We start from the raw sequence: 72,089 nt of genomic DNA on the forward strand, positions 1-72,089 counted from the left end.
AATAATTGTATCCACTATTGTAAAACATTAGCTTTCTGCTGTCTAGGAATGAGAAATTTTAAAGAACTTAATTTATTTAAAAAAATATATTGGTGAATATTCATTATGCAGAATAGTGGGTTTCATTGTGGCATATTTGAACATGCACATAACATAATTTGATTAACTTCACTCTCCAGTTCCTCCCTTTGCCCGCCCCTCCTCCAGCCTCCAGCCCCTTCCTCTACCCTAATTAATGATCTCCCTTCTATTTTTATGAGATCATTTTTTTCCTTTTTTTAGTTTCCACATTTGAGAGAAAACATACTGCATTTGTCTTGAATCTGGCTTAACATAATGCTCTCCACTTCCATCCATTTTCCTACAAATGGCATAATTGCATTCTTTATGGTGAATAAAATTCCATTATGTGTATTATATAGCAAGTTTTCTTAATACATTCATCTGTGATGGGCACCTAGATTGAAGAACCTCATTATTAAATCTACAGAACAGTTCTAATAACACTTAACTCCCAAGCTCGTCTCTTTAAATCCCTCTTCTTAAAAAAGCAGATCTAGTGTATTTTTGTTAATTCTGGAACATAGATTTCTGACCACTCAGTATCACATCCATTCCTTTCTGTGGCTTCTGACAAAAGCATACTTTTAAATGGTGCCTCCCTTGCCCACCCTAATTACATTCATTGGCAGCATATAAGTATTAACTTTGCTTTCTTGGACATAAAATACAGCAATGTGTGCATTTTCCCCTCTGGAACTTGTTTTTCTCTCATAGCAGATGAAATAGTTATAACAGAAATTTTAAAGTAAAAATAAGTTCTCCAGTTTTTTTTTTCACAGTGTGGAATGAATGTCCCTAAACTTCAAAGACAAACTCAGGGAGCCAACCTTGGCATCCCAACAGTCCTAAGACTGTAGTACGCTCCATCCACAATTCCAGTATGAAATTACTGCAGCAAATTCTCAAGATTCCTTTGGGAATAAAGGAAACCTTTTGGTTCACTGAATATGTCAGTTTTACCTACTGCAAGCTCACTTCTGTAATAGAGCAACAGAGTGTTAGCTCCATGATGGACAAGAATTGTCTTTTTAGATTCATTACTACCAGGATCTAGAGCCAGTGTCTGGAACCTAACATGCTTTCAAGTTGGGTTAAGTCTTAGATCCACCACTTACAAGCTGTGGTTTCAGGTAGTTCTCTTAACCTCTCTAATCCTCATGTATAAACTAGAATAATAATAGTACCTACTCATAGGGTTATCACAAATACTACCCTAAATACTAGAATTAAAATATCAGCACTGTCCCTACTAAGACCCAATATATTTTAAATTAGTTACTTGAGTTATTGCCTCTGCCTGGAATCTTTTCTTCCTACCCTCTTCTTTATCTGGCTAGTTTTCATCCATCTTTCAGGTCTCAACTTGATATGACTTCTTCTGGGAAGACGTCTCTGAACCCCAAATATGAGTTAGATACCCTTTAATATTTCATAACATCTTGAACTTCTGTCTAGATAGACTTGTAGAGACTTTTAGGCCTCAGGGGCTCTGATTTTGGAAGGCACCAACTGTATCATTATAAAACTACAATACACCTACATAAAACCATATGAGTTGAATTCCAGTTGACTAGTTCAAATAATGGTACTTTCTGTAGCATTCAACTAATATTTACTAATCTTAAGTTTTCAGTATTTTGTTCATATTTTGGGGTTAAAATTTTTTCTCAATCTTTAAATATCATTCTAGACCTTATGAAGCTCATGGTCATTGGCACTATACTCATGTGATCCCTAAGAATAAAATAAATTGCCCAGGGCTGGGGATGTGGCTCAAGCGGTAGCGTGCTCGCCTGGCATGCGTGCAGCCCAGGTTCAATCCTCAGCACCACATACAAACAAAGATGTTGTGTCCACCGAAAACTAAAAAATAAATATTAAAAAATTATCTCTCTCTCTCAAAAAAAAATTTTTTTAAAAAATTAAAAAAAATAAATTGCCCAGCCCTCATCCACTCTACTGACTGATGTGTTTACAGAAGACCTTTGCCCCTAGTCAATCCTCACCTTGATTAATATGCCTAACCATTGCCCCAGCGATTCCTGGTGAGGTTTTTTTAGTTCTTCCAGAGTTGGAAACATGGAGAGGACTTACTTGGGGCCCTTTAATGTTGGGGGATAATGTTAGAGATCCCAATGGTCCAACTTGATAATGCTGCATCAACACCTTTGTTTCAATACATCAATGTCTGCCACATTCATCCCATAACAATCCCAAGACTAGGACAACTTCCTTGACGCTCTCCTCTGTAATTCCCCGCTTTCTTGTTAATCACTTTAGTGATCTTGCTAACAGTAAATATATTGAGAAGTTAAGACATCAAATCCAATAATTTTTCCCAAACTGATGTTTAATTTTAGTAAGATGATGAGATGCCCAGGTAAGAGGGGCCCTCATAATCACAGCTATTACTCTAACCTGTGTTCAGAGCTAGGGCCTTTGGGAAGATGATAGAATCACAGACTCTAACTGCATCAGTAGATTAATCCTTTGATGGATTGATTCATAATTTAATGGCATTTGGGGGAGATAGTGGAAACTAAAGGAGATGGAGTCTAGTTGTAAAAAGTAAGTCACTAAGGTGGTGCCCTAGAAGGGTAGATCTTTTCCCCAGCCCCCAGCCAACCATGAACTGAAATCTATGAAACTGTGAGCCAAAATAAATCTTTCCTCCTTTAAGTTGTTTTCCTCAGGTGTTTTGTCACAGCAATGAAAAGCTGCCTAATACACTCAAAACTCCTTGTGTCTGCATCATGTACAGCCATCTATGATTATTCAATAGTGAGTTCTGGGTCTTATATTAATCCAAACATGATCTTCTACTCTGGAGTATTCAAAATTTGTCCTAAACTAGTTACTCTCAAATCCATTTTAGTAAAAGTTCTTGAGGAAGCTGATGACACTTATCCTCAAAATGGGATGATTCCTTCACATTATACCCTGACTTAAGGCAGTTTTTTTAGATTTCCTTCACCCATGTGCTCTGCTTTCTTGGTGACCAGAGGCCTTAAGGGCATTTTCTGTTGTCTCAGCCTCTGTGGTTCACTCACCTTTGTGGGTAGCTTTGTGGCTAGCAACTAAAGCCCAGACCGACCAAAATCTGAATTTGGTCCACCCTCAACACTCAACCTAACACTTACTTTCATTTTCATTTTAGCTACTAACGATAACTATAACCAAGGGGTAGTCTGTGTAGCAAGTTTATTGTTTTGCATTTTCTTCCATATACTTGAGTATCACCGTTGTCTCCATCTTCAAATCCCATTTGGTAACTTTGACCTTCAGTAACTAAGCACAATGCAGCTGTGGTTCCATACCCTGGGTGACCAGGCAGCCACACAGGGATCACAGGTTCTTCATCTACCTCCTTTTCATTCTTTCTCTTTCCAAACCACATATTGCCATGAACCATGGCTGTTCAAGAAAAATCTCTTATTTTCTGACACCAAGTGAACAAGAGCTTTCTCCTCCTGACACCAAGTATGTGGTGTCTTTTCCAGTGATTCACTTCATTACTCCTATCTCCTGATATAAGCATTTGACTTCACAGGTTAGGAACTCAGTCCCACAAGACTGCCTCTACTTCAGATGCCAGCCAAAGTAGAGTGCCTAGGCTACCCATGTTTCCACTGAACTGACTAAAAATTCAAGAGCTAACACCTCCCTCTTTACTTAGATTCAACAATTTGCTAGGATGACACACAGAACTCCAAAGCACTTTACTTGAGGTCACTTTTTTTTTTTTTTAATATAAAAGATACAACTCAGAAGCAGCCAGATGGAAGAGATGTAGAGGTCAAGTAGGAGTAAAGCACATACAGCTTCCCTGTGTTCGTACACATCACCCTCCCAGCATATCCTAGCACTTAAACATGGTCACCAACCCCACCTTTTAGGGGTTTTTATGGAGGTTTTATTACACAGATGTAATCATGGCCATTGGTGGTTAACTCCATCTTCAGCCTCTCTCTCCTCCCTGCAGGTTGGAAAGTGAAGTCTAAAGTTCCAAGTTTCTCATCAAGGCTTGATCTTTCTGATGATCAACTTTCATCCTGAAACTATTTATGGGCTAAGAGTCCCCTTATTAGAACAAAGCATGTTCCTGTCACCTTATCACTCAGGAAACTTTACAGGTTTTAGGAGCTCTGTGCCAGGAACTGGGGACAAGGATGAAATAAATATCTTTCTTATTATACCACAGTGACTTGATAAATTATCATATCTGTTGGGAAAGCTTTGGGCTTCAAGTAAGAGCATTCTTAACTAACCACGACTTTAAAAGAAAGGATTTATTTATTTATTTATTTTAAGCAACAAGCTTGAGCTAAAAATTTGTCTGGTGTTAGTTCAGAAGTTCAGCAAAGGCAGAGCTCTGGGGCAGAGCTATCTCTTGGGGTCTTCCTCAGAGAAGAGGGAGTTGCAACAGTTCAAACATCAAAAAGAACTCCAAAGCACTTTACTTGAGGTCATTGTTTTTTTGTTTGTTTGTTTTAATATAAAAGATACAACTCAGAAGCAGCCAGATGTAAGAGATATAGAGGTCAAGTTTCAAACATCAAGTCATCACCCAGCAGCTCTCAAGGGCAGAAAACAGGCTGCAGATGGAAGCAGAGTTTCTATATTATTCCTCTTGTCAGGAAGAAAAGTATTCCACCCACAGTATTCATTCTTTCATTCATTTATTCACTCAATGAATATTTATTTTATCACTAATAGATGCTACTCACTTTTCTAGGTATATGAGATATATCAGTTGAATAAAATAGACAAAGATTCTTGCCCTCATAAAAGTACACATTCTAGCAAGGAAGCAGAGACAATAAATAAATAAAGATAATAAATAATTATAAGGTGTTGGAAGTTGACAGGTGCTATGGAAAAAAAAATAGAGCAGAGAAACAGACGGAGAATATAGCCATAGAAACAGAATCTAAATTTAAATAGGGTCACTGGGGTCTCATGAGAAGGTAACATGTCAGCAGTCTTAGAGGAGGTGGGGAGCTGTCTTGGGGGAAAGTATTCCAGACAGACAGAATGGTCAGTGCTAAGGGAGATACCTCTGAGCTATTCAAGCCCGTCTGGAAGCAGTGAAGCTGGAGCAGAATGAACCAGGTAGATAGTGGTAGGAGACAGATATTGGAGGTGTCTGATCATTTGAGGTTTTATATCTCATTTCCCAAAAGGAGACCACATGCTCACCATCCTTAAAAGCAAGGAAGTCTCATGGTAGCTGCACATAACCAAGATCTATTAGCTAAGAAGGGGTTGGAGGTACAAGTACAGGGGTGAGGGCAGATTACAAGCCAGCGATGAAGAGTCTTGTCTCCATAATTACATGAGTAGATGGAACTCTTTCAACATCACAAAGGTAGGGAACTTTGGAAAGGTGATAATAATTGAAATTCTTTATTTATTTTAGTAACATTAGTATCTGAGTAAATTTGTCTCTTACCTCAAACTCCAACCTCTTAATATGATTGTGAAGATCTAAGACTTGCTAATATAACAAAGGGTACTTCTGTAAGTTGTCTTATAACCTAGAGCAGTGGAGTCCAGTGGTTAGTGCTAGTGTTAGCCTGCCTGGGTGCCTATCCTGGCTTAACAACTTTGCACCTCAGTTTCCTCATCCAGTGAGTGGGAATGATGGTAACATTTCTTAATTGTTGAGTTTGTGGTAATACATCAAAGTACTGAAAATAGTAGTGGAATTATAGAATGTATTTATGTATTAATACAAGGAAGTATGTCATCTAAAGATTTGCTACTTTGCCCTGGCTGCTGTAATAAGAATTTTTATCTATAAGCATAAAAAAAGCATCAGTTCCCTGAACTCTGACTTGTGGGGAATTGGTAGACTCTGCCTTCCAACAGTACTCTGTAGACAAATTACTCTGCAGTTCTCATAACTCTAGGGACATGCTCACCAGATTTTTTTTTTAAATGATGGGAATTGATTTTTATCTTTAATTTTTGCTTACAAATAATTCATCTGTTATGAGAAAAATAACAAGCTCCAAAGGGAAAATGCAGACACCAGTTTGTTCCCACTCTGCCCTGAGTCAAAGGATGAGAATTATCTACCACCAATAAACTTAATAGGAAACAATCTGCATGTTGTAGTTTCAAGTTAGACTCTTGGTTGTACATATTAATGGGATTCAGTTGATATTTCCCTATGCACATGCAGCCTGAAATAATCAAATCCAACCTCCCTTTTCCTGCCCTCCCACCACATACACACCCTTCCTGGTCTCTAATAATAATCTCTGATCCACTTTCAGGTTGACTTTTTTGAACTTCCACATGTACTTGTCTTTCTGTGTCTGGCTTATTTCACTTAATATAATGAAATAAATTCTTTCCATTTTGCTGCAAATGATAGGATTTCATTCTTCTTTATGGTTGAATAATACTCCATTGAGTACATATACCACATTTTCTTTATCCATTTATTTGTGGATGGCTACCTAGATTTATTCCATATCTTACCCATTGTGAATAGTACCACAATAAACATGTATGCAGGTATCTCTTTGGTATGCTGATTTCATTTCCTTTGTATATACATCCAGAATGGTATTCTTGCTAGATCACATGGTAGATCTGTTTTTAGTTTTTTTTTTTAGGAATTGCCATACTCTTCTTCATAATAGCTGTACTAGTTTACATTCCCACCAATATTCTTTTTTTTTTTTTTTTTTTGTCGTTATTGTTCTGATGGTAGCCACTAGCTGGGATGAAATAGCATTCCCTTGTTGTTTTGATTTGCCTTTTCCTGATTTAAAAAACATTCACTATTAGCATCAAGTTAGACTTAATGGAGTTCTAGCTCTGCCCAGTGGGGTGTTCTTCTAAAATTCAGAGTTCAATACATTCTCATTACCCTGTCACACTTGCTAAGGCTCTTTCTGATGCAAATGACTGAAGCCCAACTACAACTAAAGCAAAACAAGAAGGAGGAGGAGAAAGAGAAAGAGGAGAAGGAGGAGGGGCTGGAGTTGGGGAGGTGGCTCCTCCCTATTAGAGTAAATGAGTTAGAGTCCCCACTTCTTAACCTTAAGAAAAGCAAATTCTACCTGTGATTTAGAGTCCAGAGAAATTGCCACCTCTCCGTGAAGGCTTTGCTAATAACTTCAGTCCCTGGTGATTGCTACTATATCAAAACATTGAAGCACTTATTTTCTATGTGATTTTTTTTTAACAAAATGGCATGCATGACTCTATTGTTAACTTTAAATGTATAAAAATATGGACGTTCACATTTTACATCTCTAAATCAATTCTTCTTTACCATCACATTTCTTTTTTTCTTATTATGAAAGTTGCACATCAGGCCGTACATGACAGATTGAATACTTGTAATTGTGGTTTTATTCCCAGCCTTCCTACCTCTGCCCAAATGACGGTAAACAGATTTTGTTTAAGGGGTAAAGTACACAAGGACAAAGAGGAGGTAAAAGTAACAAAATACTGGAAGCCAGAAACAGTGGTAACTGATTTAGCAAAGCCACAGAAATTCAATAAGCTTTGTAAAGAGCTCAGAAGCAGGAGGCCTGTGCCACAGAGCTCTATAAAGACTCAGAATGAGAGGTCCCAAACACCTAGCAGAAGGCTGGATTGAATCTCCAATACAAAAGCAGTTTGCCCTGAGACAAAACTTCGAAAGAGAAAGCAACTGCCCCTCCTCAACCCAGGAAAAAAAAAAAAAAAAACAAGTTCTTCCCTGAAGTTTTAAAGCAGACAGACCCAGACATCAAGGTCACCAGGCCCTGCTGAGGTCAAGGACATACTACCAAGATCAAAGAAGTCAGGCCCAACTGGAGCTGGGGAGTGAGTGGTCAGTACATTCTAATCCATGCAAGTTCAACAACAGCAATAATTATGACATTATGACTCCCATTTATTGGGCATTCATTATGTACCAGCCACTGCGCTAAGCATTTTATATGCATTATCTCACATCTAATCCTCAAATAAATTTGATGAGCTAATGCTATTTTCTTGCCACTTTAAAAGGTTAGAAAATCAAGTCTTACACAGTTAAGTATCAGGCTGAAGAACACACAAATGAGAAGCGGAAAAGTTCAGCTTTGGACGTGAATCACTACACTCTATGACCCCGTTTATCAATTAATTTGTTTGTTTATTTATTTATTTATTTATTTATTTATTTGAAAGAGAGAAGAGAGAGAGAGAATTTTTTAATAATTATTTTTCAGTTTTCGGTGGATACAACATCTTTATTTTATTTTTATATGGTGCTGAGAATCGAACCCAGCGCCCCATGTATGCCAGGTGAGTGCGTTACCACTTGAGCCACATCCCCAGCCCAATTTATTCATTTATTCATTCAATTTACTGTATGGCAGATAGCACTGCATTAAGGTTTATAAAGATGAATAAGGGGTTTCATTTGTTTTGGTTTTGCAGTTCGGAGGATCAAACTCAGGGCCTCACACATGCTGGCCTTGCTTTACCACTGAGCTACATCTCCAGTCCTGCTAACTTGGTTTTTGTTTTGATGTTTGTGGTGCTGGGAATCAAAGCCAGGACCTCATGAACTGAACTGAGCATGAACTTGACTACTGAGTTACATCTCAGCCCCAAGATGAATAAAATATATGATCTCTATCCCAAAAGAGCTCTTGGCATAAAGGGGCAACAAAATAACAGACAATGAAACAATGTCATTGACACATTGAACAAATAGGTCTTTGAACTAAGATTGAACTAAGATTAGAGGTGGAGACTCTATTCTTTCCCTCTGCTAGTGGTCTAATCCCATTCTATGAACTGTCTCTTCCCTACATGGGAAGTGGATGAAATCTTGAGCAGATCCCATAAACTCTTTTGAATACCCTCAGTGAGAAACCCCTATCTCCGTTAGTCACAACAACAGTCTGATTTTAATTCCATTTAATAATTCAAATGTCATTCAAATTTAACACCTCTCAGCTCCCAATTTGTGGCTGCCTTGGGCTGAAGAGAAGGCAGGGAGGAAGAAAGAACATGGGTGGTTTTTCCTCTTTTTCTGCCTGGAACTTCTCCTGGCCTTCTGTCCCCTCCCAACACTAGCTCATGCAGGGCTGGAGCCCTTTGAAAGAAGTAGACAGTAGGAAGTTTCTAACTCAAGTACCCTGTGAACACAGGTGTCCTTGGGCCTTGGGGATGTTAGAGCTGGCTCTTCCTGGACTCTGGCAGTGCCTCTCTCTAGTTTCTGATTCCTCCCCTTGCCCCTAGCCATCCATACTCACCCCTCCTCTATTGGAATCAGGCTTCCCCTTCCCTCTCTCCACTCTCTGGCTTCTTCTAGAGCAGGTTTAAATATGGCTCCAAGCTGTTTTGCTCTACTGTCTCAGGTCTGGTATGAGGAACCCTCATGCACTCTTGCCAGTCCTTACAAATAAAAGTGCAGCTTATTCCCAGTGACGACCCACCATCCTCTGTCCTGCCAGGACGCAGGTGGTCACAGCTCCAGTCTTTGGCCCTCAATATTCTCAGGCACAGAACCAATAACTTTCCCTTTTCCCCTCAAACACTATGGGATTTCTGATTTTCTCTCCAATGGCCCTTTTAAAGATTTCTTGCTTGACTTGAAGAGAAAGGGAAGTCCCTTCCTCCATCCCCTCATTGTGGATAAGGGAAGAGAAACATCCACCATGCTCTGTCTATGCTCTTCAAAGAAATCATGCTTCCCTCTCTGACTCTTCAACTCTTTTATGTCTCAGAAGTACATAATGCCCTCACAAAACTGGCCTTCAGGGTTCTCCTTGGTAATTCCAACTCCTCTGGTCTAGCATCCCCACATTGGAATATGGTAGTAGTTGGCACCTAGTAGTTGGCACGAACAATGGGGTCTTAACAGCAACTAAAGCACAAAAAGAAATAGTTTCTTTTTAACAAATAACACCGAGGCATTTTGAGAAGTGGTATCATAGAGATCCCTTACTTACGCATGGACATGGCTCCTTTTGCTGGAGGAATTAGGAAAGATCTCTTAGAAGAGGTGACATTTGAACTGCTTTCCAGGCATAAGTTATATTCTATACAAAATCATGAAGACATATACACAGCATGATCCACGAAGGGCGCAATGTAAGGAGAACATATGTTGCATGCTAGGTAATGGTAGGAGATGAACCTCAAAAGCCAGAACATAGAGGCTTCACATAAAGAGTCTGGTCTTGGGTAAGGGGTGTAGCTTAGTGGCAGAGCATCTGCAAGGCCCTAGGTTCTAACCCCAGCACCATAAAAATATAAGAAAAAGAGTCTGACCTTTAGTAAGCTCAGCAGGGAACCACAAAAGGGGTCTAGGAAAGGAGAAGTATTTCAAGTTCAAATAACCTGGGAGGCCTGGTGAAGGCTAAGCTGGAGGGAAGCATGCCGGACAGTGGAGCCAGTGGAGCTGGCAGGAAAGAATCACAGTGCAAACACAGAGGCTGGCAGCTCTCAGACCTCCTTCTGATTATTTGCATGTATTTTGACTTCCAGAGCATTATGCTTACAGAGATAACTCTGGTTTTGCTTAATTTTCTACTGAGGTCCTATCCTATTTTTAGAGATGTATTGTGTGATATATATATAAAACTTTCCCATTACTCAAAGTAATGGTTTCAAAGTCAGGACTATGTAATCCATTAGAAAAAGGAAACTTTCAGGGTCTTGTTTCTGATTGCATTTGCACTTATCAAAAAGACAGTTGGAAATTATTTTCTAAGTCAAAAAAAGTGGATAAGTTTGCCACATAGCAACTTTCCAGATGAAGTTTCATGTAACCGTTAATATCTGAATTGCACTCACTAATTCTTTGTTTGCATGTTTTGTTCTTTAATAGATTATTTGGAAATAATCCTATCCCTGATGCTAGTTGTTTCTCCCAGAAAACTACCATGCACATGGACATGTGTTATTTTCATAGAAGAATGTAACTTACTGTCTCCCAAAACACCCTTAAAAACTCCGAGAAAGAATTTTATCTAAACCATATAAATCTGTGCTAGGCTACTCGATGTGGTTCCTCTTTAGAAGGTTACCCAATATGATCCACACTTTAAGGCCAAGGGGTTCATTTCCTACTTATTGTCTCACTCTTGTATTTTCTTAATTGGATTCCCTATTGCCTATAATGTTGGCCTTTTCCCAACATTGTGATAATCTTATTTATGTTTTCAATAAGATTATAAAATTTTTCTTAATTAAACATGAAGCAAATGCCAATACTCAAATCTCACTAGAAAACACAGACTTATAATACAACCATTTCTAAATGTTCTTGACATAACTATAGATCAGTATTAATTACAGACCATTAGTCACATGACCAAAGTATACCAGAGGAGGTCACTAAGCCTGCTACTGTCCTACAGGAAGTTTCCACAACACCCACACCTCACAGGGGTTTCTTGAGGGCCAGGCTATCATGTTTATCTCAGCATCTCCTGAACCCCTCATCTGGCATGGTACACAGAAGGCCTTAATAAATGTTGACTGAATCATCTTATTGAGGGACTGGGAAGATAACTCAGTGATACAGCACTGGACTAGCATGTGTGAGGCCCTGGGTTCAATCCCTAGTACCAAAAAAAGAAAAAAATAAATAAAAGGCATTTTGAATCATTTTTATTGAATTTTCTGCAAAAACCTTATCATAGATGTATTGGTGGAGCTCTGGTGTTGGAGTTTTGCTCACAATTAGTAATTATTTTATTGTTCCTACAATAAAAATTAAATCAAGAAAAACTCATTCACAGGAGAAAGTGGAGCCTGAGTGATTTAAGGTCATTCTGTGTCTTTTTCTATCCTGGATTGGTCTTCTACTGGGCAGCAATGCCTTCAGCTTTAAATAATGAAAGAGAAAGGGAGACACACTTAGAAGCACGGGGTCAGCTTTTCAGAGGAGGAAAGAAACACCAACATTGTTGTAAACAACAGGAAACGTTTCTTGAGCCTACTAATTTGGGTGCAACTGTGGGATCAATGGAATTACTTAGAAAGCTTCTGCTTAGGAATCAGCACAGACCATAAAGGACAAAAGGAGCATCACTTCAAATTTGCCTGGACTGATTATTTTAAGAGATTCAAATTATCTAAATAATCCTCCAAGAGTTCATTTATACTTTAAAAGCAGAACACATTATTGTTCATTAAAGTCTTAAAAACACTCCTGTAGGGGCTGGGGTTGTAGCGCAGCGATAGAGCACTCACCAAACATGTGTGAGGCACTGGGTTTGATCCTCAGCACCACATTAAAAACAAAATAAAGATATTGTGCCCACCTATAACTAAAAAGTAAATATTAAAAAAGAAAGAAAACAATCCTATACATATAATTTTTTTCTAAAACTAACATCAAATACATGTACACACATACACATGTACACATATATCTATATTCATGCATGTATGTATGTGTGTGATATTAGTTTTAGGAAAAAATTTATGATAGCGTAGGATATGATTTCCATTTTTACATGTATAATCAATGTGGGTTTATGACTATTTTACATAGGACTTGATTTTACTATTCTTTATTGTTTTAGAGGGTTATGATTGTAACTTTGCCTCTTTGACATATTATTGATCATGACTATATTTTATTTGATACTGAGTCCTTGGTCAGCCCTTAATTTTAATGGCAAATTGTCACCAGAAGAGAAAATGTTCCATTTTATGAAAGACATGATTTCTAAGGACACAGTGTGGCCAAAAGAAGGGACTGACTATAAAATCCAGGAACACATACTTCTGGCTACAGTCACAGTGATAACAGGAAATGTCTTAAGAAAAAGACGACTGGCTAACAGATTGTAAAATGGATAATCGGCAAAGGCTTTCTGGAGAAAATAGGCCTCAATCTGCTCCTTGAAGGAGAAGAAATAGAATAAAGAGGAAAAGACACTGGAGGTGGGTGCAGTCACGGTCGGTTGTTTGGCATCTGCTGAACAGAAGGTGTTTACTGCCTGGGCCAAGTTATTCTCCTCTCCTTAACTCTCATTACTCACATCAGGTAACACCGCACTCTTTCCATACAGAGTGAATGCCTTCATTTTCCTTTATAATTTAACAAATAATTATATTACCATGACCCAGGAACCCTCCTAGGATGGCACATAAAGACAATGGTAACTTAGTCACTGTTCTCCAAAGGCTCACAATCTAGCGGGGAGACAGGTAAGTAGATAGTGCAACAGGGTAAATCCCATAATAAAGACTGTACTGGGGCACCAAGAAGCAGATACTAAATCTACATGTGGGCACAAGAAAGCTCCCATAAAAAATGTATGAAAGGAAGCCCCACGGGTCTTGCTAGCTAGGGCCACCAAGGCAGCAGCCTCCCTCAAGAAGGAGTAGCCTCAGCCCATCCAGTTACCCGCCACCTGGAAGAGGGGAGAGTGGAGTATCCCTCCTAGAGCTGCACCAGAAAGACTCAAAACCACTGTGTTACTTCCACCAAGGCCTCCACTCCCTCCTTAATACAATGGCCCAGTTGGATATCCTAGTGGTTCCCTTGGATTTCAAACCTCTCTCAGTTTCTTTCCTCTGAAACTGAGCCAAAAAAAAAAAAAAAAAAAAAGCTCCTTCTAAAACTTAAAGGATGTGCCTTGAATATATGTGATGCTTAGAGAATTCACATTCACGCCCCTCACATCAGAAATGATGAGGCTAGGGTCTCTTCTCAGCACCACATTAGTGTCTCAGCCTCTCCAACTGCTTCCCCCACCCCGCAGTGGTTCAGCCTACAGAAGCTTTATCTCCCTGCTATTGCCTGGTGAATCCATCTTATGCAAAGATCAAGACATCAAATTTTAATGAGAATTTGCTATCTTCATTGTATATTTGTTCTGTGACTTTATTTCTCTTTGGGATCTAGATACCTACTTCTATCTGGCCATACTTGGGATAGGGTGGTGGGAAGGGTGTATGTGTAGGGATCAAAAGGATAGTAAAAAGAGACTATGCTTTTTTAAAATCTTAACCTCGTATGACTTTGGTGGATGTGCAGTCCAGAATTGCACTAGAGGAAAACTCTTAACAACATGGTTGAAACTGAAAATTGGAAAATTATATTCACACTACATTTGGGATATATTATGAGTTAAATAAGCTGTTATGGAGTGACCTAAAAAACAAAACACTAATTCCAATCCAAGGAAAAGGAGTCCCAAAGGTCAAACTTTATATATATAATACAAATGATTTTACTAATATGCATTCTGACATAATTTCTGATCCTATGAGTATGTAAATGCACATACTAATGATTGGCATATTTGTGGTGTCAATAGTTTCTGGAAACTTCTTTCTATCACTTGCATTTATTACCAGGTATATATGATCCCCTTGCTGTCTACTCATTTAACCAAATTTTCCTAATCTGGATTAATTCAACCTAATTTTCTATTCTGATCATGACTGCCCAATCTCCTGAAGATTTTTTTAATAACAAGGAAGAAGTCCTTTTGTGTGCTTTTTCACAATGACCCTCTTCTCTTTAGTGGCCACACACACACACACACACACACACACACACATTCCTTGTGGCCCTCTTTGGAAGCAGACCTCTAGCATATAAACCCAATATTTACAGTAGCTGCTGCCACACAACCACCAAAACAGCTTTCTAAAGTGACTACTCTCCTTCACCATTTCCATTTATCTCCCCAAGCTCTAAATGGTATGCTGAGTACTCCAAGGTTCAATTCTCTGATCTTTTTTTAAAAATAAATTTATCTATCTAGCTAGATGATCTCAATTTGTTTAAGACTCCAAATGTATAATTCGAGCTTCAGCCTCCCCCCAAACACTTCACACTCATATCTAGCTGCCTATTTGACAACCTTACTTGGATATGTTCAAAGGCACAGTATACCAAAATAGAACCACCACAAATAGAAATGTACACACACACACACACACACACACACCACACAATACCTTCCCATAGTATTTCTCATCTCAATAAAAGGCAACTCCATTCATCCAATTCTTTTAATTTCTCCAACTGAAAACCTGAGTCATCGCTGACTTTTCTCTTTCTCTCATGCACAATCTATATCCAGGATCCAACCACATCTTACCCTTATGTCCCTGATAGACGCCACCGTCACTTCTCACCTGGATTGTTACAGTGGCTGTATAACTGGCCTTCTGCCTCCAACATTCCTTTTCTAGTCTTTCCTTTCCTACTCTTTGTCTTCCACAGAGTGAGTTTTTGAAATGTGAATTCCAAAAGGCCAGGTTTTTGCTCATAATACTCCAATGGCTTTCTCTTTCACACAATAAAACCCAAAATCTTAATCAAAATTTTCATGACCATATGTGATCTGCTTAACTTTGACCTTGATGCTCTGACCTTACTATCTCCCACCTCATCTTCCCCAAGCCCCTTCACTCTTACTCTGCTGCTACAGTCACACTTGCAGACCCTAACATTACGAGTAGCCTTCCCACAACCTTGGTTCTTGATACTCTTTCTGTCTAAAATATTCTTCCCTAAGATAGTCTTGGCTTCCTTCAAGTTTCTGCTCAAATGTCATCCTAACAGAAATGTCCTATATAAAATACATGTCCTCTGTCCAGTCTTCCTTATGCCCCCCTTCCTGGGCTTGATTTTTCTGCATAGTACTCACCACCTGACATAGCATACATTTTTATATGTATCTATTGTGCCTCTACACCACTCAGTACACTCCATGAAAACAAGGACTTGGTTGTTTTATTCTCCCTTCTCCACAGCAATTGGAATAGAATTTGGCACAAGTATTTTAAAATACTTGTTGCATACATAAATGAATGGATTGAAGAGACCTCAAGAGATTGTGTTTTCATAAAGGCTGGCCACATGTTTGCTGGCTATAGCTGGAGGATGTCCTCCTAGGACGGCCTGACTTCAGCCAAAAAGCTACTGATACCCAGGCATCCTGACAAGTTCTGGCAATACCCCTGGAAACATTATCCTGCCTGGTACCCAAACCTAGAACATCTGCACCTGGACTATTGCCCACAGCCTCACCTGTTATATCTTGAGACATGTCCAAATAAAAACAAGTACAAGGATCCAGGGAATGGAGAGGACTGCCAGAATATGGAACAGAACATTTCAGTCTGGAGGGACAGAGGATAGGGGGAAATGATCAGAGTCTAGAAAACCAAAGTGCTACAATCAAGTCCAAGGTAAACCTGTTCACTAAATTCAAGATACAAAAAGAAAAAAGTGGGGAGGGGGAGAACATTCATTTTTTTAACTTGAAAGAGAGTGTGGAGGATGGAAAATGCATGGTCCATAAGGTAGGCACACTGAAGATTAAGCCTGTGATCTAGCTGCAGGACTTTAAAGCTGCTGAACTACTATGATCTAGTACCTGTACAAAAGATCATGGCACCTGTGTCACAAGGACAGCACACATATGAGGTATACAACAAATGCTTATTCCCTTCTTGTGGTGAGGAAAATATTGGGATGAATATAAGGAAGTCAAGCTGAGGGAAGTTTTGTTATAGGATAGAAAAAATCAGGTAAATTAATAGAAGTAGAAAACATCTTTCTTATATTCTAATATTCATTCTACATTTGACAGTCTTCAAACTATTTTTATTAACTTAATTTCCTTTGACCTTCACAAGCTTTCTCATGAGATGATAAATGGAAGTGTAATGAAACCATTTTACAGAGGAGGAGACTGAGAATGGAGGTTTTTTGTTTTAGTTTAAATATTGTTTTAGTTGCAGATGAACCTTTATTTTATGTATTTATATGCGATGCTGATGATCGAACCCAGGGCCTCATACATGCTAGGCAAGCACTACACCACTGAGCCACAACCCCAGTCCCTGGACTTTCTTATTTAAGCCTCTCAATACAAGATCGGTGATCTTCCCACTACTCCACAAGTCCTCTTTATAGAACTTAACCTCACTTCTCAGAAGAGCTTAGTCACAATGATTAATAAAAACAAAGATGTCTGAGGAATTAACATAGAAGTGGAGTTAAAAACCACCAAGCTCTTTATTATACACCTCATAGGCTTGTTATGAAAATATTGAGCTGGATAAGATCTGGCTCTGATTCTCTGGAGCAAGTTTCTCAGTTCAGTATTTGCTGTCCTTAACTGGGCATGAATGCAGTCTATCAGTGAAGCTTGCCCATGAAGACTTTCCTTCTGCCTCTGGGTTTGGAGGGCAATGTGGCCGTGCATTCCCAAGGGTGGAGGGCACACTTGGGAAGCCTGGGCCTTCAGTCACAATAATCCCAGTTACCAGAAACAGCTAAACCAAATTTATAACATATGTTTCCACAGCCTCAAATACCCACCATTTGTCCCATGACCTTCTGTCTTTAAACAAATGCCAAACAAGGAGATTCAATTATTCAGTCAGTCTAATAAAGAGTCCGTTTATGCTGAAATTCAGCGCTGAGTTTATGTAATTTCATACTCTGAGTCATGCTGAAGGATTTACACAAGCTTATAGACTCCTACCTTTCTTCATAGTTAAATTGTTATCTACGTAGAATTGTTACTTAAAGGATAAAAACCCTGAGGAAGAAAAAAAAAAAACAATCACATTATCAAAGGAGAAAAAATCAATCACATCCATTTTTGGAATGAAAAACAACAGAGAAATAGCACTCATTCATCTATTCCATAAATATTTGTTGTGCTCTTTTGAAGTGGCTAGCACCATACAAGGTACTCGGAATATATAATGCAATAGTCCTTGCTCTCGGAAGTCTCGAGTTTTGTGTGCAGATAGACACTGAACAGTCTGAGTCACTTAAAACACAATGTGATAAATATTATGATGGGAAGAATTACAAGGAGCAGTGGGAATCCCAGATGCTTAATTCCTAAATGTTGCTAGGAGACATCATCCCAGCAATGAGGGTAAAGAGCGGGTCCTAATTTACCTGGGACTTTCTTGGTTTCACCACTGATAGTTCCATGTCCTGGAAAATCCCTAGTCCCAAGCAAACTAAATTGGTTGGTCATCCTACTTGTAATGCTAAACCCCCTCACAAAAGTTATATTGCTTTCTTTTCAAAAGACCAAGTTCATCCCAAGAGGCACATTGGAACAGAATGACTTCATGAGGATGAGGATTCAATAGTTGATGAAATAATCAATCCTACATGTCTCTGCCAGACACAAAGGAGGAGTCAGTCTGATATGTTAGAACTTTTCATAGTATCCCTGGCCCTTGACTAGCCTTGGGCCGACCAGCTAAACTATATGAGCCATTTGTCTGTTCATCCGTGAAATTAAACTAAATGTTGTGTTAGTCAGCATAAGCTAAGTTATGCTGCTAAATCTTGTGGCAGAATAAGAGTAAAACTTTTTTTTTTTTTTTTTTGCATTATAGATCAGCTGGGATTGTGCTTCTCATCTCACTCTGAGAGCCTAGCAGATGGAGCAGCCATCAGCTCAAACATTGTCTGTCTCCCAAAGCAGAGGGAAAGAGAAACATTCTTGCTTCTGGTAATGTTTTCTCACCATCTACCAGCAATTTCTAAACCAATGCCAGATAATTTTAGGCTTTGTTGTTGTTGTTATTGTTGTTGTTGCAGCAGCATAACCTGGTGTACGCTGACTGATGGGGATACTACTTTGGTGCAGATATGAAACAGAGGAAATAAGAGAGGTGGTACTAAAAACATGCCCCAGAATATTTACCTGTCTCCTAAGATAACTCAGTAAACCACTTTGTTTAAAAACCAAAGTTAGTAATGAGGTTATTAAGGTTAAGGTCAGAATGCTGCTAACAAGTCAGCATTCCTGCTTCAACTTTTATACAAACAAGTCTTTAATAGAGAAACATTTATGCTATAACCAAAAATTGCAACCTTGGTGAGGACTCAGATACTTTTCTGACACATAATGATTAGCTCAGCACAGGGCCAGAAAGTGAGGTTGGCACAGCAATACCCCTCCTAGATACTGAAAAAACAATCTCATTGTTTTAAAAACGACCTTTTAAACTCACTGGATCATTTGGAACATACTTCCCATGAGTTTCATAACATTTTAACCCTATCCTTTCTACCATTTCATCATAAGCTTCCTGTTGGAGCTAAAGATAGTCATAAACAAATTCTGTGGTTGTATCTCAAAAAGGAAACATATGTAAAGTCCAATTATAATATTTTTTTTCTGAGAATGGAAGAGCTCTACTTCCTAGAGTGTAATGTTCATTTGCAAAGTGCCCTTTGACAGACAAAAATGGCACCTTTGAACAAATGGCCTCTCTTTTTTAAGAAATCACTCCAAAGAACTAGGTGAATACATTTAACATCTGATTACAAAGTAAGTAACAAGAAGTGTTTCCCACTAGGGATCATTCAGTGAGCAGGAGTTTCAACCTGACTGAATTTTTTCATGACTAAAGTCATCCATTAAGTTCCGATGAGCATAACATATTTCCCGTGTAATTGGGACATCAAAAAATTCTGACCTTTTAGTTAAGTGAAATGAAATGTTTCTCTTAGTCTGATGAATAAATGGGTCCTTTTAAAAAAAAAAATCCATACAAATTTAATTCTGTTTATGTGATTCTCATTATGATCTTGTTTGGAAATGAGTTGTCCTACAACATGAGTCTTACAGTGAACGAGTCCCTCTTCTGATCCACGCAGCAATTACTTAGCAGTACTCTTCTACATTAAAACACATTCTTAAGAGTTCCATTTGGTTAGTTCCACTCCTTATGACACTGCGAATGAAATTTCAGCATAATCTCCTGAAGTTCTGTGGACAGGAAATTGTCCAACGACAAAACTCCAGGGAGGCAGCGAGAGACCAGCTTTCGCCTGAAGTTGAAGGTGTGGGATGGAGGGAGCATGGAGGAAAGAGCTCCTGGGGATAGAGGAAGAGTCTTCCAGGCAGCACTCAGCTCAGGAAATAATTACCTTTTCCTGGTGAAACCCTTAGAGGTTTATTAAGTCGCTCCTTTGTTCATAGGCACAGGGCTTTCACAGACTTGAAAAGGCAGGAATTCTAGAAGAGACTTTCTACAGACAGTAATCTCTTAATGCAGCCCAAGTATAAGGCACTACTGAGCCACACAGCCTGCACTCATGAGCCTGTGAGGTCCTAAACAGAAACAGGAGAGGAATTTACTGTTCCTAGCACCAGATCCTCAGACCCTTGATGTTTTGTAACGGGATGTAGGGGAATTTGAGATTAAAAAAAAAAAATCCCATTACTTAGCCATCAGTTTCTTCTGTGTTTATCAAAGGCCCATGTATAGCAGGTACTCTGCTAGGCCTTGGAATTAATTAACAATTGAAACAAATAGAGACCCTGTCTAAACAGAGCTCATATCTGAAATTATAAAACCTTTAGGATTTAAATTACAAAACAATAAAACCTCTAGGATTTAACACAGGAGAATATTTTCATGATCTGGAGGAAGAAAAGATTTTTGTTTTTTATTTTTTGGATGGGATTAGTAATTTTGTCACTATTGGGTATTGGATATGAGGTCCCTTAACAAAAGGGACCACAGCACTAATACTACAGTAATACACAGCATTTATATTTTTTTAGGTTTAAGAACAGACAAATTGGGCTACCAGATGGAGAAGTGGATTATTAATTTATTAATTAGGGTTTCTATGTTAAGTTTTAAAACTTTAAGACTAAGTTATTATGAAATGAGTTACAACATGCCCTCTCCAAATTCACATGTTGAAGCCCTAGTGCCCATAATATCAGAATATGACTCAGGATTTCTCAAAATGAACACAAAACCATCATCTGTAAAAGGAAAACCTTGATGACTTTAACTTCTTTTTTTTTTTTTTTTTTTTTTTGGTACCAGGGATTGAACTTGGGGGCACTCAACCACTGAGCCACACCCCAGCCCTATTTTGTATTTTATTTAGAGACAGGGTCTCATTGAGTTACTTAGCACCTCACTTTTGCTGAGGTTGGCTTTGAACTAATGATTCTCCTGTCTCAGCCTCTGAAGCTGCTGGGATTACAGGTGTGCAACACTGTGCCCGGTTTAAGTTTGTTCAAATTTAGTATTTCTGTACATCAAAAGATACCACAAAGACAATAAAAAGGCAAACGATCAACTGGGGCGAGGTATCTGTAACACATATATCAGGCAAAGAATTTACATCCTAAAAACAGAGAAGATTCCTACAAATTAAAGGAAAAGACAAATAACCCTATTTTTTAAAAACAGGCAAAAGACTTGAACAGACACTTGACAAGAAAGGACAGCCAGTGGCCGAAAAGCAATTGAAACAGCATCATATGTCAACAGGGAAATGAAAAGTAAAACCACAATGAAATAACAGTACACGTCCAGCACAACTGCTAAAAGTATTAAGACTAACAGTGCCAGGGCTGGTGTTGTGGCTTAGTGGCTCAGTGGAGGAGCACTTGCTTCACATGTATGAGGCACTGAGTTCAATTCTCAGCACCACATAAAAATAAATGAATAAAACAAAGGTCCATCAAAAACTAAAAAAAAAATTTAAAAAAGACTAACAGTGTCAAGTGTTATAAAAAAAAAAAAAAAAAAAAACATGGGGCAAACCAAATTCTCCTATCCTCTTTCTCATAGGAATGTCCAACCACTTGGGGGATCTCTTTGACATTATCTACTAAACTTTAACCTCCTGTCTGCAGTTCTACTCTCAGATACATCCTCAACAGAAATCCACACACACATACATCAAAGACATGTACAAGTCTGCAGCAATGTTATTTGTGCTGCCCCAAACTGATAATAACTCAAACCTACAACAGTAAAAGAAACCATAAATACAGCAATGAAACAGAAATACAGCCACATATCACACCTGATTGAATCTCACAAACATGACATTTAGGAAAAGAAGCCAGAAACAAACAATACACACTATGCTCCTATATAATTTATATGAAGTCCAAAAACGGGCAAAGGTAATCTACAGTGTTAAAAACCAATTAACTTTGAAGGGAGAGTTATTAGGAAAGGGCATAAGCAGGAGCTACTCATAATGTTCTATTTCTTTATTGGGATTGAAGTACACTTATTGAAGGCTTATATATGTGTAACCAAATGATAATTGATAAAGAAAGAAGAACTATCACATGTACCTCAAAACACCAGGTAAAACCAAAACCAAAACAATTCTGTTGGGACACACCCACAACTCAGAACACACTCGATTCTAAAATCATGAACCAAAAAAATAATAATAATAAAACATATACAGAGTTACAAAAAAATTGTGCTGTGAATCGATAATTATGAATGTAATGCACTCCACTATTGTCATGTATGAAAGACAGAAAGAAAGAAAGAAAGAAAGAAAGAAAGAAAGAAAGAAAGAAAGAAAGAAAGAAAAAACTAAAGATGAACTCTCCATAAAACTGCAGTCACACACAAACAAGTGCTCAACTGAAATTGTATTAAATTAACTTAAAGATAATTGGCATCTTGGCTATAATACATAACATTAAATATGTAGTACGTATCTGGCACTGGGTTAAGTGTTCCAAACATTATTTTATTTAATACTCATTCTTGATACATAGGTTAACTATAATAGTATTTTCCATAGTTCACAAACAAGGAAGCTAAATCTTAAAGGGGACATGCAACTTTTCTGACATGACACAGAAAAAAATGGTAGAGATGGCATTCAAACACAAGCAGTCAAACCTTAGGCTCATAATCACCACCTTAAACTTTTTTATAGAGATGTATATTAGGGCTGGGGGTATAGCTTGGTGGTAGATCACTTGCCTAGCATGTGTGAGATCTTGGGTTCAGTAACCACTACCACACAGGAAAAAAAAACAAAACAAAACAAAAAAACAACTTAAACATGAAGTATATTTTCATTGATTTAGGTGTTCTTTTCCTCACTTTCAATAACATGTTAGAAATTTTGAATATGAACCTAAATAACTATAAGTTTGTTTTGGGTACTTTACTATTTCGATGCTACTATGAGTAAGATTCTTTTTCTATTCCATTTTCTGATTGGTTACTGTTGGTGATTTAGGAGGCCTACTGATTTTTTTTTTTTTTAATCTCGTGGCTGACTGCTAGGCTGTCTTATTAGTTTTTCAGTTGATTCCCTTGGATATTCCAGGTAGATAGATGAGGTATATAAATAATGACAGCCTCCTCTCTTTCTTTCCCCTGACTATCTCATTTGCCAATATTTGTGCATTTTATGGCATGGGGGGAAATTCATAATGTGGTGCTGGGGGAGGGCAAGTCTTTAATACCTTCCCGGCAGAGAGAACGTTCCGTTGTGAACACAAGGTTATGAAAGAGCCTGACAGTTTCCAGAAATTGGGAGGCATCTGACATGGCTATAAAGTAGAACACAAATCAGGAGAGCAAAAGATGGTAACTTGAAAGGGAAGACAGGGGATGCTGAAGGATGTCAAGTCATTAAAAGACTTCAAGCAGGGATGTGGTATGATAAGATTTACATTTAAGATAAAACCCTGTGTCAGCAGCATGGAGGGAGGACTGATCCAGGAAGATAATTTTGAAGAAAGGGAGAAAGGTTAGGGGGCTTCAGCAATAAGGCAAGCAAATGAGCCACCCATGGAGTAACAGAGCAAGGGTGTGAATCTGGGAGGAAGGAATCCCTACTCAGTTCAGCCTCCTTTCAGTTGTAGTTTTGAACCGGTTATTTGATCTCCCCAAAGTTCAATTCTTCTAATTTGTAAAATTAGAATAATAAGACCAACCTGGTATGACTGCAAAGGTTAAGTAAGATAATGTGCATGCAGGGCACTTGAAAATGGTAGTTATTATTGAGCTTGACATTGGCATGAGGATGAAGTTGAAGTCATAGATTCTAGGAATGCACATCCATCAAAGTGCCAAGGCAAAGTTATCACTTCCTCCTCTGAGTTATGATGAAAGATAAATCTTAGTGTTATAGCCTTTCAACCACACCCCAAATTCCCCTTCTCCTATGCTCTCTGATTTTTCCTCTTCCTGCTGACACTTCACCATCATGCCCATCTCTGAGACTGCTCTGAGTGTTCAGTGTGCAAAATGGCACAGTTAAACTACATGACTCAACTATTATTATGACAACCCAACAAGAAAAAACAAGGAACCCAATATTCATTGATTGATTGATTGAAGCCCTGGGGATTGAATCCAGGGCCTACCACTTGCTAGGAACTACTCTACCACTGAGCTATATTCCCAGCCCAGCAACCTGATTTTTTTAAATAGCCCAAGGGCTTGGACAGATATTCCTCCAAAGAAGGTGCACAAATGGCCAACAAACATGTGAAAAGATGCTCATCGGTAGAGAAAAATAAATCAAAACCACAACAGGGTACCACTGCACACTTGCTAGATTGGCTATAACCAAAAACATGGAAAATAATAAGTATTGGCAAGAATGTGAAGAAATCGGAACTCTACTACATGGTTAGGAATGTGAAGTAGTTTTGCTCCTATGGAAAATAGTTTGGAGCTCTTTGAAATGTTAAACAAAGAATTAATCATATGATTCAGCAATTCTACTCCTGGGTATACACCCAAAAGAATTAAAAACAGGTGTTCAAAAAGTATATGTATCCTATATTCACAGCAGGACTATTCATTATAGCTAAAAAAGGTGGAAACAGTCCAAACGTCTATCAGTGCATGAATAGATCAACAAAATGCAGTATGTACATATAAAGGAATATTTCAGCCAAAAAAAGAGATGAAGTACTTATACATGCTACCACATGGAGGAACCTCAAAAGAATTATGCGAAGGACAGAAGCCAGAAACAAAGTTATGGATTGTATGATTCCATTTATATCAAATATTCAGCATAAGTAAACCCATAGAGACAGAATATGGATTTGTAGTTACAAAAGGCAGGGGAAGGGAGAATGGAAAACAACTACTTAATAGGTATGGAGTTTCCTTTTGTAGTGAAGAAAATTGTATGGAACTAACAGAGACGATGGTTGTACAACATTATGAACATATGCATGTCACTGAAATGGTTACTTTAAAATGGTTAAATTTACAAATTCATCTAAATTCATCTAAATCAATTAAATTTTAATTAGTAGAAAACCTCTTAACAGAAAGTAGATATGATTGGCTGCTAAAGTTCATAGACATCTGCTTCAAGTAGCCAGTGAAGAAAAGACAATTTGCATTAAACCACTGTGGTACCCACTATGATCAGAGCTTGTAATGCCCAGGCACCAATAGCCCAATTATGAGTAGTGCAGTCTCTTTCTGATGGCACTCTGTAACGAGTGCCATTTAACTAACTGCATTGGAGTCCTTATTTTTCTTTCCATTATCTTGTCTTCCCAGGATCCCTCTGAACACTCCCAGTCCCAGACTGGCTCCAAAAGCCTTTTGGAGGCAATTTTTCTCCTCTGAGTTGCTGAATTTTGATGTCTCTTTAAAAGTCTCACATACTGTTACATGAAAATGTTCTTTTTATGTCTAGACTGTAAACTCCATGAAGTCAGGAATCATGCTTCTTTGGTTCCCTACTCGTAGTACAACAAGCAAATTGAGGAGTTTAGCTCTCAGCAGACCTGGTTTCTTTTTCTGCTATTTTGAGTGCTTCTGGGTATAAAAGCACTTGAACAAAAAGTGTCAGATAGATATTATCTTTTCATTTTAACTTTATAATTATCCTGTGTGCATAGGAACAAAAATTGACTAGAAACTAGCTAATGCCTCTCTTAAGTTGACATTCTCCTTCCCAGACAAAATACCACCTTGGCTCGTGTATCCAGCAATGGAACAGAATCCTCCTCATTCTCTTCCACCTGCAGCTCTTTCACCGGGCTGCTTCATCACTGCCTGAAGTAAAAACCTACAATATTAAATCACCATAGCTTGAAAACTGAAAAAACATTTTCATTTGTTTCTTTCAGCTCAGAATCCAAATTGCTTAATTAGTTGCTTTAAGAAAAGATGAAGTATTAAACACTCTCACTTCAGTTTTTTTTTTTTCTTTTATTCAGAGTGACTCACTTTTATCCAATTACCGACTTCTCAGGAAATGTTGCCAGTACTGGAAGCTGAGCTGGGCCATTTTAATCCTCTCCATAAGCAAAGCCTTAATCTAGCCTTGAGTCTCAAAGAAAGATGTTACAGGTAATAATTACAGACAAGTGGTGTCCCAAAAGAAAAAGATGTTTTGACACTGTTGAGAATCACCATGCGTAGGTGTCCTGCTCTGTCAAAGTTGATACATAGGAAGAATACTAATTTGCTAGTCAGAGAGTTTGGGGTTTAAATCCTAGTTCTGATACTTACTATGTGAACTTAAGCAAGTTTTTAAACATCTCTGAACATCAGCTTATTAATCTTATTTAAAAAATTTTTTTAGTTATTGATAGACCTTTATTTTATTTATTTATATGTGGTGCTGAGAACCGAACCCAGCGCCTCACACATGCCAGGCAAGTGCACTACTGCTGAGCCCCAGCCCCAGCCCCTGGCTTATTAATCTTAAAAAACAGAAATAACAGTTACCTCAACAGATTGTGGTGTGCATTAAATATATTAATATATTTAAAGATTACTTGGCACATATATGGTCTTTGTCATTCTAAGCAGGGCTCTTCTTTATAAGGGGAAATTTCATTTACTTCTTATTTACACACACACACACACACAAGCATCTCCTCACCTGATTTTCTGGCTTACCTAATAATAAAATATCTAACGAGAAAAATAAGACAAACTATATAATGTATAATAACCCTACAAAGAGTTTTCAAAAAATCTTTGATCTATGTGATTTGTTAGTAAAACAAATCTGCATTAATTTTACCCATATTTACCAAATGTTACCAATTTTTGCTGCTTTTTTTGTCACATCTTTACCTTCCTTCCACAAATACACCATATGTTTCAATAATATACATGAGTCCCTACCTGGAAACTAAGCCAGATGTAATGAAAAGCATCAGAGAATATGTTTTTCAAACATTGTTGGGGGCTGGGACTGTAGCTCAGTGGCAGAGCACTTGCCTAGCATGAGTGAGGCACTGGGTTTGATCCTCAGCACCACATAAAAATAAACAAATAAAATAAAGGCATTTTGTCCATCTACAACTACAAAAAAAAATTGTTGGATTCCTAGGAAGGCCCAGAAATTATTTTTAATGACAAAATTAATTTTAATATATTGGAGAACTATTTAGAGAAGGCCTACTTATTATATTTGAGACACTAGGAAGTTTGAAAGACAAACAGACCATGGTCTGCACTCTCAGACACCTATTAAAATCCTGATACAACCAGTTCTGTAGAAAACCTTACTATTCTAACAAATTCACTTCATCCCAACATGTCCTGGTCACTATCTCACAGAAATAATTCAGACAAAATACAATGAAACAGTGTAGGTAATTTTTTAGATTCTTTGGACAAATAATCTTGCTTTAAAATGTAACAAAGGTTTTCTGAATTACTCCTTGTAGCCAACTCTATTGTTTGAATTCTCCAGGTAACTACTCGATTATCCTTTTCTATTTAGATGCCACAGTTACATATGAGACCATGGCTGACAAGCTCTGGCAAGATTATTTGCAAAATGAGGTACTTCCTATTTTGTACCAAATATGATGACATTTAAGCAACTCAAGGGAAATACATTTTTACACTGTGCTAGATAATGCTGAGTTAAGAATTTTTATGTGGTGTACTAGGTAAATTCCACATAAAATTATTTTCTCCAAGATACAAAATATTCATGAAGATGCCCTTGTCTGACTTTGTTTGTTTGTTTTTATCTCAAAAGACTAATCCAAAATTTGACCTTATAACAATACCAGCACACAGTGAGCCAAACCCTTGCAGGTGAATGTGGTTCTCTGGTCCTGTAAGCCCTTTGGGGGAAGGAGTGGTGCATCATTTCCGTTACACCTCTAGGGAGCTATTTATTTAGTCAGGCACTCTAATGAAAGCCCTGGTGACCTGGAAAAGTTAATGTGCCTTTCAAAGTGTCTTCTTTGTACCCAAAGAATAACTCGGGATGTACACAGGTTTTTACACAGACGCACACACAGGCTCACACAGAGACTCTCTCAGCTCGTGTGCTTATCTCATTCAATATGAAAGCAAAAAAGAATTCCACAGTCTATATTTTGGTTCTCACATTATATAGTTGATGATTGAAAGACATTGCAGAATACTGAAGTTCTACTAAGAGCATCTTTAGGAAAATGACAGACCAAATTTTGGAGATAATTACAATCAACAACAACAACAAAAAAAAATCACAGTATTCCTTCCTTAAAGAACTTAATTCAAAGGTTATGTCAGGAAGTAAAATCAGTAAAGGGGAAAATGTAGTCTGAAATATATTTAAATGTTAGTTAGATATATTCATGTTATTAGCATAAATGTGCATCATAGTTTGCACAGTCGTTTTCCATTTTAAAAATAAACTTGGCATTGCACCCTTTCAGGTGACTCCCCTGACTCCCCTCTCTCTCTCTCTCTCTCTCTCTCTCTCTCTCTCTCTCTCTCTCTCCCTTCCTCCCTCCCTCCCTCTTATTTTCTCAGGTAAGCCTGGCAAGAACTCCCTAAAATAGGTATATTTTCAATGTAGATAAGAAAGCTGAATCCAGAGAAACTAAGTTAGTAAAATTTATATAATGGAAACTTCCTACTTATAGAGTCTAGTAAAGAGAAATCAAAACAAATATCAAGCTGAGCCCCTTCCTTCTCACAGAGTTCTGGCTTTAAATATGTCCAGGAGCAGTGGCACAGTCCTGTAATCCCAGCGACTGAGGAGGCTGAGGCAGGAGAATCACGAGTTCAAAGCCAGCCTCAGCAATGGCAAGGTGCTAAGCAACTCAGTGAGACCCTGTCTCTAAATAAATACAAAAAAGGGCTGGGGATGTGGCTCAGCAGGCGAGTGCCCCTGAGTTCAATCCCTGGTACCCCCAAAATAAAAAATAATAAATAAATAAACATAGGTATAAACCAAGCATAAACTAAATAAAGAAAAACCTTCACTCAATTCACTACGTCAGTCATTCACCCCAAAATGCTGTTGATCTTTCTTAAGTCCCTCCAGTGAAAAGAGATTTTAAGTTGACAACATCCTGAAGTTTTTTGGTTTTTTTCAGTTGTTGTCTCAATAGCAACAGTTTCTTGAATATTTTTTCTGTTGGTTTACACAAGTACACAATTATCCACATTTTAAGAGTAGTATCTACTTATGATAGATTACTCCTTAATTCCATAAACATCTGTTGAGTGCTTCCTGTGCCAACCATCCCTAATCCCTACCTCCAAGGAGTTCATAGTTCGTTAGGTAAATAAACACATGGATAACTAAGTCACTATGTGATAATGATGCCATAATAGAAATGTGCACCAAGTTCCATGGAAGCAATTAATCTTCCTCAAAGTGTTGGAGACTAGTTCACAGAGGAGGTGACATTTGAGTTCAGCCACAAAGAATGAGTTGGTTTCTCCAAGAATTGATAAGCATTCCAACATCAGAGTTAAATTACAAGGAGAACATTTTTTTTTAAACCTGTGACCACAAGAATGTCATTTCAGACAAATGTCTCTCTTTTTGCTTAGTTCAGATTAATAAAGACAGAACAGTCTTGATGACTTTCAGGGTTAGTCCACTGAAGTATTTAATGATGGTTTTACAAAGCAAACATATGGCATTTATCCCAAAAATCACCATTGTGTAACACTAAGATTCTGAACAATGCAAGTGTCTTCTTTGAGGGATCATGTATAATTAATGTGTCTTAAAGATTATTGAAGATTGTAAGCCCTTTTTGCATGTGTAATATTGGTGGCTTTTAAAATATTGATGCATTTGTACAAGTTACTTGACTTGAATTTTACAGTGAACTCAGAAAAGAAGATGTCAAAGTTGGACAAATTTTAATGAACTCTCTTTCTTACCAAAGCTTCTTAAAATAGATAATACTTTGATATGAACTACTATCCTGAATTCCAATGAATATGTAAGTGAAAGGTACAGAAACAAAATGGCAATGAAGACTTGAGGAAAAGTTCCAAAGTTTAACCATTTTGGACCTGTTCTTTGTGCAACCCCTGTTTCCCTACATTTTGCCTCCAATTGCTCCTATTGTGAGCATTTTCCATAAATAAACCTAATCATCTTTCAATTGCTATTGTCTCTTCTGTGGCTTCTGTTCTCTGCTGCCCCATGTCCAGTCACAACTATCATCTCCTGCCACAGATGATGCCATGGAGGCCTCAAAGTAACAATGCTTTTCAATGTTGTGTTACACAGTTGGAAAGCATGTCTCTCTTGCCTTCTTTCTTGGCTTACCTCTCTTAGAGAGAGAGGACCAAGATGTCCTTGGGCCCCAGGGATGGAAAACATGTAAGTTTCACTCATGACTTTCCTATCCCTTTTCCACAGGGCTCAAATGTCAATCCTTGAGCAAGAGAAAACCTGAGTGACAGCCACAAATCCCTCCCCTTCAGTGACCAAAGCTTTGTTTCTGGGTCCAGCTTCTTGTACCTATTTTCCTTCTCCTTCTGGATAAGTACTTATCTAAGAAGATTTGGGGCCATGGCATAGAGACAGCTTGCAGGCCATTTCCCCAGGTAGGGCCAAACTAGTCTAAACTTCAGGGACACACCTGGGCTTGTGACTAGAGAATTCTAGATCTTATTTCTACTTGCTTCAGTTACTTGGTAAAAATAAATAAACAAATAACAAGTTAAGCCTGATAACAAACATTAGTGGAAGCTAATGTCCATTCATATTTGGTTAAGGATGAATGAATGAATAGATGAATGAGAGTTCTACTAAAGATTTAAAACTTTTCCCCAAGTGAATGTTATAAATGGACCATCTCTATAACCACTATGCCTGGTTATATTTTATCAAATAGTTTATTAAATATATTTTAAAATATTTTCTTTATTAAAATTAAATATTTTATTGATTAGTTTATTAAAATATTTTTAATATTTTCTTTAATTGTAGGTGGACACAATAATTTTATTTTATTTATATGTGGTGCTGAGGATCGAACCCAGTGCCTCACATATGCTAGCTAGGTGAGCACCCTACCACTGAGCCACAACCTCAGCCTGCCTGGTTCACTTTTATTATTTCAAATATTTTGTCCACTTTGCTTGATTTAAAAAAAAATGATACCACATTTTACAAAGACTTCTCTGTGTGTATGCTCCTTCATTTTGTTTTTAAAGTATTCCGTGAAAAAGCTATTATGATACCTGTTTTTCAGAAGGGAAAATTAAACAGTGCTTCCCACCCATCCTCACCCTGTACTTTCACTACTAAATTTTACTAATCCTTCAAGCTACACTTAAGTCATCACTCTCTCCAGGAGACTTACCTGGCTCTATGAGCCTAGAGAGGGAGTTCCTATTCTCTGTTCCAGGATGACCAGAGTATCAGTTGATCAGAAGGGACCTGGGGTAGGCGGAGCCCACAGGATCACTCCCCTCAAACCTTGAGCTTTCCATCAATGCTGTATTTGAGTCATATCATTTTCCACATATACCAGCATGAGAAAAAGGCAAAGGAGCACCACCATGGAGGACTGGCTTAGAGCATGGGTTTGGGAGGCACGTAATGTACGATCTTGAGTGGTTGCAGAACTTCTCTGCGTGTTAATTTCCTCATCTGGAAAAAGTAGATAACAAAAATGAATGCTTACAGAGCACTTACTATCCTGTAGGTTATCTCACATGGTTTTCACAAATGTAACTAGACACTTTTTTTGTTTATCATACAGAGAGGAAACAGGCATAGAGTCATGAAAGTCACACAGATAACAAATGGTCTTGTCTGATCTCCACATCAACAGTATAAGAACCATGATTCAAACCAAAGCCCACGTTTATAATTGCTACACATATAATGCATGTGTATAGGATGTTCTTACAGAATAATAATTGAAGACCAAAACCACAAAGTACAGACATCATGTAGAGTTTACTGAGGCACACCAGTTCAGAAAACTAGGCTTACCACCTACTTGTCTGTCCACTACCTCTGCCACCCCTGTCACACAAAGGGATTTGCATGCCTGCCTCTATATAATAAGAGCATTGGAAAGAGATTTGAGGAGACAGATGCTGTAATGCTAAGAAATGAATATCAGTTCCACAGCCTCCTCTCCCAGTAAGAGAGTTCCTGCACTTGGCTACAGTCCCCCAGTAGCCACAGAAGGTGGTTGGAATTGAGAGCTACATGTTGCCATAACTGACATTGCATGGTGGGCAAAGAAGTACTTGCATCAGAATATTGCAGCTTGGTACCACTGCAGGGATGAGGGAGGTCAGCTGGAGAAAATGGCTAAATCTTGCAAGGGGTCACCAGTGCTTAGGGAAACTGCACTGGTGTGAGTCCTTCCCTAATGAGACCCTCACCTATGAAATGTGGGAACCGTAATGCTTTCCTTACGGGGCGGTCATAAAGATTAAATGAGATGGCATGCATGGAATTTTCTTTGCAAAATGGTTCCACAATTAATGTTAGCTCCTTTGTCATCTTTTTGTTACTCTGCTTTAAAGCTTGGGTAAATACTTGGAGTGTGGGAAGAGAGGTAGCTTTTCATAATGTCAGATTCCACCTAAAAAGAAATTCTGTGTTTGCAGAGCTCTATCCCCCTGGATTACCAAGCAGATCTGAAATTTATTAACCTTTTTAGTCATTTGTGATCACCAATGTAAGAAGAGACTTTTGAATAATCAAGAAACCTTCTCCTTCTGGCAGACAAATAAAAGGAGGCCAGGTGTTCAGGATTAAAAATGCATTACCCCCACCACTGACTTTCTGGGGATGGTGTCAAGTATTTCCTCTTTCATAATATGTGCCATTACTATAATAGAAAAAGAGGCAAGGGAAAATGAACACTAATGATAGGGGAATGTCAGGGAAAATGGGGTTAGTCGGAAACATGGAGGGTAAAAGTAGCAGAGAAAGGAAGGAGGAGAATCCTATCTTTAACAAGTTTATGGTCTTCTTCTTCCTTCTCCTTAAAAATAGAGCTTATTCCTGCCCACAGTGAATTAAGTGGACAATATCTAGGGTTCCACAGCACTGTGCATCTATTTGTGTCTTTGTGGCAAAGTTGGGCTGGCCTTTTAACACTAGATACACAACCACCCAATTCTCCAGAACTGTGTATAAGAAAACTGTCCACATCCACACTATCCATTTGTTTTAAATTAGGACCATAAGCATATTTTATAATGACAATGTGAATAAGTAATTCTCAATTTGTGATTTATGTGTAAGAAGTCGAAGAGGCTGTTTTCCTGAAAAAGCACTAAGATAATTGCTGATGATAATGCTAATATTTTATATTTTGATGGATGCTCTCTGTATCAGGCATCATGCTAAGCTCTTAACATTTTGGGGACCCTTTCTGCAGCCAGGGTAACCAAAACTTGGGAAGCTAAGAGGCCACAGAGCTAATGATAGAATTAGGAGTTAAAACCTAAGTCCCTTCCAAACCCTGAACTCTTCACCTCTACCCTATTGTCTGCTTTAGGAACTTTTCCATGACTATCACCCCAGCACTCAGAGTGAGTCTTACACTGAGAAAAGGAAGAAAACCAGTCCATGGGAAATGGAAGAGCTAAGACATAGCCCTTGTTGTCATACAGAAGGGGATTGTATTGCAAACAAGCTCTTCAAACTCCCTACACAACAAGCTCCTGGTGCACCATAAAGCCATTCTAAGGCTCAAACATTACTTTGGAAAGGCTTCTGTAATTTCAGAGTTTAATAATATGAAATTAGACCCAGAATCCTCAAACAAACCCATTTCAAAACTACAATACCCCTGGAAATGAGCACTTCCATTAGATTTGAGACCATTACGTAGCCATCTCTGTGTAGGAGAAATAGATGCTTTTATGTTGGAACAAATACAAAACATCAGTACATTTTCATCCAGTACAATTTCCTAAATTCCTTTTATCCAATTTCCCAATTTTGTCAGATATTTGAAACTGAAGTAAAGTTTCCTCTTAGCCCAGTTTCTTGTTCACCTTAACTCTGCAACAAAATTATTCTTAGGTTTTATCATTGACCTATTTCTTAGATAGGATTTGGGTTTCATTATTTCACCACAGAGTCAAAAAATACAAAGAAATGTTCCAGAAACAGAAAAACTTTTGTTATTTTCTAATAAGCATTGTATCTTGTTGCCATTTCTGCTCAAAATGTGGGTGTACACATTATAAGAGTGATAATTAAATAATTATGAATCTATGAAGATAGCTACTGGTATGGGTAATTAAAAATATCTCTAGACAACCATAAGCAAAAGATATTTGCAACAGTTGAAGAGATCAAGCAATTTAAACACAAGGGAAATAAATCTTATATTAATGAAGATTAAATACAACATAATTTAGAAAAGTTTCATAATTTTAAGTACAGTGAGTGTTTTTAATCCTTTAGCTAGTTTTCTTATTGGTTATTTTTCCATATTTTTATGGGTGCATTAAAATCATACCTAATGGTGGGATTCATTGTTACATATTTAGACAAACACACACTATAACAATGTAATTTGGTCAACATCCTTCCCCAGTATTTCTTTCCTCCTTCCTCCCCGTTTCCTTTTCTCTGCTGAACTCCCCTGGATTTTCATCAGACTCTATCCCACATCTTTCTTTCCCTTTTTCCTCTCTAGCTTCCACGTATGAGAGAAAAATATACAATTCATGACCTTCCAAGTTTGGCTTATTTTGCTTAATATTCTCAAGTTCCATCCATTTCCCTACAAATGACATAATTTCATTTTTCTTTATGGATGAATAAAACTCCACTGTGTACATATACCACTTTTTCTTTATCCATTCATCCATTGACGGACACCTAGACTAATAGCATATTTTGGCTTCTGTGAATTGTCTTAATCCAGTATTTTTTAAATCCTCAAACAATTTTTTTGTGTATATATGCAGTTACTACTTATAATACATTCTCTAATATGCTATTGGGGTATTAGTATATACAATAAATCCATGGATGTCTACCTCCAAGAATCTTTCAGTCTTGTAGGGGAGGTAAGAAATGTGTTTGCAAGCTGTAATATAAATGTAATATAAACTTGATGAATACCATAATAAAGGTGAGAGCTGTATAAATATGCCACAATGAAACTTACTATTCTGTATAATTAATATGCACTATTTTTTTTAAAAAAAGAGGTGCATAGCCTTATAGGAGTTCAGGCTGGATCATTTCTCTGTGGAGGGTTCAGAAGATGGTGGGCAAGTCACTTCAGGTTCATGAAATACATCAGAGAAAGTAACAGCTGAAAACAGTCACTTTAACTGGAATTTAAGATGCTACTGGGAGATACAGTTGAAGTGTTAGTCTGGGACCATGCATGGAGTATGAATGCCAGGCCCAAGGATTTGGAGGTTCTTATTGAAGAAATGCAGATTCACCAGGTATCACTAATATTTCACATGTTGCCTACCTACTTTTACCTATTTGCAATATCTCCTTTTTAAATAGCTATATTGAAGTATAATCAACACACAATTACGTGTACTTGACATGCAATTGCACATTTATCCATCACCTCCCAAAATTTCCTTTGTAATCTGTCCCTCCTGCCCCACCCCCAAGAAACTTATGTTTTTTAATATATATGTTTTAGTTGTAGATGGATACAATACCTTTATTTTATTTATTTATTTTTATGTGGTGCTGAGGAACCACCCCAGTGCTAGGTGAGTACTCCCCCGCTGAGCCATGACCCCAGCACCCTCTGGCAAGTAATTTCTGATCTGTTTTCTGCCACTAAAAATCAATTTGCTTTTTTAAGAATTTTATATAAATGGAATCAGACAGTATGAACTCTTTTTAGCCCAACTTCTTTCATTCAGTATGATTTTGAGATTCCCCCATGTTGTCTAGTGCATCAATAGTTTCTTCCTTTGGATAGCTGTGCCACAATTTGTTTATTCATTCACTTTGTTGATGGACATTTGCATTGTTTCCAGGTTCGGACTATTACAAATAAAGCTTCTCTGAATATTCATATGGCTTTGAATGGACATATGCTTTTGTTTCTTTTGGGTTAATACCTACCAAAACAATAACTGGATCGTTCTGCAAGTTTAGGTCATATTGAAAAAAAAAAAACTGGCAAATATTTACCGAAGCAGTTGATGCTTTACATCCCCACCAGCTTTATATAAGAATTTCAGCTGTTCCCTATCCCTACAAACAATTAGTATAGTCATTGTTTTTTATTTTATTATATTTTATTTACTTGAGGAGACTGGGGATTGAACCCAGGGGCACTTAACTACTGAGTCACATCCCCAGTCCTTTTTATTTTGTATTTAGAGACAGGGTCTCATTAAGTTGCTTAGGGCCTCACTAAATTGCTGAGATTGGCCTCAAACTTTCAATTCTCCTGCCTCAGCCTCCCGAATCACTGGGATTACAGGCATGTACCACCACACCTGGGGTTTTTTAAATGTTAGACATTCTAATAGGTGTGTAGTGATACTTTATTGTGGCATTAATTTGCATTTCCCCAATGGACTAATGATATTTGATGTCTTTTCATGTTTGTATTTGCCATTCTCATAGCTTTTTTTGTGAAGTGTCAAATATGAAGGATTCATATTTTTTGTCTGTTTTAAAATTACCATTATTATTGAGATTTTTAGAGTTCTTTATACATTATAGATACAAGTTCTTTATCACATGTATACTTTGCATATATTTTCTCGAATTGTTGGCTTGTCTTTTCATTATCTTAAATGTGCCTTTCAAAGAGTCTAATTTATCAGTTTCTTTTCTGGATTATACTTTTGATGTTACATCCAAGAAATCTTTATCTATCTCAAAGTCACAAAGATTTTCTCCTATATTTTCTCCTAGTCTTATATTTAGGTCTAGTCTTATAGTCTTATATTTGTATTTTGAGTTAGTTTTGTTTGTGTGTGATACAAGGTATGGATTAAAGGGTTTGTGGTTTTGTTTTGTTTTCACACATGAATTACCAATTACTCTAGCAACATTTGTTTTGTTTGTTTTTTAAATTATTCTTGGCCAGACTTGTGACACATACATGTATTTCCAGCTATTCAGAAGGCTGAGGCAGGGGATCTCAAGTTAGAGGCCAGCCTGGTTAAGACCCTGTCTCAAAATAATAAAAAGGGCTTGGGATGTAGTTGTAGTTCAATGGTAGAGCAGTTTCCTAGCATGTTTGAGACCCTGGGTTCAAACACCAGCATTGGGGGAAAAAATGTGTGTGTGTGTGTGTGTGTGTGTGTGTGTGTGTGTGTATATATATATATATATATATATATATATAAATGAGAGAGAGAGAGAGATGTATGAATCTATTTCTTGGTTCTTTATTCAGTTCCATGATCTATTTGTCTACTGATTTCAATATCATACAATCCTGATTATCATGGTGCTTTAATAAGCTTTAGAGTCAGGTAGTTTAAATTCTCCAATTTTGTTCTTTTATTTCAAATTGTTTAGGTAATTCTAGATTCTCTGCATTTCTACAAAAATTTTAAGATCAGCTTGTCAATATCTATACATTTAAAAAAAACTCCTAGGATTTTGATTGTTATTGCATTGAATCTATACATTATTTAGGAAGACTGCTACCTTAATATTGAGTCTCCTAATCTGTAAACACAGTATATCTTTCTATTTTGGTCTTTAATTTCTCTCAGCAATATTTTGTAGTTTTTTGAATACTTGTCTTTCACATTTTTATCAATTAATCTCAAAAATATTTAATATTTTTGAAGCTGTTATAAATAGTTGTTATTTGGATATCTGTTAATTAATTCCTAGTATAAAAAATACAATTAATTTTTGTATTTGATCTTGTATTCTACAACCTTGCTGCTTTTAGACACTATTTCTGCGAATTGTATGTGCATATATATATATATATATATATATGAAGAACCATCTTCACTTGCTTTGAAGAATTCTTGCCAACACGAGTGGCAGTAAAGAATCAGACACCTCATGCAGTTGGTGGGGGGAGGCCTGGGGCAGATCAGAGTCAATAAGGCAAGGTATATGTATATATTCTTCATATATATAATTGATATATTAATTATTAATATATTCCTTATATAATTATATATCTTCCTTGCCTTATTGACTCTGAGTCTTTGCTGTCACTGCTGTTGGCAAAATTCTTTAAAAGCAAGTGAAGATGGTTCCTTCTCAATATTAGATTAATTCTGTAATTAATTATTAGAGAAGCTATGGAAAGCCCAATAAAATTCTGTACTGGACTCTGTTTTTTTAATATTTATTTTTTAGTTCTCGGCGGCAGACACAACATCTTTGTTTGTATGTGGTGCTGAGGATCGAACCCGGGCCACACGCATGCCCAGGCAAGCGCACTACCGCTTGAACCACATCCCCAGCCCCATGTACTGGACTCTTAAATTATCCCTTTCATGATTTTGTTCTCTAGGAAATGCATACTTACATCTAGAATGATTCATGGCATAACAATGCTCCAGTCAATGACAAACCACACAAACGACAGTGGTCCCATAAGATCATAATGGAACTGAACAATTTCTATCATCTAGTGATACCGTAACTGTCATAACAGTGTTCATATGCAACCCATTACTCAAGGGTTTGTGGCAATGTGAGTGTAAACAAACCTACTGCACTGCCAGTCACATAAAAGTACAGCACATACAATTACGTACTCTACAAGGTACCTGATAATAAGCTACGGTTACTGGTTTATGTATTTACTATGCTAAACTTTTTATTATTTTAGTTGTAATGCTTTTACTTATCTTTTAAATTATCCACAACTCAGCCTCAGACAAATTCTTTAGGAGTTATTCTGGAAGAAGGAATCGTTATCACAGGAGACCACAGCTCCATGCTTCTTGTTCCTGAAGACCTTCTAGGAAGACAAGAAGAGGTGGAAGAAAGTGATATTGGTGATGCTGGTTCTGTGCAGGCCTAGGTTAATGTGCACTGGTGACTTTGTTTTTAACAAAAACTTTAAAAAGTAAAAAATAAATTTAAAATATAAAGAAGCTTTAGAACAAGGATATAAAAAACATTTTTGTATATCTGTACAATGTGCTTGTGTTTTCGGCTAAGAATAATACATGAGTCAAAAATTAGAAAAGTAAGGGGTAGGAGGGGGGGATCACTTGTCTAGCATACACAAGGCCCTGGATTTACCTTTTTGAAAAACAAAAAAGGTAAAAAAATAAAAGTTTATAAAGTTAAAAGGATTATGGTAATTTATTATCAAAATAATAAATTAATTATTAATTAATTTATTATCAAAAAAGAAAAAAATTAATAAATTTAGTATAGGCTGAGTGTATAGTGTTTATAAGTCCACAGTCATGTGCAGTAATGTCCTGGGCTCCACTCATAAGTGCCCTATGTGGGCTACTTTTATATCATTTATATATATATATATACACACACACACATACACACATATATATATATATACATATACATGTGCTTTTTACAGAAACATTTTTAGGTTTAGATATACAAATACTGAGCATTATGTTATAATTATAATCTCATTCTAATTCTTATAACTGTGTGGCTAAGTAACCAACTCCAGATTCTCTTTTCTTTTATGGTGAGTTTCTCCTCAAAAGCATCTGATATTTTTGTTAAATGACTTCAGTTAGGCCTCTCTTAATCCATTTGCTGTTGTACTAATAATGTTAAACTTCAAAAAGGAAAATATCACTGTTTCCCCCAATATGTCCTAGACTCAGACTATATGCAAATATATCCATCTCTCTTCTTTTTTTCCAACCTCAAATAAAAAGAGTATTTGTCAATATAAAATAGTAGTTTTGTTTTACCCTTTTCCGTGGACAGTGGTACCTTTGGCTTTACATCTATCTTAAAAAGACTAATTGGAATAATCTTCCCAAGTGAAAGAATATCTACTATAAGGAAATTCATAAATTGTAACACTAGAAAAATAAGCTACTAACAAACAATTTTGAGTTTGCAGTTTTTTCTATTTTTTTTTAAAAAAAATTATTATCATTTAACTTCACTGGACACCCCTCTACAGAAGTTTTTCCAAAGGTAAGAGGAATGTCTAAGGAAGACAATATGCAAGCAATTCAAAAAGCAACTTGATGAGTGTTGGAAAGAAAGTCAAGTCAGGAAGATCAGTTATTAGACTATTGTAATAATTCAACTAACTATAATAAAGACATGGCCCGGGGGGGCTGGAGTTGTGGCTCAGTGGTAAAGCACTTGCCTAGTATGTATGAGGTGCAGGGTTTGATCCTCAGCACTACATACAAATAAAATAAAATAAAGGTATTGCATCTACCTACAACTAAAAAAATTAAAAAATTTTTAAAAAGATATGGCCCAGAAATAATAGTAATAATAGAAAAGGAAGGATGAATGTATGAGATTTTTTATCTAGAGAGTAAATAAGATTAGGGGAGTGTATAGTTGTGAAAAACAAAGGAGAAGAGAGAGTCAAAGATGGACAAACAGTGAAGAAGATTATAGCACATTTGGAAGAAAATAGTGAACAGATCGGAGAATGTGATATGGGACAATGATGAGAGGCAACAAAAATTAATGAAAGAACAGGCTTTGGAACATAGCTTAATGGTAGAGTGCTTGCCTGGGATACACAAGATCCTGGGATCAATCCTCAGCACTGAATGAGGCAAAAGAGAGAATTATTGGAAGAAGGTTGGGAAGTAATCAGGAAACCTGGGATCTGGTCACAGCACTGCCACTCACTATGAGACAGTGGCAGACACTGGTGAGACAATGGCAGCATCCATTTCCCATTGCACCTTCCTCCTTTCCAATCTAAAAGGAACTAGATTCAGTCTCAGCCTAGATTTAGTTTGTGGTAGTGTCATATGTGTCAGAGGAGACAGAACTCCGACTCAAAGGGTAAATTCTGATTGATCTAAAACAGTCATGTGTCCAAGTCCCAAGGCATGTCACAAGTCCTGCCAGTGAGGCATGAGGGAAAATCAGCTCTGTGCTTCAGAGTGGTGTATAATCCCTCTGAAAAGGAGTCATGCAGGGGTTGAGGGTCTAGCTCAGTGATAGTATGACTAGCATGTGCAAGGCCCTGGATTCCATCCCCAGCACTTCCAAAAATAAAGGAATGGGGAGCTACAGAGCAAGAAATGGCCTCTCCTTTCCTTGGATATCATTGGTTCTGGATGGGACACCAAGAACTGCTATAGCCATCGAACAAACAAGGAGCTGGCCCATGAACTGACCAATGTGCTGAGGATGGCAATGCCAGTAGATAGCCTGGGCCCTTGACATTGTCATTGAACTGCTGCATTACTCAACTCTAGCATGCCATTGTCTTGTACATCTTGTTATGGAAGATCACACATTTAAGCTAAATGCATGGAATTTCTATTTTCTGAGCAAGCTGATTTGATCCAAATTAATTTACTTTTCACCCACCACCATTTCTTTCACTGTAAATTGAGAGTGGTCTCTCTGGAAATTTGGCCTCGTCATCTATGATTTTATTATTACAGGTAGAAATAATAGGTGCAGTCATACAGTAGAAAGGAAGAATAAAGATCTAGGAAGAATTAAAACAAAAATGCAGATATAGGGTCCATGACATCTGAGGCTTGGGGATAGTGAAATTGAAAAGTGAATCTTACTGATTGCTAAATACATTATTGATAGCACATTGTTTTATCCTCCTAGCCTTCTGCAAAGTTGGCACCATTGGCATTTTTCTATAAGCAAACCAAGGAACATAAGAAAAGTATAATGTTTCAAAAGCTTAGAGATTGTCAAGATTTCAACCATGTCACGTTTTTGGACAGGTCAATAAGAATGAAGACTAAGAAATGGTCAAATATCCTGATGATATGGAGGTTCTTATTATTTTCAAGATAACAGTTTCTGGAAAGTCACAGGGGAAAGTAGGGGGAAAAGAGTGGGAGATTTTAAGGAAGTAAAGATCACTTTAAGCAGAAGTTTAGCAATCAAAAAAAGGGATGAAACCACTCTTCAAGGGAACAACAAATTTGAGGGGAAAGCAGTTTGTTCTTTCTTGTTTATGAGGTGGAAGAGACAGAGCCCAATGGTGGGCAAAGAGAAAGGGTGAATGGAGGGAAGAGCTGAAAGTGGCGGCAAGTCCTGGGGAGCCCAGGAGGAGACAGGCTCTTTGCCTGCTCTCTGCTTGCTCTGCTCCCTGAGCTCAGAGAGCCGATCAATGGCCAGACTGGGCTGATGCAATCACTGATACAAGGTATTAAATAATGAATGAACATTATTTCTTTAATGCCTCTTTAAATAGTCTTTTATAAAAGAACTGTTTGAAAATGACTAACTTGTCTTTCCAACGTTTATTTTTTAAATGCATAATTAATCCAGAAAAGTGTCACTGTACAGTAAGAACCAACATTTATCTCATTCTCCTAACAGAGTAGGAATTAGAAATAAAAGAGGGAAAATATTATTAAAAATAAAATTGTTTTGTACTGAGCTCCAAATTTCACTGTGAAATTACATAGATATACAATAGAGAGGGAAACTTCATGTAGAATAATAGTAGGTTACATTTAGTAAGAACTTTCTATTGGCTAGCCCTATGCTAAGTACTTCTTATGCATTCTCTTACTGAATCCTTATAACACCCTGTGAAATAGGTGATATTAACTTTATTTTATGACAAAGAAACTGTGGCTGAAAGAATTTATCTCCTCAAATCTACTACTTTACTACTCTATGGCAGTTTTCATAAATTAAATAATTATTCATATATACTAAGGTTAACAATATTCTAGGAATTGCTAGATACCTCCTAGTCTCTTGGCAGCTACATGAGATGTCTGTTTTTATTACCCCATTACAAATGCAAGTGTAAGGGCCAGAAAGTCAGCTATCAGATGTAGAGCCCAACCAATGTGCTCTGGCACCTAAAAAGAGTTTAGAAAATAAAGCTGAGGGAAATATCTTTAATTTTAAAATGGCTTTACAGGATCATGTAGTATAGCAAGCAAGTATGAGCTAAATCCCCAATTCCCTGAAAGGAATAAAGCATAGTATAACTTTCCAAGGATGAATATATTGCCTCTAGCATAGGTTAATACTGAAGTTAAAACTCTTGAGTGGAAATTGAATGCTGGTTATGAGACACTCGAGTATGATATGTTTAGTACTTTTCCCCTTATAAAAGAGTCAGTAGTTGATGTTCCAAAGAAAAGAGTGTTCTACAGTGCAATTTATTCTTAGCTTCCAATGACTTTGCCCTTTAAAAGGCCCTAGCTCATCAGTTTTCTGAATTCAAAAGTAATAACTAGAATAATCAGATAAAGAAAAACCTCTTTTAGCAAATCAGTGCCATTGCTCCATTTAGTAGAGGGAGAAATATTACCATTCTGGAGCCATACTGCTTTGATTTAAATCTAGACTCTCCTTCTCCTCCTCTTTCTCCTTTTTAAATTTATTTTAGAGTGTCACTTTAAGCTGAGATTTTGAAATCATTATGTTCAGACAATATCCTGTGTGCTCATGAACTCCTGGTACATCCTTGCAGAGAAAATTCTCTTTGGAAGCCTTTTCCCAACTCTCTTATCATCAAGATCCCCTATATCATTTGCATGCAAATGATGCAACCTTATTTTAAAAATTATAATTATTATGGTCCCTGAAATCAACTCTATTTAGAATTATTTCCCTTTGGTAACAGTTCTCTTAAATCAGTTGGTTTTTATTTATTTCTTGGAATATCTGATTTTAACCCTACCTTTTCCAGGACAATATTTAATATTTCCCTTTCTATGGGAAGCATTTGAGAATCAGCATGTTCGCTGGAAACACAATTTCTTATTTCAGGGTGGATCTTTGCTGCCATTGAACACAACTGCTCTTCTGACATGTGAAAAAATCAACAAACCTCTAGATTCATAGAATTCATTCTGTTCCGTGAGAAGCACAGAAAACTTTTCCTGGTCTGGGAAGTGCTCCAATCACCTCTCAGCAGGACAGAGCATCCAAGAAGCCTGAGACACTTCCCAATTCTTCACCTCAACCTGAGAACATGGCTCCTCACCTAGGTACTCCAGTTTTTCATGCTCATTGAGGGAACCAAGTGAATTTTTAAATGCTTTTCCTTTTCCTTATGGCTCTTCTCTAGTTGATTCCTTGATTATTCTAGGATATTCAAAGCTGAAATCTATTTAGTTTTCTATCAACATTAAGTTACCAGTGTTGACATATTGAACATTAAGAAAAAAATGCCAAACCTTCTTTCTTGATAAAAAGTTTTCATTTCATTAGTTTCACATAGCAAATAAGTAAACTACACGTAAGTATATGTCTCTTATTTCAAAATCATGTAGTGCTTAATATGAATTTAGCTCATAGGTCTTTCCTATGGGAGAAACTCAATCCATAAAAGACCCATGTGTTTACCCAATCTCTTCTGAACCCTTTTTGAACTGACAGCAGAGAACTACCATTTGTTTAATTCATTTGCTCCATTATTTTAACCTAAGCACTTAAACTCTTAGCAGTCTTGAATCTACAGGATTCATGTTCTTTGCAACTATTGGCAGATATTGATAGAATAGTAACATCTGCTTAAATCAGCTGACTTTCTCATGTTTCTATTTATCAGAATTTGGATTTGACTTGGTTGGCCAGGTCAAAGCAAGGCAGTCCTGCAAACAGATCATGGACAAAGCAAACAAAATATTAAATCTTGAGTCCAAAAGTAGATCAAAAGCTAAGAGGATAAGCAGAAAAGAGTCACATGCTATAGTTAAAAGAGGTCCAAACGTTAGGGCACCTAGTCAAGCAGAAGTGGGGCAGGTAAGCAATTGGAAGCAATATAGCGTATAATAGCCTAAGCAACAGTCTCCACTGCACAGTGCTCCTGCGCAGTACAGAGCTGGCACAGCTTGATCCACCCTGTCTTAAAAGGGAGTCAGAGTGAAACTAGTACTTCCATTCAGAGGGTAAGTAGTATTCAGAATAAAAAGAAGTTTCTGTGAGAATGGTGATATCGGTGGGAAAAGTTCTGTAAAAACAAAGCAGAACCATGAGTACTGAGGAACTGGAACACAAAGATTAGAGCAGATAATGAGAGAGCTAGCACTGCCTTGAGAAACTACTGCCCCAGTGCTTCATCAAGAAGCATTGCTTAGGAATAAGGTTGGTCCCAGCAGCTGAGCCTGAATGACCACAGATAAAGGGACAGTCACATTCGTGTACTAGAGCAGCTCATATCAGCTCAATTATTAAAATTCAAGGAAGTTTCTAAGATAGCTATTAAACATGGCCATTATTAAATTGTTATATAAACTTCCAAAAATAAACACTCAAAACTCATTAATTTCTAATTATTTCACTACACTACATTTTAGTATTATTTGTGCACTGAGGTCATTTTCATCTATTGCAACTATGGGATGGAAACACTTTCTGATGACATGTTGCTTCACAACTCTTCCTCCTTTAATGTCACACTGATGGCTTTAAGTTGGCCATGATAGAAACATGTACACCATGGAACCAAAAAACGTTATAAATCAGGGACTGAGAGGAGGAAGGGTGTGGTTGTTCAACATGTAAACCAGCACACCACTGATTAATGACCCACTTTACAGAATTGCATCTTTGAAAAGTCTTATATCCATAGATGTGAAGTAGTTTTAAAATATTTCATGGCTGCTACTTGCAAATTCCAAAACCAGCATATAATAACCTTCATAATCTGATCCCAGTCTAACTCTGCTGGATAATCCATAGTCTATTCTAGCCCCATCTAATTTCCTATCAATAATATGCCACATTTTCTCATGTCTTCATTTAGTCAATAAACATTGACAAAGCTCCCATGGAAGACTGAGCACTGTACTATAGGATGAGGAATCAGAGATGGATGAATCCTTCCTGACCTCAAGGAGCTCACAATCCAGGAAAGAAAGGGAAGCAGCAAATGAACAAATGCTTCAAGTAGGATTTGGCCAGCCCCAGGATGGGGATGCCTGACTGTGCTTTGTGGGAATGCAGGAGATGCACCAGAAGTAAAGACAACAGGAAAGGCTTCCAGACACCACACTGTTCAGGAACTTGGGTTCTTGAATTGCATTTGTTGGGTTCAAATTCCAGCTCCCCCAGTATTCCAGTTGGGTGATCTTGAGCAAGTCACATAATTTCTATAACCCTCCGTTTTCTTGTCTACCAAATGGGACTCCTTCACGGGCTTCTTATGAGAATTAAATGAAATACTGAATGTAAAGCATTTAGCACAATGCTGATACATAAATGCTTTTACAACAGCTGCCTTTATATTTAAGATTAGCCAAGTGAAGAAGAAGGTAAGGAGTATTTCCAGCAGAGAAAATGGTGCATGCAAAAATCTAGAGGCATAAAACTTTATGATGTATTTCTGTAAATGTGTTTTTTAGTATGATTGTAACCTAAAACAATGGGCAAGTGGGACTTTGCCATCTTTCACAAAAGTGGAACTGGGGCTGCTTCGGCATTTTCTGTAAGCATCATACTCAGCTGTCAGAAACCCAAGAGTTCTTTAGATCCCTTTCTTCTACCCACTCCCATATTCACTTAATAATCACCAAGTCCTGGAGATGAGTGCTTAACCAACTGTGATGGGATCTAGTTTATATTTCCTATCCATGTAGCCCAAAACTTTCAGAGGATACAATGAAAACAAATGACTAGGAAAAAAAAAAAAAGAAAGAAATACAAAGCAAAGACTTCAAAATGCAAGTCCTATTTATTTCATCATTGTACTTAACAAATATAAAATTGCTCCTTTGACTTACTCTCAATTTTTGTTTTTATCTCACAACAGACTAACAACAAACAGTTCATAGACATTATCAGCCCATTGACTGTACTTTGAGAAGCATTGCTGCAGAAAATGATACGATGCTCCTCCACTTACGATGGAGTTACGTCCAATAAACCCATAGATTGAAAATATTGAAAGTAAAAAATGCATCTAATATACCCAACCCACCTTATCAAAGCTTAGCAACACAACACACTATAGAGGATCACTGTCCACCCTCACCGACCTGTGGCTGGCTGACAGCCCACTGCCACTGCCCAGAATCACAGGACAGTATCCTACAGCATATTGTTCACCTGGGAAAAGATCTAAATTCAAGTATGGTTTCTACTGAATAGGTATTGTTTTCACACCATTATAAAGTCAAAATATCTTTTATTATTAGAGCATAATAGTTACTCATAATAGTTGGGTTCATTTTGACAAAGTCATATATGCATGGACTTTGATTTATTCCATTTCATTCTGTGGTCTCCCCTCTTCCCTTCCCTCCTCCCTCCCCCTGTTCTTCCTCTGATCGTCTTCCTTTCACTTATTTATTTATTTAGATTGGTGATTTATACATATACCTAAAGGTGGAATTCACTGTGGAGTATTTACACATGCACATAGTGTGATTTTGTTAAATTCATTCTGTATTTCCTCCCCTTTCCCATCTCTCCTCCTTCTCTGTTGATCTCTTCCTTCTACTCCACTGATCTTCCCTATATCTTTATGATATTCAATCCCTCACCCTTTTACCTTTATTTTGCTCTAGCTTCCAGAAGAGAGAAAACATTCAACCCTTGATTTTCAAGTCAACACATCTTAAGTCAGGGACTCCCCTTAGCATATCCAAAACACCCACTTTCTCTCCATAATTCAAATCTATAAGCCCTCATCATCTCTCCTCTAAACAACAGCCTCCAAAGCAGCCTTACCGCCTGTAGTGTCTTGCACGCCCTCAGACCCCCCTCCACTCTGCAGCCAACTTGGTCTTTTCAAGTCCCAAATCTCGTGTTGCTCTACTATCTAAAATCTGTCAATTATTTTCCATTGCCTTCAGGATAATGACTATGTTTAGTTAGTTTTTTCCATGCTGTGACTAAAAGATCTGACCAGAACAACTATAGAGGAGGAAAAGTTTATTCGAGGGCTCACGGTTTCAGAGGTCTTAGTACAGAGAAGGCCGGCTCCATTCCTTAGAGCTCAAGGTGAGGCCAAACATCATGGCAGGAGAGGGTGGCAGAGAGAAACTCCATCACAGTGATCAGAAAGCAGAGAGAGACTCCGGTCTCCAGATACAAATATATACCCAAAGCTACACCCTAATTTCCACCTTCTCCAACCACACCCTACCACTTCAGTTACCATTAATCCCTATCAAGAGATTAAATCACTGATTAGGTTAGGACTCTCACAACCCAATCATTTCTCCTCTGAACTGTCCTGCATTGTCCACGTGAGCTTTTGGGGAACACCTCACATCCAAAGCATAACAGTCCAGAACTCCACCACCTGGTCCCTGCTTCCTTCTTCACACCACCACATTCTCCTACACTGCCCCCCCACACACAGTCTTGTACTCTGTTCCCCAGGTGTACCAAGTGACACAGGGCCACAAACACCACACCCAGTGTCATACCTCTGCTCCTGAAAGTGTCTCTACCTGAAATACTTTTCTCCATCTGAGAAGGAGCAGGAGAAGGAAGAGGAAGTGGAAGAAGAGGTGGAAGAGGAGGAGGAGGAAGAGGAGGAGAATTTTTTTTTTTTAATAATTCTTCCCTTTCAAGATTCACTTTGAGGGTCATATCCTCTATGAAACTTTCCCTGACTCTCTCTCTCTCTAACTCCTGCCTTGGAGAACTGACATTTGTTCCGTTGTGTATTCACTTGTATATATTTTGATGACCTAAACATTTATCAATTTTATTTTTGTCTATTCCCTCACTAGACTTTGAAGTTTCTCTGGCACAGGCACCATGTCTAGACTCTTTGTATCCCTCCCCAGCACTAGCCTCCACAGTGGCCAACGTGTAGGCATTTGTGAATGGAAGGAAGAAAAGAAGAAAGGAAGGGAGGGAGGACAGCAAACGATGAGAAAAAAATAAAGTTGTGAATGTACAAGAACCAAATAAAAAAATTGCCTTATGTATCCTGCAGAAGGATTTGGATCTTATCCTAAAGGCAATCAGAGTCTTTTAAAAAATGTCATAACAGACTCCCTAATTGGATTTTTGGAAGCTGGATCTGGCAGCAGCATAATGGATGGGCTGGGGGTAGGAGGAAACAAATGAGCCTAGAAAGAACTGTTAGGAAACTCCTGCAGCAGTACAGGAAGAAGATGGAGAGAAAACAGATTCACAAGATGCTGAGGGGAGTGAGTTATGAAAACCTTATTGGTCAGTAGAATCGCTGGTACCAATCATTGATTAGAGGAATATGAACAAGGGGCACATTCTGGAGAGAAGGCAGAACAAGAATGCCCTCCTTTCTGCTCAGTGTCTATTCCAAAGCTTTGTGCTTCTCTCAAGCCCCATGACAGACCCTGAGTAGAGGAATTCAGCTGTTACCCCTTTAAGGCAAGAGGCTCTCCACCTCCTTACCTTTGTGGACTCACTTGTTGAATCTGCCTCCTCCAGGCCTCAGTGAACTGGGTGCTCCTCTCTGCTCTCCTCAAGTCTGTGATCCAGGACCCAAGCCCCCAACCAGAGCCTCCTATTCCTCAGCCTCCCTGTTCTTTTCCCAAAGCATGCAGCTTTCAAATGTCTCTCACCTGAAAAACCTCCTTCTGCCTTTTCTTTTCTCTTCCTCCCCTCCCCTCCCATTCCTTCTTCTTTCTCTCTCTTTTTGGTAGCAGGATTGAACCCAAGGCACTTAACCACTGAACCACATCCCCACCCCTTTTTATTTTATTTTTTTATTTTGAGACAGAGTCTCATTAAGTTGCTTAGGGCCTCACTAAGTGGTTGTGGCTGACTTTGAACTTGGGAACCTCCTGCCTCAGCTCCCGAGTCACCGGGATTACAGGCATGTGCCACTGTGCCTGGCTTCTTTGCTTTTCTTTAACAACAAAATGTCTTTAAGATATATACATTCTGTTAACTTGCCGTAGATTATCATTGCTAAAACTCAAAAATGCATAGAAGTATGAAGAAATTACTATCCAGAATTAGTTCTTGCTAACATATTGCTATATTTCTTTCTGGTAACTTTTCTTCGCATATGTACATGTTTACATAAATGTCTGTCTTATAAATACCTGTCACTTTTACTTTTATATATAAAAAGTATTTAGCCATGTTACTTTTTCTAATTCCATTAACATAATGTTAAAGCACGTATAAATGTCTATTGTCTAGCGATGCCAATTTTTATTGATTCTTGGATTCAATTTTATTTACTCTTGGGTTTTTAAACTGTTTCTAGTATTTTGTTAAGATAAATAAATAACATTGCATAAGACACCTTCAATTATATCTCAAGAGTGGGACTCTTGTGTCAAAGAGCATAAGCATCTTTAAAACTTTATTTTATTTTTGGTACTGGGGATTGAACCCCAGGGGCACTCTACCACTGAGCCACACCCCCAACTCTTTATATTTTGTATTTTGAGTCAGGGTCTCACTAAATTGCTCAGTCTGGCCTCAAACTTATGATCCTCCTGCCTCAACCTCCTAAATTGCTGAGATTACAGATGTGCACCACCATACCAGGCTCATCTTTAAATTTTTTAATACATATTCCCAAATTATTTTCCAGAAAATTTGTATCAAAATACATTTTTATTCACTCTGCCTTTGCCAGGCTTACTATCAGACAAAAAAAGTGTGTGTGTGTGGGGGGGGGGGGGGGGGGAAAAGAGCTTTTTTTCATTTAGTTATCAAAAATGGTATTTAATTGTTTTATTCATCATTTCTTTGATTAAAAGTGAACTTAGAGCTGGGTGTGGTGATGCATGCTTGTAAATCCCAACGCCTTGGGAGGCTGAGGCCGGAGGACCAAGAGTTCAAAGCCAGCCTCAGCAAAGGCAAAGTGCTAAGCAACTCAGTGAGACTCTGTCTCTAAATAAAATACAAAATAGGGCTGGGAATGTGGCTCAGGGGTTGAGTGCCCCTGAGTTCAATCCCTGGTACCCTCTCACCAAAAAAAAGCGAAGTTTGCATTTTTCACATATATTAGTCATTTCTACTTTCTTTTTACTGCCATATATATTCATTTCCTTTGCCCACTTAACTATTGGGCTCTTGATATTCTTATTGATTTTTACAAGGTCTTTATATATGAAAGATGTTAAACTTCTCCCTGTCAAGTTTATTGAAAATATTTTCCCCTATTGGTTTGTCATTTAAGTTTCTTTATGAGTTTGAATGTTCATGGAGAAGGGGGTAGTATAAAGGCATTTTATGTTTAAATATTCAAATCTTTTAATAATATCCTTTGGTCTGGGTGCACATAACTGTAATCCCCACTACTCAGCAAGATTGAAGTATGGCAAATTCAAGGCCAGTAATAGTAACTTAGTGAGACTGTGCTTCAAAAATTTTTTGAAAAGGGCTCAGTGTTAAAGCATTCCTGAGGTTCAATACCCAGTACCCAATAATAATAATTTCTTAATCAACATATCAGGGCACAGGAGGAGGGGAGGCAACCGAAAAGTGCTGGGGAACAATATTGGCCAAATTACATTGTAATATTATGTGCACTATGAATATGTAGAAACAAACCCCATCATTATGTACAACTATAATGCACCAATAAAAAATGTGAAAAGAGGAAAAAATAATTTCTTTTGGCCAATCAAGCTGTTTCTATATGCCACTTCCTTTTTCTCACTAGAGATACTACCTCCCCACATTGCTGGGGGGGAATGCGCTCAACCTCAATTATTATTATTTATCATTATTATTATTATTGTTGTTGTTGTTTCCTTTGGGACTCCTTCCATTGCTAATACTCAAAAAATCCTTTTCCAGGCAACCATCAGATATTTATTCATCCACATGATTATATTACCAGTATTATCCTCAAGTCCTAGCTATAAAACAAAGATGAAAATTCTTTTTGTCTAGAATCTACTGGCTAGTAAGAGGGACAGGCAGATAGATACAGGGATAGACAGACAGACAAACAGACATAAATGCATAAGGAAGACTGTTCATCCTAGTTAACAGAGGTTCATGACCAGATCAGGGGGCCAAATTTACCTAAAGCAGCTCAGCACTTTGCATTATCATCATTAAATAATTTTGAATCATTTAACACATGCATAAAATTGTGCTGTTTCTAGAAATAAATGAAATTGTAATATGATAGCCCATCCCAGCTAATCAGTCCCTTCTTCTTGGCTCTGGAGGTTTTAAAAACAATGATTCATGAAATATTTCCCCGGCAACCAATCATCCAATATTCCCAGAAGTCTGAGCATGTTAGTTTGTTTCAATTGCATCTAAGAAATTTAATCTCAATTTTAGTTTTAGTAGCATGTTTACTGGCTTGCTGTATTTTAGAAAACACCTCACAAAGAAATGTTTACACTATAACGAAGACAAACAAGATATGGAAAGTTTTAAGTACAATAGCAATGATTATTAATACATGACCACTAACAAAGATCTAAAGTCATTACTGAGCACCACTAAGGTGGGATCCCTTGTTGCAGAAAATCTTCACAGAAATGTTTTGAGTGCACTGGGAAATGCTGCTTTCAGACAATGCTAACAGGATTATAAAATTGGTAATGACCATCTCACAGTGTAGCTGTACAGTTTCAGTTAGGAAGCTTAAAGATATTTATTCTCTTTGATGCAATAATTCCATTACTAGAAATGTATTTTAAAGAAACCATCAGAGATTCATGTATACAAATGATTGCGAAGGTGATATGTAGTAAATATTCTAAACAGCCTCAAAAATAGAGAAAACATTAGATGAATTATTGGTAAAGCCATACATACTATGGGATATTATATAAGCATTTAAAACCATGTTTGAAAATAATTCTTATGTTTAATGACATAAGAATATGCTTCCTGTATAGTGTTAAATTTTCAAAAATCAGATTACAAAACTTATGTACTGTTGATTGCTATTACAGATCTCTTCACATTCCAAAATTTCTATAATACATTAAGTTCTATGGAAAAGTGATTATTTTCCTTAATATCTGCTCCATGAAGTAAAAAGCTAATATTTGTTATTGGCTATGGAGCTGACTTACTATTTCCAGACCTACTTCCAGAAAACTGGGAGATGTTGAAGGTATAAAGACTACTGAATGCTTCCATGAAAAGGGTATCAAGATGTGCTTTACTCTTTAAAAGACAAACCGAAAAATGTTCCACTCATGTTCCCACTCAGGCCTTAAAGTTTCTCCGTAAAGACCCATTAGTTCTTAGGGAAAACAGTAAAGACAGAGAAACACATTGAGTGCATACCACATAACAGGTAACTTCACAAACATTATACTCTTTTTTTTTTTTTTGGTGCTGGAAATTGAACCAAAGGCCTCATGCGTGCTAAGCAGACCCTCAACCACTGAGTAACACTCCGTATCCCATACATATATGTATGTGATCCTCACAGAACTCTAAAACATTGAGTCTGAATGGATACCTATAAGCAACTTATCCAAAGTATTAGAGCCAAAATTTGAAATCACGGCTGCTGACTCCAAGTCCGTGCCCCATATATATATAATTATGATGTATGTATTTATGTATGTAAAACTAAAAATTTTAAAGAATAGAACTGCCTTATGTATGTGCCTATGGTATGTGTATATCAAAATCATAAATGTGCGTGCGTGTGTGTGTATGTGTGTATTCAAAGAAGTGCCCATGTTATTTCAATTACACATTGATTTGGAGAAATTAGAAATTCTCCTTTTTCCTTGATTTACTACAATATATACTTTTTATCATTTTTAATAATCTGCTACCCATTATCATCAATGCCAAAAAAAAATTCAAATTCTTCTGTGCAGAAAAAATATACAACTTTTCTCAATAACATGATTTCCCTAACTAGCCCCCACATCCCCATACTGGAGATTAAACGCAGGACCACTTCACCCCTGAGTTACATCCCCACCCCTTTTTATTTTTTATTTTGACACAGGATCTTACTAAGTTGCCCAGGCTGGCCTCAAACTTGCCACTCCTGCCTTAGCCTCCAAGTTGCTGGGATTTGAGGCATGTGCTGTCACACTGTGAAAAGAAAGCAAGGAAATGGAGATGGGTGAGCGAGAAATGAAAAACGGAGATCAGGCAGAGATACACACAAGAGTTTATTTGTCAGGGCTAACAAATAAAGGCACATCTCTCCATAGACAGAGACAGGCAAAACAGGCTTGGGGTTTGGGACTTACATGGAGCAGGCTCAGAGATTAGAGCCCCCAGGTCCTAATGCTGGCAGTTAAGGGTGGGGTTGATATGAGGGAGTGGTGATACGCCCTTGGGTGGGAAACAAAATTTTTCTTAAAATGGCAGCTGTCACTTAAGATGGCTGTCCAGATGCTAAGCAAAGACCTTATACTAACTTCTTAAAGGTTCTACCACTATTCTACCAATATCCCCAAGCTGAAGACCAAGCCTTAAACACATTGGTCTTTGGGGCAAATAAAGCCAATGAGGTCCAAAATATAGCAGCTCTATGTGATCTTGGCCTTGGTCATCACTCTGATCTCACTTTCACTTTATTCCCCTTCATTTACTCTCTTCCAGTCACTGGGATTTTAGGTCTGCACTACTGCACCTGGTTCCTAACATTTTTAAAGATAATTTTTTTTTTAATGGGGTCACAGCCAGGCATGGTAGCCAGAGAGTCAGGAGGCTTGAGACAGGAGGATCACAAGTTTGAGGCCAGCATCACAACTTAGCAGGGACCTAAGGAACTTGGTGAGATCCTCATCTCAAAATAAAAAATAAAAATGGGATGCGGATGTGGCTTAGTGGTTTAGAGCTTCTGGGTTCAATCCCTGGTATCAATAAACAAATTAAATTAATTGGGGTCCCAGTTTATGCATTTAAATTTGTCTTTCTAGATTCATATTTTATATAATTTCCCAAATCATTAAAGATGTGTTTGTTTATCTTTACTAGCAATTCCTTTGTACTAATCAACCCACCCCTGGCCCCCATGTTTCTTCCCACACCAAAGAGATTGATCCAACTCATCTGCATTAATCCTGAACTGAAATAAACTCCAAATTTTGGTTCATTCCAGATTGACTTTGATAATTTTCTCTGAATTATTCTGTTAGTGATGACTTAATATGTTCAAAATTATCTTGGACTTCTCCAATTATTATTTTGAGGTTGTTCTCATTGGCTTTATTTCTTCCTGTTTACATTTGAAATTTCTTAGTAATTATGACCATGTCATTTTCTTCTCCTCTGTCACCCCAGATGCTGTTTGAAGTGCTATATACATTTCTTTCTTCATTATATCCATAATCAGTGTCTACAAAATACTTGTTAATTAACTGTCCTCTGCTTATTTGTATTCACCTAACAGATTCCCAAGAAAATCAACAAAATGGAATGAAAAAGAGAACAAGAGGACACCACATTGAATTAGCCTATTAACCGCATCTTCTTTTTTTTTTTTTTTTTTTTTTCAAAAACTAGTTTCCCTTCTGCCAGGGAAAAGAAGTTTGCTACATCTTTCATCGTTTCTAGGAATTTCAGAATTGATGGCCAATTTCAGAGGGTTTTCAGTATTTGCCGTTGTGATTTAATCTTATTGAAAATGTAGGGGCTGGGGATGTGGCTCAAGCGGTAGCGCGCTCGCCTGGCATGCGTGCGGCCCGGGTTCGATCCTCAGCACCACATACAAACAGAGATGTTGTGCCCGCCGATAACTAAAAAATAAATATTAAAAAAAAAGAAAATATAATGAAAATTCAAACAATCATTTAGTCCTTATGTGAAAAAACTTAGCAATGTTCAAAAATATCACCAATTCATCCCTTGCTGGAGAATGTGTTACATTTTTAAAAACTGATCTGATCCAAAAATATTTTACATATGAGAATTTCACTTAAATCATATAACCACTTTACTTGTAATTTCCTCATTTGCACAACTGGGGTAATAATACACTGTTGACCTGGATTGTTATGAAGACCCTATGAGATAACATATGTGAAAGCATATCATAGACATTGGTGAAATACACAAATACAATAGTCTCCCCTTATCTCCCAAGGATACATTCCAAGGCCCCCTAGTAGATGCCTGAAATTGTGGTAATATATGTAGCATTTCCAATTTATACCAGAGTTAATCCAGCCTATATTTTATGCTCTGCTGCCTCCCCTATATCAGTACTCAAGCACTTTGATAAGGGTTACTTGAACACAAGCACTGCAATACCATGACAGTCAATCTGATAACAGAAACAGCTACTGAGGGACTAACCGGTGGGTAGCATATACAGCATGGATATGCTGGACAAAAGGATGATTCACATCCTGAGTGGGACAAAGCAGGACAGTGAAAAATTTCATCATGCCACTCAGAACATTGTGCAATTTAAAACATATGACTTATTTCTGGAATTTTCCATTTACTATTTTTAGATGATGGCTGCATATAACTGAAAGAAACATCAGAAAGTGAAATCATGGATAAAGCAGGACTACTGTATGTACTTGCTGTCTAAATTATCAAAGCTTGGGGCTGGGGATGTGGCTCAAGCAGTAGCGCACTCGCCTGACATGCGTGTGGCCCGGGTTCGATCCTCAGCACCCCATACAAACAAAGATGTTGTGTCTGCCGAGAACTAAAAAATAAATATTAAATAAATAAATAAATGCACCAAGGGATTTAAAAATAAATAAATAATAAATAAATAAAATATCAAAGCTCACCAGGCATGGTGGTGCATGTCTGTAATTCCAGCGACTTTGAGGCAGAAGATAGCAAGTTTGAGGCCAGCCTCAGCAAACTAGTGAGGCCCTAAACAACTTAGTGAGACCCTGTCTCAAAACAAATAAGCACCTCTGGGCTCAATCCCCTATTCCAAAAACCACAACAACAACAACAAAAAAAGGGTTTCCATATGCTAATCCAGTTTTGAGTTTTAATATCTCTAAAATTTTTGCAAGGCTGATAGCTACACACTAGTAGTTAATGGTCCCTTATGTTCATAGGGACCATTTTGACCTCCATATTTCCTAAGGATATTATCAAATGATAATCTCCATACATCACAGGCTCTGTAAGAAACAGTATGTAAGTATGTAGAGAAAATGGAAAGGAGATTATTTTAAATAAGGCATTAAAATAATTCCAGGTAATATAGTGACTTTAGCATGCATTTCCGGCAGTTCCTTTCCCATAAGCTCATTGAAATTACCAAGGAAATAAAAATACACATAGTTGAGCAAATCTCCATCTGCAATGTAAACTAGGGCAAAGCAATAAGCACATACCAGCAACACCAAAGACAATGCAGCCAAAGCTGAGTGGAAGAAAGGACCCTCTTGTCCAAAGGACACAAAAGTGCAGAAGGCCCCAGAGAATCTCAATAAGAATCCCTCATTGTAGAGATGAAGACTGGAGGTGAGATTCACACAGGCAGGTGAGATTCTAAAAACTATCTACAGAAAGAGGAAGAAAAGCACCAAGCACCAGAGAGTGCACAAAGGGGCTTGCCCTTGACACAGGTGTATTTTTTAACTCAAATGCAATCACCCACTACTCCACTTTGAACATGTTTCCACATTAAAATATATAGATCTACATTATTTCTAAAGTTTAAGTTGCATTTGATTGTATAGTTAAATCATATCTGTGTATACATTGCCGCTATGTATATAACTAAATTCCAAAAAAAATACATTGCTAATTTAAAGGCATGAATTTGTAATCTTGATTGTCTAATTGCCCTCCTGAAATGTCATAACAATTTATTCCCTGCTAACAAAGTAAAAAAGTATGAGTATCCACAAATTCTTATTATATTTTTGTAATATTTATTTTTAGTTTTATCTACTAGAATATCTTTTGATTTTTTAAACCAATTTGAAGCCATTTCATGTTGCTTTAATTTGTATTTCTTTGAAGACTAGTGACCATGTTTCTTCCATGAATTTTCTATTCCTTTTATTTATTTTTCAGTTGGGGTTACTCTATTTTTTAATTAATTAATTTATTTATTATTTATTTATTTTGCTTTATGAGCAAGAGAGTAGTTAATAGAAAAAAATGCTAGAACCAGCCAATCTGGATTCAAATTCTATCTCTGCCACAAGAGTTTGGAGGAGTTACTGAACCTTCCTGTGTTTCAGTGAACTTATCTATGACAAAGCAATAGTACCTGCCTTGAAGGATTGTTGTAGGATTTTTTTAGTGGCTTAAAATTGAAAAGCACTTAGAACAATAACAGGCACATAGACAAGGACCTGATAAATGTTAGCAATTTATAGGAACTCTTTGATCAGGATGGACAGGAATCCTTTATCTGTAGTGATTATTTTCTTCCACTTTGTTCTTTTTGTTGTTGTTGGTTTGGTTTTGGGTGGTTTCTGTTGTTGTTGCGAGAAGTGCTTACCACTGAGATACATCCCCAGCCCTTTGTTTTTTATTTGGAGAAAGGGTCTTGCTAAGTTTCTTAGGTCCTCACTATGTTGCTGAGGCTGGTCTTGAACTTGTGATTCTCCTGCCTGCCTCAGCTTCCCAAGTCACTGGCATTACAGGCATGCACCACCATGTCCAGTGAAACTTGGGGTTTTGTTGTTGTTGTGTTTGTGTGTGTGTGGTGCTAGGGATTAAACCCAGAGCCCTGTGCATGCTAGACAAACACTCTACCAACTGAGCTATATCCCTAGGCCCTTTATTTTATTTTAGTGTATTTTTCCATACTAAAAATTTTTATTTTTATAGAGTTAAATGTGCAGATATTTTCTTTATATGGCTTCATGTTCAGAAAGGCTATTCTCACTCCAGGAACTTAAAAGCATTCTTCCATGTGTCCATTCAATCATTTTATAATTTTATTTTTCACACTGAATCTTTAACCTATTTGAAATTAATTTTTATAAATTGAATAAAATGAAATACTTTATTCTTTTCCTAATGGATAGCCAATTGTCCTGCTTCTTCCCCTTGCTAATTTGAAATGCTCAAAACATTAACGTTTCTATTGGAACTGCATTAAGTTTCCCATTACCTGAGGGACTGACACTTTTATATCAGTTAATCCCACCTTGGAACATGGTAGTTTCTCTATTTGTTCAAATGTAACATTGCATCCTTAATTAGTTTTGTGATTTTTCTTTATGTAAATCTGCCCACTTCTTGCTCGTTGTATTCTTAAGCATTCTTCTTCAACTGTTCTAGTTTACCACTGTGACAAATTACAATAATGTATTTCCCCACTATTGAAACATCCTCAATGATTATAGAGTTCCATTCTATGATTTTTTTCTGAGATATATTAAACATACAATAAGTATAACGTGTTTGTATTATGTTTATTTCATTATTTAAGATATATTTAATATAGTATAAACTAAGCATCTGTGTATTCATCATTGATTTATTTCAAATATTAACATTTTGCTGTATTTATGTAATTGGAGGGTAGATGAAAATGTACTGAAAAAGCCAAAGTCCCTTACATATGTCTCCCAGTTTCCATTCCCCTTGCTCCCTACTCAGGTATAACTACTACCCTGACTTAAAACTTTATAATTATCATGGATGTGTTTTTAGGATTAATACATATGAAGAACACATAAATACTATGTAGCACTACATAGTATTTTCAAACTCGTATATAAATTACAGTGTATTGTTTTACTCAGCAACTTACTTCTTTGAACTCAAAATTTTTATATTTATAATTATTAATGTCTGTAGCTCTGGTTCATTTATCTTGACAGGTATAGTATTTCAAGTGAAGAATATAATACACCTCTTTGTTCAATGTATATGATATGTATATGCTAGGATGAAACTTCTTGTGCATGTAAATTTCCTTTAGAGCTGCATTGCACAATAGAATGGCCACTAGCCACATCTGCAAATAGTTTATCAATTTTTTGCCTATTTTGTCACCAAATTGTTTGCCTTTTTCTTTTATATTTGTAGAGTACTTTATACATTTAGAATACAAATATTATATTAGCTTTTGTGATATTATAATTTTTCTCCCAACTTTGATTCTAATGTCTCTTGATAAACAGAGGCTTTTTATCAGTCTTTGCCTTTATGGTACATGCTTGTTAGTATCTTACTGAACAAATCCTCCCCTACCCCTAGAACAAAAACATATCTTCTATATTTTCTCCTAAAATGTTAAAAATTTTGCTCTTCATATTTAGGTCTTTAATCCCTCTGGAATTAAAACTTTAGTATATGGTGTAATTTTCTTTTCTAATAAGCAGCTGTTTGTGGCTGAATATCTAGAATAGTTTGTCCTCCTCCTACTCATTTGTAGTATCACACATTGTATCTCCATATATTTTTCTATTTTAGGTTTTCTGGGTTTTTTTCTATCATGTTCTTATATATCTTACATAAATATGACATTATTTATCTTAAGGTTTATGATAAGCAAGGTATCTGGTAGTACACATCCTCAAATACTTCGAAATTGACCTAGCTTTTGTTCTAAAACATTTTAGAATCAGCCTGACATATTCTACAAAAAGTACCAACTTAATCATTTGGAGAAGTGGACTTCTTTATATTACTGAAACTTCCCTTTCATGAAAACAGTACATATTTCTATTTACTCAAAGCTTCCTTAATATCACTCAGTAATATTTTATTTTCTCCATCAAGTATTACAGATATTTTTGTTAGATTTATTCGAAGTTACTTTATAGTTTTGTTACTCTTATGAATTATGTTTTTCCATAAAATTTCTAGATATTAATTACCAATATAGGAATGCTATGTTGTCAAGTGAACTTGATTAGTTCTTATTGGTTCTAGAGTCTCTATAGATATCAGATCCCTTGAAAATAAGAAAAAGGTTTTATCTTCGTCTCCAGTACCTTATTTCTTTTCTTTGTCTTATTGTATTTGCCAGGGCTCCCAGTACAGTGTTGAATAGAAATGGTGACAGAGACTTCTTAATCCTGTTCTTCAAATTTCCTTTTTCATTCCTAATTTTCCATCCAAGTGTGTGTGTGTGTGTGTGTGTGTGTGTGTGTGTGTGTTGAATTTTATCAAATGTGCTTTCAGCATTTTCTAAGTTGATCACATGATGACCAGGAAGATGAATAACAATGACAGTATTTACTGTTTACCTTTCATACCTGTTAAATTTTGTACTAGGACTTCCATTTCCCATATAGAGCATGCTAGGTAACTGGAACAATCTGAGACAAAATATTAGTAAAATCTTAAAAGCATCAACGATGTTAAGAAAATGTTACTGGGCCAAAATCTTAGTGAAGATGGAAACCAGAAGTTAATGGGAGACTGAGGGCATCTGCCAAACCTGGCCAATGTCGGCCTTGCTTTCCATAGGCTCAGGAGATGTGGGGAAACAGAAAACAAAGCCCAGAAATGCTGATAATAAACTCAGATCCCAAAGGACTGGTTTAAGAATGAAGCCTTCATATAAGGATGAATCAAAAATAAAACCCACAACTTTTGCCTCAGGGTACTGCAGAACAAGGCATTTGAGAGGAAGTACTCTGTTAGACCATAATGACAAGGTAGCCTTCATGAGGATTCAAAGCCCAATTTTATTTTATTTTAATTTATTTATTTATTGGTACCAGGGATTGAACCCAGTGATGCTTAACCACTGAGCCACATCCTCAGCCCTTTTTAATTTTTATTTTGAGACAAGATTTCACTAAGTTGCTTAAGGCCTTGCTAAGTTGTTGAGGCTGGCCCCATTTATATAAACCTGATGATCCAAGAAAAAGTCTAGAATTGGTAGTTTCCCAGGTACATAGATAAAAGAAACCTAAATCCCCGCTGGAAGAATCCACCATCATTCAGGGCCTCAAAGAATGTTCAGAAGTAATTTTCCAAAGAAAATGAGTAGGACTGAAGAGACAAAGGATAAAAACAAAAGTTGGCAAGAATAACAGAAACCAGAAACAACTGAAAAATATCTGCTATTGGAATTATACACAGATTACAAAACAACTATGATTACTAGATAAAGGCAAGCTTGAAAAATGAATACACATAATAAGAAACTGTAGAATGACCAAGCAGATTTTTGTTAAGAGTCAAATAGAACATTAAGAACTGACAACTAGGGCTGGGGTTGTGGCTCAGTGGTAGAGCACTTGCCTAGCATGTATGAAGCACTGGGTTCAATCCTCAGGACCACATAAAAATAAATAAATAAAAATAAAGGTCTATCAACAACTAACTAAATAAGGGCCCGCCCTGGCCCCTGGGGACTCAACCCCCAGTTCTTTGTTATGCATGTCAATGTGGCCAGCTCACAAGGCCATGACTCGGGCTTGCAGTTCCCTGTTTATCTGCCTGGAGCATATGTGTCTCTCGGGAACATCTTGACCTGTTCGAGCCTCCTGATACGGTAACCCAAGGACGCAGTTATTACTCTCCCCTCCTCACTTTTGAGTGATTTCCCGAAGCTGTTAAAAAGATATATAAGGGGAACAAATTTGGCAATAAAGCGCGTACACGCTCCCTCCTGGATGAAGAACCTTGGTGTCCTGTGTATTTTTAACCCCGCCGTCCCTCGCCGGACTTGGCTCCGTTAGCCGGACGCGGCATCTGGAGGTCCCACCGAGAACCGGAAAGTAGGGGTAAGCGGACAGGGCTCACCTTCTAAAGGTAGAAGGGGGAAGATTAGTTTAAAGGTAATTTAAAGAGACAGGGTACGTACCATGGGTAACTCAACAGCGAAGGTTCGTCTGGCCAACGAACTAAAAGAGCTGTTAAATACACAAGGAACAAGAATAAAAACTAAGACTGCAACCGAATTCGTTGAAGTTATCGCCCAGGCTTGTCCTTGGTTTCTGACAGGAGGCTTTCTCAATAACAATGATTGGGATTTAATTTGGCAACAGCTTCGCAGGGCTGTGTTGTCTGGAGGGGATTTTTTGTTGTGGAAAAGTGAAAATCAAAAGAGGTGTCGCGAGCTAGCCCAAGTCAATCAGGACGCCGGCTTCCCACGGCGTAACCTCGAAATGTTAACAGGCTCAGGACAATATGCTGTCATAAATCAGCAAATTAATTATGATCCTGGGGGTCTATGCTCAGATAGCCTCAACTGAGGTCCATGCCTGGAAAGCCTTGCCCGTTTCTAAGACTGAAGCAAAAATTTCCAAGATCTCTCAAGGGCCCTCTGAACTTTATTCGGACTTTATAGCCCGCCTAATGCAGGCGGCTGGAAAAATATTCCCTAATCTGGAACAGGCTATGCCACTTATTAGACAACTGACATATGAAAACGCTAACACTTACTGCCAAAATGCTATTAAGTCCTCCCGGGCCAAAAGTATAGATGACATGATTCGAGCATGCAAAGATATAGATGGGCCTCATATTACTGGTCAGGTTTTGGCTGCTGCCCTTAAGACTGGAATACAAAAATCTGATAACAGGGGAACCCACTCTAAGGGGTGTTTTAAGTGTGGGAAAGAGGGACATATAAGGAAAAACTGCCCGGAAAGGAGCGAGGGTGCTGGCAGAGGGATGCTTGGAATTTGTCCTCGATGTCATAAAGGAAATCATTGGAGTAGTGAGTGCAAATCAAAATTTGACATCCAGGGTAACCCAATACCGTCGGGAAACGGGAGCAAGGGCCAGCCCCGGGCCCCGGAAGCCAAAGTGTACGGGGCAATGCAGGGACGAAACAGTGCCCCGGGGAGTGGGCATCTCCGCCGCCTCCCCCTGACCAACCCCTTTCTATCTGGGAACTCGCCAGGGGAACACCGGGAAGTGCAGGATTGGACCTCAGTTCCACCTCCCGAGCAGTACTGACTCCGCAGATGGGTCCCCAGACCCTGCCGACTGGAGCCTTTGGCCTTTTGCCGGAGGGAATTGTGGGACTGATACTGGGAAGAGGCAACACTCTGCATAAAGGGCTCAGAATTCTTACAGGTGTGGTTGATGGTGATTACCACGGGGAGTTAAAAATTGTTGCCGAGGCTACCCAAGGGATCGTTATTATTCCTCCCGGAGAACGCATAGCACAATTATTGCTGCTGTCGGCGGCGTCTCTACCCAGCCGCGCCCTACAGGCAGCCCGGGGTAATGGCAGTTTTGGTTCCACCAACACTCCTCAAACCTTTTGGGTAGCACACTTGGACTCCCGACCACAGTTAACCATTAAAATACAGGATAAAATCTTCAAGGGGATATTAGATTCAAGAGCTGATGTCTCTGTTATCTCTAAGAAACAATGGCCATCTGCTTGGCCTCTCCAAGATCCCTCAGCTGTATTACAGGGGATTGGGCAGACGAGACCAGAAAAAAAGTGCCTCCTTTCTAAAATGGAGAGATGAGAAAAAACACAGTGGTTATTTTCAGCCTTACGTAGTGGCTGGACTCCCCACAAACCTTTGGGGAAGGGACCTACTTCAACAAATGGGAGCTATCCTCACCACTCAGACCCTAAAAGGGAGTAATAAATTTGTTAATGACATGATGTTAGATATGGGATGGCTTCCCGGAAAAGGACTGGGGAAAAGACATGAGGGAAGGGCAACGCCTGTGGACCCTACAGAAGAAATTACCAGAAGTGGAGGAGATCAAAGGGGGCTAGAAAATTTATCCTAGGGGCCACTGAAATGCAGCCACGTCCTCTATCTATTACTTGGTTATCAGATGACCCTGTGTGGATAGAACAGTGGCCCCTAACTAAGGACAAATTGCAGGCCGCGACCCTTCTGGTTCAGGAACAGCTTAGGGTGGGGCATATAGTGCCTTCCACTTCCCCCTGGAACACTCCTATTTTTGTCATAAGAAAAGGGGTCTAGAAAATGGAGGCTTCTCCAAGACCTGCGGGCTATTAATAATACCATGCAGCCCATGGGACCTTTACAGCCAGGACTACCCTTCCCCACGGCTATCCCTAAAGATTGGCATCTTATTATTTTGGACCTAAAAGATTGCTTCTTTTCTATTCCCCTGGCCCCCCAGGATTGTAAACGTTTTGCTTTCTCTTTACCTTCAATAAATTTTAGGGAACCCTATCAGCGGTTTGAATGGACTGTCTTACCTCAAGGAATGGCCAATAGCCCTACTATGTGTCAGTACTTTATAGCAAAAATTCTGCAACCCTTTAGGCAACAATTCCCAAACTTTTACCTCGTCCATTATATGGATGATATATTGTTGGCAGGCCCTGATAGGAAAGCACTTTTCCGGTCTTATGAAATCCTCCAGTCCCTGTTAAAGGGGGCCAGACTGATTATAGCCCCAGAGAAGGTGCAGATTCAGTATCCTTATAACTACCTAGGATATACTATTAACAAGGTAGGGATCACTCCCCAGAGGCCTCAATTTCAGGTGAACCAGCTCAAAACCCTGCACCAATGGCAGACATTTCTGGGGGAAATCCAATGGCTGCGGCCTTCCCTCCATGTCCCTACTGGTGAACTTAAACCCCTGTATGACCTTTTGAGAGGAGACCCCTCACCCACCTCCCCGCGAAAACCTACTCCAGAAGCCTTGAAGGCGCTTAGATTGATAGAGACAGCCTTACAAGAGATGCAGGTGATGCAGGTGGACTACTCCCAGTCCTTGTTATTCATTGTTCTGCCATCAAAACTCACCCCGACTGGAGTCTTTTGGCAGACTGGTCCTATTTATTGGGTTCACTTACCTGCATCCCCCTCCCGGGTCTTGATACCTTTCCATGATCTGGTAATACAATTAGTTTAGAAAGCAAAATATCTAGGAGATGCCTTGTTTGGGAAAACCTTTGATGTTCTCATATTACCATATAATCAAGACATTCTTTCTAAATTAAGACAGGAACATGATCTCTGGTGTCTTTTCTTCTGTAGTTTCATGGGACAGGTTGACAATCACTACCCTAAAAGCAGGCTCCTTGAAAGTCTAAAGACATGTCCAATAATTTTCCCAAAGATCCTAAAAAAGGATCCTCTCCCAGGGGCACAAACCGTCTTCACTGACAGGGCCAAAAATGGGTTTGCTGTCATTTCAGATGGGACCCAAGGCATCTGCAAGAGAGTGGCCGATTGTTCGGCCCAAAAAGCGGAGGTTGCAGCCTTAATATTGGCCTTACAGACCTATAGCTCGGTGCCCCTTAATGTTTTCACAGACAGTCTCTATATCGCCAGGCTCGCCTCCGCGATTGAGACGGCACCTTATATTGGAAAACAATCCACTATCATGGATCAACTACAAACAGTGCAACTTCTTATATGGGCTAGGGCAGACCCCCTCTTCATAGGTCACATTAGAAGTCATTCCGGACTTCCAGGTCCTCTGGCAGCGGGCAACGCCATGGCAGACGCTGCCACACATGCCACTAATTTTATATATGCAATAACTGAGTATGATAAGGCCCTACAACTTCATAATAAATTTCACCTAAACGCACAAACTTTGCGCTTCCGCTCAGGATGTTCCCGGGATCAAGCTTTAAAAATTGTCTCCCTATGTCCTACTTGTGCACCTTTTATCCATTCCCCTTCTCTGGGAGTCAACCCAAGGGGCCTTCAGCCAAACGACATCTGGCAAACTGATGTAACTCATATTCCTAGTTTTGGAAAGCTGTCTTTTGTGCATGTCAGTATAGACACGTTCTCTGGTTTTATCTCCGCTACTTTACATTCAGGAGAAAAGGCTAAAGACGTGATACAGCACTATGTTAAAACCTTTTCCTTTATGGGAACCCCTGGATGTATAAAAACAGATAATGGCCCAGCTTATATTAGTCAAACCTTCCAAAAATTTTGCTCACAGTGGGATATTATACACAAAACAGGAATCCCATATAACCCCCAAGGACAGGCCATTGTTGAACGGGCCCATCAACATCTTAAAACCTATTTGCAAAAAACAAAAGAGGGGGAGATATACCAGAATTGTCAGGGACCACAAGCACTCCTAAGCATAACTCTATTCACTTTAAATTTTTTGCTCACTGACGCCGAAGGCCGTACAGCGGTGCAGCGTCACTTTTCCCCTCCCACCATACAAAAAGCACAGATAAGATGGAAGGATCTGGCTACAGGGAAGTGGCAACCCCCTGCTCCACTCTTGGCTAGAGTGAGAGGAGCTGTATGTGTCTTCCCTCCAGGGACGGAAAAACCCATTTGGATCCCGGAGCGCTACACCAGACCGGTGAATGAAAATTCAAGACAAAATGAAGTTCCCAAGATGGCTGATCCTGCCGCTGTTGTTCTCACCCCTTCAAGTGAGTGCCGAGACATAGCTCATGAGCTGGACCCTGCTTGTGGCATTCCTTCTGGACAGGTTTGTTGAAGGAGAGCTTGACCCCCCACCTGGGAATATTCATGAATATCTTTTTGGAGCCCCTTGTGAGTGTAAGGGAGGGCCCCAGCACTCGGCCCCCTCTGGTTATACCCAGAGCGTTGATTGTGGAACTAAAGTAGCCTACATGGCGGCTGAACTCAATCAAAACATCGGAGGATTTGAGCAACCAAAATGGGTATATGTCAATAAGCCCGGACTTAATGTCCCCAGTTCGACCGAGACTCTTGGAAGCTGTTCCGCCACTTGTCATTACACCCCGGCAATGCACATCTCCTGTTATACATCAGCCTCAATTTGTGTTAATAATCAAGGAAAACAGTATTTTGAGGCCATCCTAACACCCGTGGAGAAGGGGGGACTACTTATAATTTTATTCCTTTTCTTGGTGACCGGGGAGGAGAAGGCATCACGACTCGGTTAACGGAGGCAGGATATGAGGGCGTCATGGGTAAACCCTCCTGCTGGCCCATGCAGGCCCCCATCGGAGTCTCTGATGGAGGGGGACCCACTGATGCTATCAAACACCTTCAGGTGATTAAGCTTTTAAAGCCGGAGATCCCTAAGCCTACATACCACCCCTTGATATTGCCCAAATCCCAGCTTCCTGATTTAGATGCCAATACATTAGATATCCTAGAAACTACCTTTTCTTTACTTAACAGTTCCAATCCTACCCTTGCTGGTGATTGCTGGCTCTGCATGACGGCAGGTGCAATCATGCCATTGGCAGTCCCCATTAATTATACCATTGATGATGACAACACATGTCAATCTGGGCTACCCTTTAAGGTGCAGCCTCTAGGTGGTTTTATGTCTTGCCTTCTGGGCATGATGCAAAATAATACCTATGATGTTGATGTTGGAGTCTCTTCCTTTGGGAACTGCTCATTAGTAAAGAATTATTCTTCACCTACTCCGCCCATTTGTCCCCCTAATGGTACAGTTTTTATGTGTGGTGGAAATTTAGCTTTTCCCAGGCTCCCAGCAAATTGGACTGGCGGTTGCGTTCTGGCATTACTGCTTCCTGATATCACGATTATTTCAGGAGATGAACCCCTACCCATTCCTAGCCTAGACACCCTAGTTAGAAGACACAAGAGAGCTGTTCAGGCCTTACCACTCCTTGTTGGCCTTGGAATAACCGCTGCTGTGGGCACAGGCACAGCTGGACTGGGTACGGCTATACATTCTTACCGCCGTCTATCTCAGCAGCTTATAGATGATGTGCAGACCCTATCTGGCACCATTAAAGACCTACAAGACCAAATTGACTCTTTGGCAGAAGTGGTCCTCCAAAATAGGCGAGGCCCAGACTTACTGACTGCCAATCAGGGGGGAATCTGTTTAGCCTTAGGAGAAAGGTGCTACTTCTATGCCAATAAATCAGGCATAATTTGCACTAAAATCAAGGAGCTTCAAGAAGACCTAGAGAAAGGAGAAAAAAAATATTCGAGAACCCTCTTTGGACTGGGATGAATGGGTTCCTGCCCTACCTTCTTCCCCTCCTGAGGCCCTTACTGGGTCTTCTTTTGATTGCAACCTTGGGACCTTATGTTGCAAATAGGATAACTCAATTCATTAAGGACCAGGTTAACATTTTAACCTCCAAGCCAATACAGGTTCACTACCAACGCCTGGAGATGGACGACTCCGCCCACGAGGTGTACTTATGACCCATCCGGAGATGAGATGTAACTGGACAGGAGCCAATACCCGAGCCCTCCTATGTATGCCTGCTTTTGCCCAGGTCCCTAATTACCCTGCCAACTTGGTGCCGTCATCCCAGACCCTTACGTTCAGAAAGCTCCCTGGTCATAGCTATCCCACTGGCAAAGATGATGACTGGGATCCGCAGTTGTGTCCGGCTGGCCATGACATCCTAACTGAAAAGTGTCCGTTTACGTAGGACAAGAGCTGATCTTGTAGTACCCAGTGACGGGCAACTTCCACGCTTGCACTGCAACCTAAGCCAGGGGAATGGGGCCTCCCCAGAGACGGGTAAGCAGTGCAAGGGCGGTGGATGACCTAAGACAGGGGCTACTTGATTCCCATTGACATGCAAAAAACAAAAAAGGGGGACTTGCTGATAGCAGGCCCGCCCTGGCCCCTGGGGACTCAACCCCCAGTTCTTTGTTATGCATGTCAATGTGGCCAGCTCACAAGGCCATGACTCGAGCTTGCAGTTCCCTGTTTATCTGCCTGGAGCATATGTGTCTCTCGGGAACATCTTGACCTGTTCGAGCCTCCTGATAGGTAACCCAAGGACGCAGTTATTACTCTCCCCTCCTCACTTTTGAGTAATTTCCCGCAGCTGTTAAAAAGATATATAAGGGGAACAAATTTGGCAATAAAGCGCGCACACACTCCCTCCTGGATGAAGAACCTTGGTGTCCTGTGTATTTTTAACCCCGCCGTCCCTCGCCGGACTCAGCTCCGTTAGCCGGACGCGGCAGAACCGACAACTATAACTTCAGTTAAAAACTAAATGGATGGTCTTAATAACATATTAGCCATAGCTAGAGAAGAAGTTATTGAAATGGAGAATAGGCCCAAAGAACTTGTCTAAAAGGAAACCCAGAGAGACAAAGAAACATAAAACATGAAAGAAAAAACAGGAGGCTGAAGCAAGAGGACACCAAATTCGAGGTCAGCCTGGGCCACTGAGTGAGACCCTGTGTCAAAATGAAGTACAGAGGACTGGGGATGTAGCTCAGTGATAAAGTGCTTGCCTAGCACGTGTGAAGCCCTGGGTTCACCCCAGTACTGCAAAAACAAAAGAAAAAAATCATGAAAGTTAAAAAGCATGGAAGAGAGACTGAAAAAGTAATATGCCTCTAATTAGATTTCCAGAAGGGAAAAAAAAAAGTGAGAATGAGGTATTATGTAAAGGGATAACAGCTGAGTTTTCGCAAGTGATGAGATACTAATCACAAACATAAGGAGCTAGTGAGGGATGGGGATGTAGCTCAGTTGGTAGAATGCTTGCCTTCCATGCACAAAGGCCCTGGGTTCTTAATCCCCAGCGCCAAAAAAAAAAAAAAAAAAACTAATGAATCCCAAGTGGGAAGGAGTTTGAAATTTGTGAATGTACTACCTATTGAATTTTTTTTTTAAATTTAAGAAGGTTTTTAAAAAATAAATCACATGGGGAGAAAAGGTCAGGAAATGAACCAAGAAGAATTTTGCATATTGCATGTGTTTTATTGATTAAGTTTACTTTTGTGAATTAACTTGTACACCAAAAATATATGGGAGGAAAACAGATATCATTTTATTCATTTAATATTTCAATATTTGAAAATAGATTATCCAAATTTGCCTTAAATTTTGCCTCTAAGTCAAGAATTACTAAAGCACAAATTATGTAATCATCTCATATAAAAAAAATAGGAAGTAATAAGGCTGGGAATGTAGCTCAGTGATATAAAATTTGCCTAGCATGTACGAGGCCCTGGGTTCAATCCCCAGCGCTGCAAAAATAAGTAAAGTAGTAGTTGTAGTGACTAATGAAACCAATAGCTGAGTCCTTTTTTAAAAAGAATTTTGTTTCAACCATAGAAACATGACTTAAAGCAGGAACTTGAACTGAAATAAACCTTGAATCAAAAGCTCAATGAACTACCCCAATCTGCAGAAATGCAAAGGGAACCAAATCCAAATATGGTAATAATTTTTTACAGAACCAAAATTCTGTCAATTGCTATGTCTGGTTTTTCTTAAGAAATTACACATTTTCAACATTTCAACTAGAAAAATGTTACCCATTAAGATAGCATGTACTTAAAACAAATGATAATTAAAATGGCCATCCCATGAGCCTCTCCGGTCTGAGTAACAAGCTGAAAACCAAGATTCTGAGGATCAGGCATTAAAGGGAATTCCTGAAGAAACTAGACAAATCCAGTGAGAAAACTGAGAAGCCCCAAGACACTGGGCCTGTTCTAAGGTAGAAAAGGGTCTAAAAACTGGTGGAAGAAAACACTTGAGAAAGTTAATCTATTTTCTTTCCTTTTTTATTTTTTTTTTAACTTTTCCCTTCCCATATCATCATCTTTTCCTCTTTCCTTCCTCCACTCCTTTGTTCAGGTCATCTTTTTCCATATTTCTTTTGCCTACTATATGCATATTTTTATATTGTCTTCTATTTTCTGTCCCATTTGTTTTTTCTCATTCCTTTTCTCCTGGATAGTGTCTTTCTTTCTAGTCCCAATTTTTTACTTTCCAATCTTTACCTTTTCTCTATCATTGCAATATCTGATCTCATTCCTTACCCAAAGCAGAATATATTTATAATCTTATAAGAGTTTTGACAATATTTACTTATTTGCTATATCTAATGTGATGATACATATTGTTTATCTTATTTGGTAGGAAATTTTATTCACCCATTTATCGGGTCTTTTTGTGAAATGCTATATGCATTTTCTCCACCATAAACATCCCATAATTTGCAAAACACTTTTTAGTGAGCATTGTTAACCAATTCAAAATTTCATTAACGTGGCAGATTCAGAGATAATCCTGCTTTTTCTCACTGTGGTAGTCAACTTCCAAGATGGTCCCCAATGATTCCTACCTCCTGGTACTTATCCCTTCATGTAGTCCCTTCCTACATTGTATCAGAATTGATTTGTATGACCATTAGAACATGGTAGTGATGATGTAATACTTTCAAGGTTAGATCCTTACGGAAGTTGCAACTTCCACGTTGCTTACTTGATTACTAGCTCTGGGGGAATTCAATCACCCTATTGTAAAAACACTCAAACAGCCTTGTAAAAACCTCAAACAGAGGTACACATGATGA

At 38.2% G+C, this 72,089-nt stretch overlaps 1 non-coding gene across 1 annotated transcript; it reads right to left on the bottom strand.

The window, feature by feature from the left end:
* Nucleotides 1-43,500: 43,500 nt before the first annotated feature.
* On the bottom strand, nucleotides 43,501-43,574 carry LOC124083996 (small nucleolar RNA SNORD107). Its single transcript, XR_006848978.1, has one exon. It is a non-coding gene; the product is annotated as a small nucleolar RNA SNORD107 (small nucleolar RNA).
* Between the last annotated feature and the right edge of the window lie 28,515 nt (nucleotides 43,575-72,089).

The sequence above is a fragment of the Marmota monax genome, unplaced genomic scaffold (assembly GCF_021218885.2).
Source record: "Marmota monax isolate L192 unplaced genomic scaffold, Marmota_monax_Labrador192_F-V1.1 WCK01_AAM20220418_F8-fsc00056, whole genome shotgun sequence".
NCBI lineage: Eukaryota > Metazoa > Chordata > Mammalia > Rodentia > Sciuridae > Marmota > Marmota monax.